Source organism: Zea mays, chromosome 1 (genome assembly GCF_902167145.1).
Source record: "Zea mays cultivar B73 chromosome 1, Zm-B73-REFERENCE-NAM-5.0, whole genome shotgun sequence".
NCBI lineage: Eukaryota > Viridiplantae > Streptophyta > Magnoliopsida > Poales > Poaceae > Zea > Zea mays.
This window is the reverse complement of record NC_050096.1, coordinates 297274698-297344448: the sequence shown is the minus strand read 5'-3', so window position 1 is coordinate 297344448 and position 69751 is coordinate 297274698. Positions and strand designations below refer to the sequence as shown.

Genomic DNA, 69751 nt, shown 5'->3' with positions numbered 1-69751 from the left:
TTGGAATCTGACCGTTGGAGTTCTGACTTGTGGGCCACCCTTGATGTCCGGTGGCGCACCGGACAGCTCCTGTTCATTGTCCGGTGCGCCAGTATGGGCAAACCTGACGTCTGCGCGCGCTGCGGCGCATTTAATGCCTCTGCAGGTAGCCGTTGGCGCGGGATAGCCGTTGCACTGGAGTCACACCGGACAGTCCGGTGCACACCGGACATGTCCGGTGAATTATAGCGGACGAGCCGTTGGCTTTTCCCGAAGCTGAAGAGTTCCTGAGGCCGCTTCTCCATGGCGCACCGGACACTGTCCGGTGTACACCGGACAGTCCGGTGAATTATAGCGCGAGAGCCCCAGAAATTCCCGAAGGTGACGAGTTCGAGCTGGAGTCCCCTGGTGCACCGGACACTGTCCGGTGGTGCACCGGACACTGTCCGGTGGCACACCGGACAGTCCGGTGCGCCCAGACCAGAGGGCCTACGGTTGGCTCTTTGCCCTTTTGTTGAACCCAACACTTGGTCATTTTATTGGCTATGTTGTGAACCTTTGACACCTGTATAACTTATACACTAGAACAAACTAGTTAGTCCAAAGATTTGTGTTGGGCAATTCAACCACCAAAATTATATAGGAACTAGGTGTAAGCCTAATTCCCTTTCAATCTCCCCCTTTTTGGTGATTGATGCCAACACAAACCAAAGCAAATATAGAAGTGCATAATTGAACTAGTTTGCATAAAATAAGTGCAAAGGTTGCTTGGAATTTAGCCAATGTAACTACTTACAAGATATGCAAGGAATGTTTCTTTCTTATATAACATTTTGGACCACGTTTGCACCACATGTTTTGTTTTTGCAAATTCTTTTTGTAAATCCATTTCAAAAGATCTTTTGCAAATAGTCAAAGGTACATAAATAAGAGTTTGCAAAAGCATTTTCAAGATTTGAAATTTTTCTCCCCCTGTTTCAAATGCTTTTCCTTTGACTAAACAAAACTCCCCCTAAAAGAGATCCACCTCTTAGTGTTCAAGAGGGTTTTGATATACCATTTTTGAAATACTACTTTCTCCCCCTTTTGAACACAATAGGATACCAAATGATAAAGACTTTTGGAAAACACTAAGTTTTTGAATTTGGTGGTGGTGGTGCGGTCCTTTTGCTTTGGGCTCATTTCTCCCCCTTTTTGGCATGAATCGCCAAAAACAGAATCATTAGAGCCCTTTAAGTGCAATCTTCCCCTTTGGTCAGAAATAAGTGAGTTAAGATTATACCAAAGACGAAGTCCTTTTGCGTTTGAGCTTTTACTCTCTCCCCCAAGGATGAAGTCCTTTTCCTTGATGCTCATTTCTTCCCCAAAGAAGAGAGAGTTGCTCGGAGTGGTGGCGAAGTATGAGTTACGGAGTGGAAGCCTTTGTCTTCGCCGAAGACTCCAATTCCCTTTCAATATACCTATGACTTGGTTTGAAATAAACTTGAAAACACATTAGTCATAGCATATAAAAGAGATATGATCAAAGGTATTCAAATGAGCTATGTGCAAGCTTAGCAAAAGAAATTTCTAGAATCAAGAATATTGAGCTCATGCCTAAGTCTGGTAAAAGATTGTTCATCAAGTGGCTTGGTAAAGATATCGGCTAATTGATCTTTAGTATTAATATAAGAAATCTCGATATCCCCCTTTTGTTGGTGATCCCTAAGAAAATGATACCGAATGGCTATGTGCTTAGTGCGGCTATGCTCGACGGGATTGTCGGCCATTTTAATTGCACTCTCATTATCACATAGCAAAGGGACTTTGTTTAATTTGTAACCGTAGTCCCGCAGGGTTTGCCTCATCCAAAGCAATTGCGCGCAACAATGTCCTGCGGCAATGTACTCGGCTTCGGCGGTGGAAAGAGCGACCGAATTTTGCTTCTTTGAAGCCCAAGACACCAAGGATCTTCCCAAGAACTGGCAAGTCCCCGATGTGCTCTTCCTATTGATTTTGCACCCTGCCCAATCGGCATCCGAATAACCAAGTAAATCAAATGTGGATCCCCGAGGGTACCAAAGCCCAAACTTAGGTGTATAAGCCAAATATCTCAAGATTCGTTTTACGGCCGTAAGGTGTGATTCCTTAGGGTCGGATTGGAATCTTGCACACATGCAAACGGAAAGCATAATGTCCGGTCGAGATGCACATAAATAAAGCAATGAACCAATCATCGACCGGTATACCTTTTGATCCACGGACTTACCTCCCGTGTCGAGGTCGAGATGCCCATTAGTTCCCATGGGTGTCTTGATGGGTTTGGCATCCTTCATCCCAAACTTAGCAAGAATGTCTTGAGTGTACTTCGTTTGGCTAATGAAGGTGCCCTCTCGGAGTTGCTTGACTTGGAATCCTAGAAAATACTTCAACTCCCCCATCATCGACATCTCGAATTTCTGTGTCATGATCCTACTAAACTCTTCACATGTAGACTCGTTAGTAGACCCAAATATAATATCATCAACATAAATTTGGCATACAAACAAGTCATTTTCAAGAGTTTTAGTAAAGAGTGTAGGATCGGCCTTGCCGACTTTGAAGCCATTGGTAATAAGGAAATCTCTAAGGCATTCATACCATGCTCTTGGGGCTTGCTTGAGCCCATAAAGCGCCTTAGAGAGCCTATAGACGTGATTAGGATACTCACTGTCTTCAAAGCCGGGAGGTTGCTCAACATAGACCTCTTCCTTGATTGGTCCATTGAGGAAGGCACTCTTCACGTCCATTTGATAAAGCTTGAAGCCATGGTAAGTAGCATAGGCCAATAATATGCGAATTGACTCAAGCCTAGCTACGGGTGCATAGGTTTCACCGAAATCCAAACCTTCGACTTGTGAATACCCTTTGGCCACGAGTCGAGCTTTGTTCCTTGTCACCACACCATGCTCATCTTGCTTGTTGCGGAAGACCCATTTGGTTCCTACAACATTTTGGTTAGGACGTGGAACTAAATGCCAGACCTCATTCCTTGTGAAATTGTTGAGCTCCTCTTGCATCGCCACCACCCAATCCGAATCTTGGAGAGCTTCCTCTATCCTGTGTGGCTCAATAGAGGAAACAAAAGAGTAATGTTCACAAAAATGAGCAACCCGAGATCGAGTAGTTACCCCCTTATGAATGTCGCCGAGGATGGTGTCGACGGGGTGATCTCGTTGGATTGCTTGGTGGACTCTTGGGTGTGGCGGTCTTTGTTCCTCTTCCTCCTTGTCTTCCTCATTTGCATCTCCCCCTTGATCATTGCCATCATCTTGAGGTGGCTCGTCTTCTTGATTTTGCTCTTCATCATTTTGAGCCTCATCCTCATTTTGAGTTGGTGGAGATGCTTGCATGGAGGAGGATGGTTGATCTTGTGTACTTGGAGGCTCTTCGGATTCCTTAGGACACACATCCCCGATGGACATGTTCCTTAGCGCGATGCATGGAGCCTGTTCTTCACCTATCTCATCAAGATCAACTTGCTCTACTTGAGAGCCGTTAGTTTCATCAAACACAACGTCACAAGAGACTTCAACTAGTCCAGTGGACTTGTTAAAGACCCTATATGCCCTTGTGTTTGAGTCATATCCTAGTAAAAAGCCTTCTATAGTTTTAGGAGCAAATTTAGATTTTCTACCTCTTTTAATAAGAATGAAGCATTTGCTACCAAAAACTCTAAAATATGAAATGTTGGGCTTTTTACCGGTTAGGAGTTCATATGATGTCTTCTTGAGGATTCGGTGAAGATATAACCGGTTGATGGCGTAGCAGGCGGTGTTGACCGCTTCGGCCCAAAACCGGTCCGGTGTCTTGTACTCATCAAGCATGGTTCTTGCCATGTCCAATAGAGTTCGATTTTTCCTCTCCACTACACCATTTTGTTGTGGCGTGTAGGGAGAAGAGAACTCATGCTTGATGCCCTCGTCCTCAAGAAAGCTTTCAATTTGAGAGTTCTTGAACTCCGTCCCATTGTCGCTTCTTATTTTCTTGATCCTTAAGCCGAACTCATTTTGAGCTCGTCTCAAGAATCCCTTTAAGGTCTCTTGGGTTTGAGATTTTTCCTGTAAAAAGAATACCCAAGTGAAGCGAGAATAATCATCCACAATAACTAGACAGTACTTACTCCCGCCGATGCTTATGTAAGCGATCGGGCCGAATAGATCCATGTGTAGGAGCTCCAGTGGCCTGTCAGTCGTCATTATGTTCTTGTGTGGATGATGAGTGCCAACTTGCTTCCCTGCTTGGCATGCGCTACAAATCCTGTCTTTCTCAAAATGAACATTGGTTAGTCCTAAAATGTGCTCTCCCTTTAGAAGCTTATGAAGATTCTTCATCCCAACATGGGCTAGTCGGCGGTGCCAGAGCCAACCCATGTTAGTCTTAGCAATTAAACATGTGTCGAGCTCAGCTCTATCAAAATCTACTAAGTATAGCTGACCCTCTAACACACCCTTAAATGCTATTGAATCATCACTTCTTCTAAAGACAGTGACACCTATATCAGTAAAAAGACAGTTGTAGCCCATTTGACATAATTGGGATACGGAAAGCAAATTGTAATCTAATGAATCTACAAGAAAAACATTGGAAATAGAATGGTCAGGAGATATAGCAATTTTACCCAAACCTTTGACCAAACCTTGATTTCCATCCCCGAATGTGATAGCTCGTTGGGGATCCTGGTTTTTCTCATATGAGGAGAACATCCTTTTCTCCCCGGTCATGTGGTTTGTGCACCCGCTGTCGAGTATCCAACTTGTGCCCCCGGATGCATAAACCTACAAAACAAGTTTAGTTCTTTGTTTTAGGTACCCAAACGGTTTTGGGTCCTTTGGCATTAGATACAAGAACTTTGGGTACCCAAACACAAGTCTTGGAGCCCTTGTGTTTGCCCCCAACAATTTTGGCAACTACCTTGCCAGATTTGCTAGTCAACACATAAGATGCATCAAAAGTTTTAAATGAAATGGCATGATCATTTGATGCATTAATAGTTTTCTTTCTAGGCAACTTGGCATGGGTTGGTTGCCTAGATCTAGATGTCTCACCCTTATACATAAAAGCATAATTAGGGCCAGAGTGAGACTTCCTAGAATGAATTTTCTTAATCTTATTCTCAGGATACCCGGCAGGGTACAAAATGTAACCCTCGTTATCCTGAGGCATGGGAGCCTTACCCTTAACAAAGTTAGACAAGTTCTTAGGAGGGGCATTAATTTTGACATTGTCTCCCCTTTGAAAGCCAATGCCGTCCTTAATGCCCGGGCGTCTCCCATTATAGAGCATGCTTCTAGCCAATTTAAATTTTTCATTTTCTAAGTCATGCTCTCTAATTTTAGCATTAAGTTGTGCTATGTGATCATTTTGTTTTTTAATTAAGGCAAGGTGATCATGGATAGCATCAATGTTAATATCTCTACATCTAGTGCAAATGGACACATGCTCAATAGTAGATGTAGAGGGTTTGCAAGACTTTAATTCAATAACCTTAGCATGCAACAAATCATTCTTAGTTCTAAGGTCAGAAATAGTAGTATTGCAAACATCAAAATCCTTAGCCTTAGCAATTAATTTCTCATTCTCATTTCTAAGGCTAGTGATAGAAGCATTCAATTCATCAATCCTAGCAAGCAAATCAACATCATCATTTCTAGGATCAATGCAAACATGAGAATCAACCTTAGCCAACAAATTAGCATTTTCATTTCTAAGGTTGTCTAAAATCTCATGGCAAGTGCTTAGCTCACTAGATAATTTTTCACATTTTTCTCTTTCTAGAGCATAAGCATTTTTAACCTTAACATGTTTCTTGTTTTCCTTGATTAGGAAGTCCTCTTGGGAGTCCAAGAGATCATCCTTTTCATGGATAGCACTAATTAGCTCATTTAATTTTTCTTTTTGTTCCATGTTAAGGTTGGCAAAAAGAATACGCAAGTTATCCTCCTCATTTTTATCATCCTCATCACTAGATGTTTCATATTTAGTGGAGGACCTTGATTTTACCTTCTTTTTGCCGTCCTTGGCCATGAGGCACTTGTGGCCGACGTTGGGGAAGAGGAGGCCTTTGGTGACGGCGATGTTGGCGGCGTCCTCGTCGTCGGAGGAGTCGCTTGAGCTTTCGTCGGAGTCCCACTCCCGACAAACATGGGCATCGCCGCCCTTCTTCTTGTAGTACTTCTTCTTCTCCTTCCTCTTGCCCTTCTTGTCGTTGTCCCTGTCACTGTCACTTGATAATGGACATTTAGCAATAAAGTGACCGGGCTTACCACACTTGTAGCAAACCTTCTTGGAACGGGATTTGTAGTCCTTCCCCTTCCGTTGCTTGAGGATTTGCCGGAAGCTTTTGATGATTAGGGCCATCTCCTCGTTGTCGAGCTTGGAGGCGTCAATTGGTTGTCTACTTGGTGTAGACTCCTCCTCCGTTGCCTTGAAGGCCACGGGTTGCGCCTCGGATGTGGAAGGCTCATCAAGCTCGTTGATCTTCTTGGAGCCCTTAATCATGCATTCAAAACTAACAAAATTCCCGATGACTTCCTCGGGGGTCATTTGTGTATATCTAGGATTGCCACGAATTAATTGTACTTGAGTAGGGTTAAGGAAAATAAGGGCTCTCAGAATAACCTTAACCACTTCGTGGTCATCCCATTTTGTGCTCCCGAGGTTGCGCACTTGGTTCACCAAGGTCTTGAGCCGGTTGTACATGTCTTGTGGCTCCTCCCCTTGGCGAAGACGGAAGCGACCGAGCTCCCCCTCGATCGTTTCCCGCTTGGTGATCTTGGTGAGTTCATCACCCTCATGCGCTGTCTTGAGTAGGTCCCAAATCTCCTTGGCGTTCTTCAACCCTTGTACTTTGTTGTATTCCTCCTTGCTTAAAGAGGCAAGGAGAATGGTTGTGGCTTGAGAGTTGAAGTGCTCGATTTGGGCCACTTCGTCCGTGTCGTAGTCCTCATCCCCTACGGATGGTACCTGTACACCATACTCAACAACATCCCATAATCTTTTGTGGAGAGAGGTTAGATGAAATCGCATCAAATTACTCCACATAGCGTAATCTTCACCATTAAAAGTTGGTGGTTTGCCTAATGGGACGGAAAGTAAAGGTGTATGTTTAGGAATGCGAGGGTAGCGTAGGGGGATCTTACTATACTTCTTACGCTCTTGGCGTTTAGAAGTGACGGACGCCGCGTCGGAGCCGGAGGTGGAGGTCGATGAAGTGTCGGTCTCGTAGAAGACCACCTTCCTCATCCTTTTGTGCTTGTCCCCACTCCGATGCGGCTTGTGAGAAGATTTTTCCTTCTTCTCCTTATGGTGAGAAGAGGAAGATCTTTTCTCCTTCCGCTTGGAGGATTTTTTCTTCTCTCTTCTCTTGGTGCGGGACTCTTCCGATGAAGATGAAGTGCTCCCTTGGCTTGTAGTGGGCTTGTCGTCGCCGGTCTCCATCTCCTTCTTGGCGTGATCTCCCGACATCACTTCGAGCGGTTAGGCTCTAATGAAGCACCGGGCTTTGATACCAATTGATAGTCGCCTAGAGGGGGGGTGAATAGGGCGAAACTGAAATTTACAAAAAATAATCACAACTACAAGCCGGGGTTAGCGTTAGTGATAATAAATGAGTCCGCAAGAGAGGGCGCAAAACAAATCGCAAGCAAATAAGGAGAGTGACACGTGGATTTGTTTTACCGAGGTTCGGTTCTTGCAAACCTACTCCCCGTTGAGGAGGCCACAAAGGCCGGGTCTCTTTCAACCCTTCCCTCTCTCAAACGGTCCCTCGGACCGAGTGAGCTTTCCTTCTTCTCAATCAACCGGGAACAAAACTTCCCCGCAAGGGCCACCACACAATCGGTGCCTCTTGCCTCGGTTACAATTGAGTGTTGATCATAAGAGCAAAAGAGAAAGAAAGAATGCGATCCAAGCGCAAGAGCTCAAATGAACACGGCAAATCACTCTCTCTAGTCACTAGGGTTTTGTGTGGAATTGGAGAGGATTTGATCTCTTTGAATGTGTCTAGAATTGAATGCCTAGCTCTTGTAAGTGGTTGAGAAGTGGAAAACTTGGATGGCAATGAATGTGGGGTGGTTGGGGTATTTATAGCCCCAACCACCAAATGTGGCCGTTGGGGAGCCAGTCTGCTCGATGGCGCACCGGACAGTCCGGTGCACACCGGACATGTCCGGTGCCCCTGCCACGTCATCAGTGCCGTTGGAATCTGACCGTTGGAGTTCTGACTTGTGGGCCACCCTTGATGTCCGGTGGCGCACCGGACAGCTCCTGTTCATTGTCCGGTGCGCCAGTATGGGCAAACCTGACGTCTGCGCGCGCTGCGGCGCATTTAATGCCTCTGCAGGTAGCCGTTGGCGCGGGATAGCCGTTGCACTGGAGTCACACCGGACAGTCCGGTGCACACCGGACATGTCCGGTGAATTATAGCGGACGAGCCGTTGGCTTTTCCCGAAGCTGAAGAGTTCCTGAGGCCGCTTCTCCATGGCGCACCGGACACTGTCCGGTGTACACCGGACAGTCCGGTGAATTATAGCGCGAGAGCCCCAGAAATTCCCGAAGGTGACGAGTTCGAGCTGGAGTCCCCTGGTGCACCGGACACTGTCCGGTGGTGCACCGGACACTGTCCGGTGGCACACCGGACAGTCCGGTGCGCCCAGACCAGAGGGCCTACGGTTGGCTCTTTGCCCTTTTGTTGAACCCAACACTTGGTCATTTTATTGGCTATGTTGTGAACCTTTGACACCTGTATAACTTATACACTAGAACAAACTAGTTAGTCCAAAGATTTGTGTTGGGCAATTCAACCACCAAAATTATATAGGAACTAGGTGTAAGCCTAATTCCCTTTCACTTATTATTTGTACTTTTGAAATGATACATGATTTGCTTTAATTCTATTTTATTATTTAACTTCTACCTGACAATAAATCTATATTCTTTAGTTCTACAATGAGTATGTCATTGCGAGATCATATTAGAAAGAGGAGGGAAGAAGAAGATGACAATATGATGTTGTTTATTTTCCCTGCCTTATATCTAATGGGTTCAACTAGAAGTGGGGGACAAAAGAAGAAACGCCATACATCAGATGAGACAGGCGAGGTTAAGGTTCGAAGACTCCTTGAGGGACATGTACAGAACTGTCAAGTTACATTTAGGATGGAACAACACATCTTTAGAGAGCTGGCAACTTATCTTAGAAGGAGAAGAATCGTCGTTGATACAAGGATCACGGTCGAGGAGAAGTTGGGGTTCTTCTTATACATGCTAAGTCGCAACGCCTCATATCAGGATCTCCAAGTGTACTTTGGTCATAGTAATGACACCTTCCATCATCACATCAACCACTTCTTTAAGAAGGTCATTCATGTTCTCTCTCGTCGTTTCATTCAGCCTCCTGATCCTAATCAAGTGCATCAAAAAATACAAGATAATCCTAGATTCTATCCATTCTTTAAGAATTGTCTTGGTGCCATTGATGGAACTCATATTCCTATTTCTATATCTCCTGATAAACATTCTCCTTTTCGAAATCAGAAGGGAACACTTAGCATAAATGTGATGGTGGCATGTGATTTCGATCTCAATATCACTTTTGTTTCTAGTGGATGGGAGGGATCGGCCATAGATTCTAGAGTGCTAAGATCAGCTTTGAGCAAGGGCTTCTAGGTACCTCCAGGAAAAATCTATCTAGTTGATGGAGGGTATGCAAATACTCCATCTTTTCTTGCTCCATACTGAGGAGCTCGGTACCACTTGAAGGAATTTGGGGCTGGACATCGAAGACCACAGAACCCGAAGGAGCTCTTCAACCATCGCCACGCACTTCTGAGGAACCATGTGGAAAGGGCTTTGGGGGTGCTTAAAAAGCGCTTCCCCATTCTCAAAGTTGCCATGTTCCACACACTGGAAAACCAAGTAAAGATACCTATAGCTGCTGCCATCTTCCACAATCTAATCCGATCACTTCATGGTGATGAGGATTGGTTAGATCATCAGCCGGATAATATTGATCCATCAAACTTTGTTGCTCTACCAAGTGGTGATCAAATGAGTGACCCAGGCACTACACAAGGCAATGCTTTAAGAGATACCATCGCCCAAGAAATGTGGGCTCAATACCAACAACATCTAAATTAGTATTTTTGTGGTTGTATAAGTTGTAATAATTTAATTAGTAGTATTGTAACATGTAAAACAACACTTTAAGTTAGTAGTATTGTAAAATGTAATAAGTTTTTTCTTTAAAAAGCTATGGTTGGAAAAGGCTCCCCAAGGTTCAACATAGGTGGTTCCCCCAAAGTTGCATAGGTTCATTCCTACAACAAGTGCTACTAAAAAGAAGACTTCTCCTAAATGTAGTGGGGCAAAAAAGAGTGGAAGTTCTCCAAGAGGTATTGTGTTCAATGTTTCTTCATGCTTTCTTGTAAGTTTTGTATTACTGATGTGTGACCATTGTTTATGTAGTAGTGAAACAAAGAGCGGATTGGAATCCAGGCCTTAAGAGGTCTCTTGTTGACATTCTCCATGAATTTAAAGATAGTGGATATAGAGGTGACAATGATTGGAACTCCGAAGGGTGAAATAGAATGGTCAAGGAGTTTCATGTGAGGAACAAGTATGTCTCCTTTACAAAGTCTCAAATTCAGGATAAAGAAGGTCAGCTGAAGAGAGACTACAAGATGCTCAAAGCAGTAAAGCAATAGAGTGGGTCCGCCTGGAATGAGAAAAGGAATATGGTTGAAGGACCACCGGCTTTGTGGGAGAATCACATGGTGGTAAGTTGATTTCTTGAAATTCAATTACCAAATTAGTTATGTAGGATAACCTTATAATGATAATCTCGTATTTGATCAATGTTTTTTAATTGTGCAGACATTTCCTAAAATCAAGAAGTTTAACAACAACAAGGCAACCTTCCCGCTCTTTGATGCTTTGGGAGAGCTTTATGATGGTAAGTTTCCAAACATCATAAAGCTTACTGGATTTTCTACAAAACATCATAATCCTTATGGGTACAATGTCTGGAGATGAAAATTTGTTAGTAGTCGAGTGCTTTTGGTTAGAGAATTTTGGTTGGCAAAACAGTCTTTTTAGTTTTCATCACATAAGCACATTTACACTAGAGCCATCAATATTCATACGGTGCAGAGATGGACCCATGTTTCACTCACTGCATATGGCGATAGGTTTAGCTTGAGGATAAATTCAGCTAGTTGTCCAAGCTGTTTTAGGCAACTGACCCATGTTTCAGGCTGCATATATATAACAAAACTGATGTTCTAGGAATTGCTTATTTAGAGCTTAAGACATGTCAATGCTTCCCTAAGTCATTGTAATTAAGGAAAATTCTGGATTCTGTATGAGCTGCACAATTCTTATTACAATTCTAACCTCTAGGTCGGCTGTAAAATGGAAAGCTCACAGAAATCAAAAACAATTAAAATCTAACAACAGCTAAGCACTAATGTAACTGCATTCCTGTAATGGATTAGTAGAACTTCTGAATTTCAATATGATCCTTCTGAATGTCCCATTCAAAATGTCCCATTCTTTCCACTCGTGCTCTGGGTAGAGACATATTTTTGCTAAGTTTATATTTCTTTGTTATTGTGTAGGACACTTGGCTGAAGGGACTTGGAATTGCACTTCTCTTGAGGAACCGCAAGAGGAAGAACCGAATGAGCAACTTCAGGATGCAGAAGATGGACCATAAGGCTTTGATCTGAATGTTGTTCATGATGTAGATGATGAAGTTGATGATGCACTCACTGAAAGGAATGAAGATATGCTTCAAGGAAGGGCTAATACTCTGTCACGAGATGAAGAAAGTGGACAACGAAGACCTGCTGCGTCAAGAAACAAGCAAGAAAAGGAACCAAAGAAGCCTAGAAAGACTGATAACATAGAAAATATGATGAACAAATACCTAGAAATGAGGAGCAAGCAAGTAGAAAATGAAGCTGCAAGAGAAAAGGAAGCAAGAGAAAAGGAGACAAGAGAAAAGGAGGCAGCTCAAAGTGAAGATTTCTCCATCAAAAGGTGCATATCAGTTCTGAACACAATGGAAGAAGTGACCAAACTGGAGAATACAAAAGCATATTCAGTCTTCACCAAGAGCAAAGAGAATAGAGAGACTTTCATATGTGCATGTGAAGCGGATCAAGAATCAGCTTTGATTTGGCTAAGAAATGAGATGGCTTAGTAGGTATGATATTTGTGTCTTTACCTTCCACTCAACCATATTCACTTGGGCCTTTATCTTCCAATCTAATTGTTCCATTTGTTTGGACAGGTTTGGGTGATCAATCGATGATGCTTAGCACATCTGGAGGTTTCTTATTTTGAACTGACATGCTTAGTTCTAAAGTGATGTTTCTTCTTAGCACATATGTTCTATCTCTTAGCTGTTGAAGATGTTAGTCTATCAAGATTGTTCTTTGCGTTTGTTGGCAAGACTATAATTTGTTTGTTGCTTTGTTGTTTAAAACTATTTGGTTGGTGATGCTTAGCTGTTGCATCTGTTGAACATGTTGCTTTGCTGGTGCATTTAAAACCATTTGGCTTGTATACTTGATCAAGTATGTTGCTTTGTTTTACTGTTGTTGCAAAGTATGTTGCTTTGTTGGAACAGCAGCCTTTCAACCGTTATCTGTTGCTGCTGGAAAGCATGTCTGTTGCTGCCGAACAGGGCAAAATTGCTGGAGCTAGAAGCGTTTGAGTTGGATTACTTCTTAGGCTGGAAAGAGTGAAAGACCCGGCTACACTAAATCCTGGCCTAGAACAGTTACGGCCCTGGAATTGATCTCATGCTGCCGAACGGGCCCTAAGCATATTCGATTTTTTAAATGAATAACGCGGGTCATCTACAACTAAGGGCTTGTTCGTTTTGGTGATAATCCACATGGATTGGGTGGGATTGAGCCGGTTTAAATCTATAACAAGTCAAAATTCACTCTAATCCCACCCAATACACTCCAATACACATGTAATATCAATAACCGAACAAGGCCTAAAGAGAGACATGTTACGTTTTCTACACGACAATAGGTTTTTTGTACACTACAACTACAAGGTAACACAAAGCGATATAGCCATTCCACATTCCCCACCTGGGGCGCCAAACGGGAGACGGCGGGCAAGGGGAAAAAATCCCCCTCCTAATCACGAGCCGTCCGTGCTCGATCCGACGGCCACAAACAGAGCGGACCCATCGATATCAGACTAGGGGAGGCAGAGGAGCAACCGGCTGCCTGCCTGTCAGTCCTGTCTGGTGTGTGCACCGCGCGTCCGCGCGTCCGCCTGGCTGCCTTCGTCTCGCCCAGAACGCGTAGGCGCAGCAACAAACTAGGAAGCAACACCCAGCTGCCTCGGCGCAACCCGTCCTCTTCTACTCCAGAGGCACCTCGGCATCCGCCGACCGGTTTCCGAGAGGTTTGCTGGAGTGCACCAGCGGTGGGGCAGCAAATCTGTAACTGTACGCACCACTTCTTTCCCGTCCCCATTCTTCTGGGATTTGGGAGCTCTCTTCTCCGGTTTGGATTTCGGAGTCCGTCTCGTCTTGGGGTTGGACTGAGTGCGCTCGTCCTGTGAATCTGGATCCTGGGCACCAGTCGCGTTGGTGTAGCTGGAGCCTGGAGCCGGAAAGGTGTGGCCCTGATTTATCTCTTTGTCGATCTCGTTTTGGCGGATGGGTCGTGCTTGAAGCTGAGCGGTAGATTTCTCCCTCTACCGCCTCGTCGACTCTCTCTTTGGGTTCTCACGGGTGCTTGAGACCAGATATTTAGGTCGATGAACACAAGGGCGACGTTTGGCCTACTCTCATGCGCGCAATCTTGGTGCCTCTTGCCAGTTTTTGGGACTCCGGGGTTAGATTTTTTTGTTCTTGTGTCCCTGATTTCTTTGTAGCGGCCTAGCGGGTGAGTTCTTGAAGAGAAAGATTAGATTTTTTTTGGCTCCGAGACGTAGTAATTTTCTGTTTGCTAATTCTACTGCATGCTCCGTTCCGCCTTCTAGATCGACCGAGGAGTAGGATTCTGCCCTCTGTAAGCGTCCTTGTGCAAAGTTTACGCTTTCACTTAATATGAAGTTCTATTTTTATTTTGATCTCATCCTTGTTCGGGGTAAAGACCGTAAGATAAGAGGGCACTACATGTTTGGATGGGGAGGAAGAGCCTCTCTCTCCTCCTCTCCTTCTTTTTCTGGCCTTCTGGGCGATATAGTTTTCTAATGATTTTTGGGGCAAGGTTTTGATCTGATTTGAGTGCCCAAGTTCACTAAATCCACTGGAACTTCGATCCAAAGTTGCTCTGTTGACTTCATTCACTACCTGGTGCCTAACTACCCGTGTTCACTTCCAGGACACACGATGAATCAGGAGGCGAAGGACTCGAGGCCCTCAAGGTCTCCCAGCGAGCCAAACCTCTTCCTGCAATGGGGCAGCCGGAAGAGGCTGCGATGCGTCAAGACGCGTGACGATGGCTCGCCATCGCCGTCGCCGTCTGAAGGTCTTAGACGCGCCATACCCCGTGCTACTAGGCCCCTCCTTGGAGCTGACATTGCGGCATTCCGGCGCCCTAGCACCTTTAACCGCAGGTGTAGTTTCACCGCTTTGTTTTCACTGCCCACTACAACTACAATATACATGAGCAAGTGCCCTGAGCCCCAGAGGCCCCTGATACATTATGCAAAATGCCTTTCTGTCAGCAGGAAATCAGATTCACTAGTGAACGAGTACAGGCACTCGATGGCGCTATCGCTGGAGAAGGACAAGTATTACACAACGAGGGGTTCACCGTTCGATGGAAACGGGTTCGACTTTGGTAGCATAGCTGAGGAGAAGGGAACCACCGCGTTGCCTAGATTCTTCGTAGCATTGTCGAACAAGGAGAAGGAGGAGGACTTCATGGCAATGAAGGGCTGCAAGCTGCCACAGAGGCCAAAGAAGCGGCCCAAGCTGATGCAGAAGTGCTTGCTTGTAATGCTCACTCCACTGATTCAGTCTGTAAGTTTTCACTTCCATTGCTATGACCATGCTCATCCTTTTGACCCTGCCTTCTGCTTTATTTCTGGACGAACTATAGATGGTGAGCCCAGGAGCTTGGTTATCAGATTTGTCGCATGAGAGATATGAAGTTAGAGAGAAGAAGAGTTCTAAAAAGGTAGCCTGCATTTAGATATATTTGTTTTAATTCAAGAAGTGCATTTTTACCTGTACCTGTATATTCAGCTTCAAATCGGCATTCTCTTACTGCCTGTTGGCTGTTGCTGATATGAGTGAAACAACCTTGCAGAGAGCTAGAGGCTTGAAGGCTTTGACCATGGAGAGTGATTCAGAGTAGAGGTCGAGGCAAATGAATTTTTGGGCTTGACTTCAGCTGGTGGCAAAAAACTGTAGTTTAGGTGGCACTGCCTGCTGCTTATCAGACAAACCTCAGCATCTAATTTGGTGCTATGAGTGCTCTGATCAAGATCTATTGATGTCAACAGCAAAGAGCATGTTAGATTCCTGATCTAGTGGGAAACCTGCAGCTCCATCTGTGGGCACCTTTGTGAGAAACAATGGAAGCTGGATAGTGGATACAGTATATGGTTTCTCAAAATTATATAGGGAGGAATGTTCAGCCGTTCAGAAACAATGAAAGCTGGATGTTGGCTGAGAATCAATGAATTATGATGTTTAATTGTCATAAACTTGTAGCTGTAAGATCTATGGTGAATACAGAACACTCAATCAAGACTGATCAATGGCGCTCCCTCCCAAATCCTAATAGCGCTCTATAGCCGCCAACCGCCACCGGCTCCGCTCTCGGCCGGCCTCCCCAGTCCGCACCACCTACCCCCACGCTCCAGTCCCGGGCGCTGCTCCGCCTCCGCTCCTCTCCCTCCTCCCTCCCCCCGCGCGGAACCGGATCCAAGCGAGTCCGGCCTGGAGGAGAATATTTGTGTTTATGCACACCCCAACGTTGACTCCTCTAAAATGCCCGGCAGAGAGAAAAACTGGTGATGTCAGATGGGCATTTTATTAAGGAGCCAACTTAGGGTGTGCGTAAACCCTAAATATTCTCTTGGTGGTGGTGGAAACCCTAGCTGTCGAATCCGCCGCCGGCGAGACGGCTGCCGCCCAGGCGCCTCAGCGGAAGAAAGAGACGCTCCATGAGCTGCTCTCGAGGCACAAGTTAGTTCTCCCTTCCCCTCTTGCTTGCTGTGGATTGGGTGATTAAGTTCGTGCCTTTCTACTAGATTTCCGTTTAACTTGCCCATCGAAATCGGTTTTTCTCCCCTTCGGTAGATTACTTTGGGTTCTAACAAATTGCAGGGTGTCTGGTTAATCGCGTCCGACACTCTAGTATGGTCGTGGACAGTGAATTGCAACAAAAAGTATTGCCTTTTCTCTCTTTTGAAGATAAAGACAAAATCAACGAGCTATGGGGTAGTTTGTATTTGCATATTTTTCTCGTCTTTGTAATTTAGTGTGGTTATTATTATAGCCGGGCAGTATTTCTGCGCCTTTTCTTCATTGTACTCCAAACAGTTGCAAATTAATTTATCTAGGAAGTTTGACATTTTTGTCTCGACCTAGATGTCTAGAACCTCTCAGGGCAGTCCCAATACATAGTATCTATAGGTAGTTTCTTAAGGAGAGAGTGCAATTTAGACCCAACCATCCGAATTCCATAAGAACAAATTTAATAAGCACTTGCATGCGCCACAAATAGAGAGGAATCAGCTGTGGTAAAGTAACTATGTGGCATATATGCTAGCCTCAATTCACTAACAATTTATTTGGGTACCAGTCAGTCTTTCTGGTTCATATTCAACTCAGTCCAACTCCACATGGTTATACTGTGAGGAAGTCCCAATAAATCTTAATTTCTTAATTTTTTTTCTCGAAAGCGCAGAGGAACTGTGCCTCATTATATTAAGAAGAGGAAAAGGTCCGTAGAAGACCGAAATACAAATACAAAAATGCTCCTTACGGAGACCAGAAACAAGCATAAAGAAACAAATCTATGAGGAAGAGTCTTCGGGCGACCGGCAAGGGAGTAGCCAAATAGGAGAGGCCCTTGGCTCCTGCTAGTTCCCAAAGGCTTCTCTCATCATCAGTTTGGTTCAGGATTCGAGAAAGGCTGGGGTCTCTCCATCAAACACACATCTATTGCGGAGGTTCCAAATCTTCCTGGCTCCCAAAATGATGAGAGAATCCAGCCCTTTCTTGACCATTCCCTGCACTGCCTCTGTAGCCCTCTTCCACCACTCCAAGAAGGATGTGAGACCAGGCTGTGGAGCCAGGGCGTGTAACCCAAATTTCCTTAAAATCATATACCAGAAAATTCTTGTGAAAATGCAGGAAATAAGGAGGTGGTTCAGGGTTTCATCCTCTTGGTCACAAAGAGGACACCTGTGTGGGTGATTCAGACCCCTTTTGGCCAATCGATCAGCAGTCCAACCATGGTTTTTAAAGCGGTAAGACGGTCCAAGGCGTTGGAGCACCACCTGGACGCCTAGGCGAGGTAGGCGGGCAAGGCGCCTAGGCGTTAGACCACCGCCCGGACGCCTAGGCGACGCCTTAAGAACAGAGAGTCCAACATTTGTTGTGTGCCATCAGCCAAATGAAAAAAAAACGGCGCTTTGAGGGGGCCCAAGATCTCCAGATTCTTTTGTAGTGATCAAAGGCAGCAGATCCTAAGAACATACTTTTATATGCTGCTTTTGCTGTGTATTTGTCATCTAAAGCAAGGCTGAAAACATGTCTATCCTATATGTTGGGTTGGGCTATAACTCAATCTCTGAGAGGGATTACCAAAGCTTTAGATATTCTACCAAGACTCTTATTGTAAGAGCCCCTTAATGTCTGAAATCCATCTCCTATTTAAAAATGCTTCTTTCACCGTCCTTCTCTTAGCAATTCTTCTTGGAATTGAGTTGTAGAGGCTGGGGGCAATGTCAGAGATTCTAGTGCCATGCAACCATCTATCATCCCAGAACAAAGTGTTTGATCCATCCCCAACCTCAGAAATCAGGGCCATAGAGAAAAAGCTCTAGCTTTGTTTGGGACCTGTATGGGAAGGTCTGCCCAAGGCCGCCCCAAATATGTTTTCTGTAGCCACAACCATCTCATGCGGAGAGCCCAACAAAACTCTGGGAGACTAGAGATTCCCAAGCCTCCTAGTTGAAGGGGTCGACACACTTTTTCCTAGGCCACCAAACAATGTCCTCCCTTTGGTTCCTTTCTACCTCTCCATAGAAAACATTTTCTTATCTTATCAATGGCATCTAAGGCCCATTGGGGAATGTGAATTGCCATTGCTAAATAAACCGTCGTGCCTGTGAGAACATGTTGCACCTGAATTCTCCTTCCTGCTCCACTACATATTTAACGGAAGGACACTGTAATACCTTTATTTTTTATATAATTAGTGAGTTGACCGATTGTACTAAAGAGAGAAGGATTTTTTTACCTTTTGAATCGTATGGTCGATCAAAGACCATAGCTGTGTAGAACTTGTTGAAAGGAATCCGTTTGACTACTAATATGCATTATTTGGACATTGGTGCGATTGTATCAAACTGAATGGTTTTGGGTCGTTGGATTTCATTTAGCCTTCTCTTTTCTGTTCCATGCTCCTATTCAGTGCCGACTCTTGTCATGCCGCCACTGCCCCTTCTTTTCTTTCCCAATCTCAAGCCTAGAAATGGTGGCACCCTCCACAACGCTATAGCGATTTTTTCCTCTGGCTTAGATGCACGTGAAGCTTCCATTTCTTGATGTAGAAATGTTTTTTCCCTTCTCCTCAATAAATCTACTGCCACATTCGCAAACTGCTTGCTTGGTAAGATAATTAATACACATAAAAACTATGATAGTGTCTGCATTGGGAGTGCCCTCAAGATACTAAAAAAATTAAGGATCACAATTAAAGTTCCTCGCTATTAAAGCTATTCATTTATGTAGTGATGTATAGATTGCAGCAAAATATATCCATGCATGCACTTAACTGTCAAGTGATTACACAGACACACACATGACACAAGTTGTACATGCTTAATGCTAATCGTTTGCCTCCTGGTTTCGTATGGATAGGCTCCTCTTAGATACAACTATTAGGTGTGTGTTCTCTGGCTCGATCAAGGAAGACTAGCCCGATTCTATCCCTCCTAACAACCCGTGGTCTGATCGGGGGCACAACCCTATCCTCTGGATGTGGCCCTCAGTCACGAACGCTGTATTAATGAGGCAAGACACCAACATAGAAGCCAACGCTTCCCCTCTGCAAAACCCTGGCCGCCACATATCCAAGGCCCCGATCGCCTCCTAGCGCCCTAGTGATCGGAACCGCTCTACCATGTCGTCGGTGGAGCCCATTACACCGACGCACCTCCATAGATCCCTAACCTGTAGGGAGGAGGAGAACGTCTGGACGCTGGCGCTACAACTCCCGACTCGACGGCGGTGAACAGTGCCGCCCTGCACCTTGGCCCCTATGCTAATAGATCTAGATGAACACCTATACTGCTAATCAATTGGACGTCACATAGGAACTCAGTGAGATACTAGAAAATTATATCAGCAACGTGTGCTATTCTATCTCTAGAGTCATGTACGGAAGTGCATTGTCACTGCATCAGAAAGATATCACGGTGATACTATTGTTGGAGATTCTTTGTGCCAATTATTTGCCTCTTGGTTTGGAATTTGATGGATAGATTAGATACAATGTGTATCTCTAGTTGACTTGCTATATGAGTATATGCCATGTACTAAAGTGCATTGCCATTTCATGACTTCAAACTGGGAGTAGGGAAGCACATCTATGCCAAACTCTGCGTCCTACTGGTTTCATAATGAGATAGAAGGTTGATGTCATGAACCCACCACTCTTGAACCAATCAGAAACGGTGTTACTATTGGTTATTCATTCCCTATTCAATTAAATCTATGAAGATCACATCAATGTCATCCAGATTTATGTTTTTAAGAAAGTGCTGCATTGGTCAAGTTTAGGTTCAGTGGTTTAGATTGTGTGATGATGGTCTGACGGACCTCTGTTTGGTAATGTGCGTATCCGAAGATCAAGTATGACATAGTAGTTTAGGTTTGAAAACTTTGTATAATGACCAATTCAAATGCTAGCCGAGTCGTTGTGGGGAACAAAGCTCACACCTGAAGGTTATTGTCAATTTCTGGAGGCACTTTTATGCCAGCTGACTGATTAAGCATAATGTATTGCGTTGTGCACCAAGTGTATGTTCATGCCAAACCTTAAAAGATTAAGGTTGTGGCCTGCAAAGCTGTACGTGGGTGTTTCATATTTCTCCATTTGTCTTATTGTGCAAAATCAGGTGACTAGCTGACTTTCGTTAATGTTGGAACTTGCTGTTTTTTTATTCTTATTACTTCCTACGTTTCAAATTATAGCTCACTTTAGCTTTGTCCTAAATCAAACTACTACTCTAACTTAGGACAAAATTGAAGTGAAGTATAATTTGGAACGAATCTACTGTAGCACGCGGGCGAGAGAAGAAGGCCATAGCTAGAGGGGGATCATAGCTGCACTGCTGCTGGTAGGCTTTTAGCCTCGAAGTATCAGGGTCTCAGTGGATGCCAAACTGGGACCAATCAGAACCACACTGCTGGACTGGTCGTCCTACGGCTGGTGAAATTTCTTGAAAGACATTTTGCTACTATTTTGGTGATAGGTATGTTTTGTTTTTGCTGACGCTGAAAGATTTGTATTAGTACTGAATAGGTTATGGGCATGTTTGGTTCAGCTTTTTTCTGATTCGCTTTTCCGAGAATCTAGCTGTGAGTAGAATCTGGCTGTGTAGAGAATCTGAGTATCATTAGGATTACATGCGGAGGAAGATAAAGTTGTCCATGGGGCTCAGGATCTATAAAGTGACGGATTACTATTATTGCGACGACTCAACCGATTATATGTTTATGTTGATTTTGAATGGTTTTTAACTAAACGAATTTTATAGAAGCTGGCTGAAAAGCTGAGTGTTTGGTAGTCCGCAGCAGCTTTTGGTGGCCAGAAGCTGCGAAAAGCCGAAACAAACGGGGGCTATTTCTGCTGAGCAAAAGCTATCAGTGTCACCTGAATTTGCTGGTTCCTGTGTCGAAAACAAACCTTTGTTGTGCCAAACAGCCAAAGGAACATGATACAGGGGCCCGGCCACAACCAGATAAATGAACAGGACGAGGACGTCCTCTGGAAGTTAAGATAGTTGGCCCTTTGGCCCATTTGTCATAGAGGCAAACAAGCATAGGGGGTGTCAATGTCAGGGACCAGACCCAATTCAATCAATCAGGGAAACAAGCATGGTCATCCGCACCCTAGGAACCGGTCGTGATTGTACTGGCCAGGCTGGGCCGTATACTCTGGTCCAAGCAACCAAGCAGACCCAAACGTGTTTTTCTTTCGTGGTTTGCTGAGTCATCGAGTGGTCCAGCCCAGCCATCCAAGGCCCAAGTGGACGGCGGAGCCACGCCGTGTGCTTCTCCTCCCCTCCCCTGCTCCACTCCAGCCTGCCTCTCTCAGTCTCTCTCTCTGACTGCGCCGTCTTGGATTCCTGGGTCGTCGTCTCGGGTATATATGGCGGTCAGGCCATGGCCATCCTATCATTACTGGATGCTTGATGCCAGCCAACAAGCCAGGATGGGGGCAGCCTGCCAGAGCCCAGAGCCATGCACACTGCTCCCTTCCCTGCCAGGCATGTGCTCTGCTCCTCCACTGTGCGATAATGCGACTGCGACTGCGACTGCGTCGTCGTCGACTGCCAGGCATGTCTGCCATGCTGCCTGCAGTCGACGCGTCCACAGCGACTGCTGGAGTACCTTCCTGGAGCCCTTGACCCGGACACACGTCGCTTGCGGACGACGGTGCCACCACACCACGCACGTACTACATACAGTACACGGTCAGCACGTTCTGAATATAATACGCACTCTGTTCCAAATTTATAAGTTTTTTTTATATAGAATTATGCATGTTAAAATATATCAGGTTTCATTGGATTTATATAATAAAACTAATAGTGCTTATTTTTATACGGAACGGAACGGTTCCTGGTCAAGTGAAATTTCACCATGTTTTGGATAAACGACCATGAACATCTATGATGTCTGCGGATAAACGGGGTTTTCCTTCAGTCCATGTGCTGTACGCCTGTACTACAGTCTACAGTCTACAGAGCAAGGTTTTGGCTGGCCTAGGGAATTGCGTGGCACATGGATGGGGCCCCTGTCATGTTCTTTCAAAACGGCACAAATAACAAAAAAAAAAGAAATCCCAGCGTCTCCACAATCCGTATACCAACACGTACAGAATTGACATGTGAGCTGCTGCCGCTGCGGCGCTGCTCTTCTGCGCGCCCAACAAAACTGTATCCATGTCTAATTTCCGCATGTACATGCCATTGCTGCACTGCTCTCTACAGAAGTCAGAACCACCAACAATGGCATGGCCGCATGGGCATTTCCTTTCCTTTTTATTCTCTTCTCTTTTCTTGTCCTTGCACTCATCAGCCAGCAAACCCTAAACCCACCCATCAGTGAGTGGCACACAAACAAAGCTGCTGGCCTAAAGAATCTGAATTCCGCCCATCCCAGCTTTCGGTGAGCCGCACTGACATCCATCAAAGGTGGAAGACATGTGGGGGAAGGGGAAGGGAAAGGAAGAGAGAGAGAGTGAGAGAGAGAGAGAGAGGCACGGCCCATCACCACAAGTAGGGCTGGGCATTCGGTTTTTCAGGTCTATTCGGTTCGGTCTATTCGGTTTTCAAAAATTTCGGGTTTTAGATATCAAGAACCGAAATCTTAATTTTTTTTATAGGAACCGAACCCGAATAGACCAAAAAAAATCGGTTCGGTCTATTCGGTTCTTCACCAACCCGAACAGTGCACAGACATGATAATTGATAAATAGGTTTAGTGGTTCACAGTTCACACAAAATTGCATAGAAGTGCATACAAATACATGACAAATTGACTTAGAAAATGCCAACTACATGCAAGTTCATACACCACAGGAAATAACTTAACAGGTTCATCATCAATCCATCACAATTCACAAACAGAAGTGCAGCCTCGTTGAGAACCACGTTGAAGAAGCACCGGTCCTGCTCAACCAACCCCTTCTCTTTGAGAACCATCAGCACGAGGTGCCGGGGCACTATCCGCCTCTCGAGGCTGTACATGAGAAGCACCGAACGGCGGACGATGTACTGCGGCGGCAGCCCGACCTCGTTGAGCAGGAACTCCGCGTTCCGGCGCAGCCTCTCCTCGGACGCAACCAGGATCCGCGGCACCTTACGTGCTGGGTCGGTCTGCAGCGAGTCGTGGGCACCGTGGAGCAGGACGCCGAAATCGGAGCAGAAGTGCAGAACACCGAGTCGCCAGAGCGGTGGACCGGTGCCGCGATGCGGTGGAAGTACCGAGTACGGAGTCGTCGGTGGATCGACGCCGGTGGACCGGTATGGAGTGGAAGGTTGGCGCCTAGCGCGGCTGACGCGCAGAGGCGGCAGAGCGGTGGATCGACGGCGCGGTGGCTGACCAGTGCGACTCCGTGCGGCAGAGCAGCGGTGGATCGACGGCGCGGCGGCGGACCAGCGTGCGCCATGCGGCTAGGGTTGCGGCAATGCGGCCTGCGGGTGCGTGCTGCGTGCGGTGCGGGTGCGGACTGGACTGCGCCTATGTCACCGCGGAGTGCCTGTGCCTGAGTTGGGCCGTTAGCCCGTTACTAGGTTTCGCGGTTTGGGCTGAGGGACAGAGGGAGGATCACTATAGTTCGGTTCTTTGAGTCTAATCGGGTTTGGCTGGCTGGAAACCGAACCCTAAACCGATACCCGAACAGAAGAGATCTATGAACCGAAACCCGAACCCGAAAACCGAAAACCGACCTATTCGGTCTATTCGGGTTCGGGTTCGGTTCGGGTTCGGTTTTCGGGTTAAAAATGCCCAGTCCTAACCACAAGGACGAACAAGTGAATCTACCATATAGGAAAAGGAGGCAGGCCACCACAACAAGGGTAGGGTAGGGCACCACCACCACCACATGCCATGCTTCTCTTCAGAAGCCATCCCGGCACGGCGGCACTAATGACTAATCGGAAGAAGAAGAAGAAACTACCACAAACAAAGGTGAAGCCAGCAGCACGCACATCACTACCTAGCTAGAGAGCCCACCAGTTACTGGCAGCTGGAGCTCCTCCCGGGCCCGCCGTAGTAGAAGTAGGTGCCCCAGTCGGCGTTGCTGCCGCTCTGCACGTCGTAGCAGCTGGACTGCTCCGTGAAGGTGCCCAGGCCGCCCCTGGGCGCCCCGAGGTTGTTGCTGCTGTCCACCACCTGCACCCCCTTGAAGTAGCTCGCCCTGCCGAACCCTTCCTCGGGGAAGTGCCCGCTGCCCATCTGCGTCGACGTGTGCACGCCGTCCGCCTGCGAGTTCACCACCTCCCCGCCCCACTCCACCATCGACGCGCTGTCCGCCAGGTACGAGAAGAGGAACGACGGCCAGTAACCCAGCACGTAGTCCTTGCCGAACTGCATCCACCAGTTGCCCTCCTTGGGGTCCTGCGGGCGATCACATTGTCTGATAATCCCGTACTTGGCATTGGCATGTGGTGTCAGTGACTAGTAGTTTAGTTTAATCACTCGCGCCTCACCTTCCAGATCAGTATGCTGATATCATACTGGGAGCCGGAGTAGCTCGAGGTCGGGAAGATGCTGGCGCCCATGGCGATCTGGTTGTTGATCTGGATGAACCCTGAGCACAGCATGTTGTAGCACCCTGTCGCCTGGTACGCATCACTCTACACATGCCACACACAGCGAGAAACAGCTCGTCATTCAGGAAAACTGCAAACGGAAGCGCGTACGTGGTTTCTCTCTCGCAGACGCTGCAATGGCGGTAAGATAGATAGAATATATAATAATTAAGGCGCTTAGCCGCTTACTGTCCAGTACGTGAAGAGCCTCGTGTTGTTATCCCCGTAGAGGTCAGGGCTAACCTGATGCAATGGAGAAGCAACAAGAGTTATTCAGATTCAGGCTTCGTGATGGCATGACACACACACACACACACACACAAACACACTGCATCGCGGCCCGGCAACCAACCGCGCAAACGGTGCTGCATTTACTCGGTGCTGATTATGAATGTGAAGCTCATGTGTTGCGGTGTGTGTCCTCTCTCTCTCTCTCTCTCTAACTCTGTACCTGCCATCCAGCCTCGATGCTGTTCAGATCCTCCCCGAATGAGCCGCCCAAGATCCAGAGCTGGGACAAGCTGAACTCGTTGGGCTGTTCGATCTTGGGCGCCCACACATTGATAGTCGCCTTGGCGCCGTAGTACTTGTCGCCCTGGACGTACGCTATGGCATGCTGCAATTGTCACCAGCGACAGTTATCAGCTTCTTTCTTCCACCCCAAGTCCTCAACGACAGGGGGAGATAGTTACGACTACGAACAGAGGTACCTGATGCCCACCCTCGTTGAGCATGGTGGGACTGACGGACATCGGGTTCGCGGCGGCGCGGCGCTTCCTGCCGTACCGACGCATCGAGCTTGCCCTCAGCAGGTCGTCCTTCCTCGTTCTCCTGATGGGGACCGTACCTTCGGGACACCTCCCGTTCTGATGCCAGAGCTGAGCCATAGGCCTCTCGCCACCGCTGCTGGAGGCCTTGGATTCCTCGTACAGCCCTTCCGGGTGGTAGTTCGGCCTCATCTGCGAACCGTACAATGGCGTTAGCTGCGGCGTTCCAAGCAAAGACCAGCTCAGTTAATGCAAGCTTTCAGCAAAGGAGTAAGTTTTACCTGGATCGTGTGGTTCTTGAGGTATGGGTGATCAAACGCTGGCTGGTGTGAGATGTGCACGCAGTCTATCATGTCCCCGTCTGGACTCTGCGGATTTGCAATTCGCAGACAGCTGGATTAGAATTAGACGTGCGTGGATAAGGACTGGAACAGATAGTTTCCCCGCGGAAGGACTAGTAGTTTGACAATCTCTGAGAAATTAGTTTCCCCAAGTCAAGCGAGAAAGAACTTCATACAAGAACAAGCACAAAGCGTACCCCACACACATACACTCACAAAAGTGAGAGGAATAGCAAGAAAGCGAATTCCTTTCAAGAACAACCAGAAAAGATGACTCAAAAGCCGTCGTCTTTTATTGAATCAGAGCACGAGCTCAAGGAGTGGCCAAAAGCTAGAGACACCCATCTCCTCGCTTGGGCCTGCTCGAATGCTCCCGAACGCCGTTAACAAGGCGTTAATTAATCTGCGGAAAATCTCCGAGGGGAGCGAGAGAGAGAAAACATTTTTTTACCCCCAGCAAGCCATTCAAATCTACCAAGAGCAACAGCAAATCAGCAAGCATGGCAGTATGGAACACACGCACGCCTCCTCGGGACGAAAAGCCGACGGAAACAACAGGGTTGACGCACCTCGATACTCTTCACGGCCGGCTTGTTGAGCCGCTTGAGGTGGCGGTGCAGCCTCGCCGCCGGCGACCTCACGGCGGCGGTAGCGGCGGCGGCGCACGACAAGCAGATGACCGTCACGAGCAGGCACACGACCCACCGCGCGGCGTCCATGGGCGGCGGCGCGCCTCCCTCAGCCTTGGCACCTCCACTCCACCACTGCCGCGCGTCTTTTCCCCTCCCCGGTTCCCTCTTCCGGCGAGCTTACAGCGAGGCAAAGCAGGCCTCGACTTGCCTCACCCGGAAAGAGGGCCCTCCGTCCGCCGGCGGCGGCTGCGCTGCCAGAACCAGGGGCCGATTCGAGATTTTTGAAACAATGCGGGTGCCTGACTGCCTGCGTGGTGGGATTTGGGGAAACGGGAGTAATGGCTCGTCGCCTTGGGCGGCTCGTCGTCTCGGTTGGGAGCGGCGCGTGCGTCCACTAGCCGCTTGCTGCACTGCACTGCACAGCGATGTCTCGCGGCCACTTTTGCCGTTTCCGCAGCTCGTGCTTCTGGACGGAAATGCCCCCCACCACGATCCGGAAATTATTAGGGGCACCCGGCGTGCAACTAACGTCAAAGCGGGTACCGATATGCTCACTGAGATGTGGGCCTCCAGGGTTTTCTTTCTTTGGGTCGTTGATGCCTGAACGTGATCAATGCTGCTACGGATATTATTATTATTATTATTATTATTATTATTATTATTATTATTATTATTATTATTATTATTATTATTATTATTACTATTACTACTACTGCTGCTGCTGCTGTTATTATGCCCTTATAAAGAAACCAAAGCTCTATAACAATGTAGATCATATGAATAAGTTTAAACAGATTGTATGCTGATTATAATGTCCCTTCCATTGGATATCGTCTAGTTTCGTAATTTTATGTTTGTTTTTTGTGCAAGCATGGTTTTTTTGTATATATGGGGTGGTGTGTGGGGTGTGTTCTAGTTACATATAATTTTGATCCCTCTCCTCCTTAACTTTATTACAGTGAGATCGACGTGTCAGCCTACTAATTGGTGTGCAAACCATTCTAGTCTAACCATTAGAGCATGGCTAACAATATAAGCACGACATATCATTTCTTAAGGCTGTAATCCATTCACTCGTGAAAACTATTACGTCGCGTTTGGATCATTGGTTAAATTCCATTCTAATAATAGTAATTTAGTCATATATCAATTAAGCTAATTCAGTTTTATGCAAAATATATTTGTATACTATTATTAGCAAGAAGTCAGAGATATTTATGTGCTATATTTTTAATATAGAGGAGTGAGTCGAAGAGTGTCCTATAAATTACAGAGTTTTTTTAAATTAAGTTATTGTAGGAGGACCTACAGTATTTTATTATTTCTTAGCCACATATGAACAGTTTACAGAAAAGTAAACGATGGTTACGATACTGAGCACTGAATCCAATCGCTATCTCTGGTTTGACTCGGTGACACACTAAACTCATTTCTCTTTTAAACATTTCCCGACACTCACAAAGTTGAAACAAATTCTACTAATACATAAAAATCATTTCTCATCATGTACCCCATAAATTTAAGATAGACTTATATCTGAACTTTGGAAACTGGTGTGGAAACACATTTCTCTCACTTGCAAGTAATTTTCGGCGGGGGATTTCTGAGGAGCAGCTCTAGGGAGAGAAAAAAACAGTCTAGCATTCGCAACTTTATTTATGCTTCTGTATCGTCACAACAGGAGGGAGGGCTGTTTTGAGTGGGAGTTTTGGATTGGTGATCCTGCTCATAATCTGGGCAGCCTCTTGAGTCTTACAAAATTAAAGCAGGAACTGATTTAAAATGTTTAGGGCTATAAAATCATTTACAGCTCCAACAGTTAAATCTTATGTCATGTTATTATAAAATAGATCATGTTATTTAGGAAATGAAATATTATATTATATTAGTATACTAAATGAGGATAGGACTCTAGCATATTGGGTACTATATTTAGGACATGAGACACCGGGTCCTATAATTATTTGATGTTTTTAGAAAATAAGACCTCGATTGGAGCAGGTTTTTGATGTTAGAGCATCTCCAATCTCCAATAGAAGTCCTAAATGAGGGTTCTATTTTGAAATATAGAATTTTGCCACCAAGAATATGCTCCAGCGGGGGCTCTATTTTACAAAAATTCATCAAACCACTATAGGGTTCGGCTCTTAGGTCCTACATTTAGGGCCTGTTTGGCATGGCTCCAGAGCAAAACTCCAAGGGAGAGCTGGCCAGAGCATGCCAAACACCCTAACTCCAGAGTTGTAAACTCTATGGAGTTTTTGGAGCTGCAGTACAATTTTTTGGAGTACCTCTTTTGCTGCTCTGAAAACTCCAAAAAAGCAACCTAGTCATGGAGTTTTGAGTTATTTACCCGCCATTGCCACTGGTTATGAGAAACAATCTAAACTCTGGAGCAGAGCTGCTCCCCCCAGAGTTTTAGAGTAGAGCTGCTCTGGGGTGGAGCAGAGTCATGTCAAACACACCCATAGTACCTCATACATTGGAGCCCTGTCACCATTTGTACACTATTCCTAATTTTTTATTTCGTAAATAATATAATTTATTTTCTAATAACATGATATAGGACTTAATTGTTGGAGCTGCAAACGTTTCTATGGTCCTAAACACTTTAAATCAGGTCTTATTTAAATTTTGAGGAATCAAGTATAGGACTTCTTGTTGGAGATGATTCTAGGGTCTTATATTTCAAAACAGGAGCTCATTTAAGACTCCAGTTGGGTATGCTCTGAGGGAGTACTTCCAACTTTACATTGTGATAGTAACGGACCAGCTGACCAGCTCAGCTTGTTCTCTACGGCCTGCTTGTTGTGTATTTAATCCGGCTACGGTTTCTACAGTTGGGAGTACAGTTCGCAGGCCGAACACCATCGCGATTTTCCAAACCTGGTCTGAGAAGTCACGGGCGTCTCTTTGTAAGATGGTACAGGAGGTAATGCCGCTCTCTCTCTCTCTCTCTCTCTCTCTTGGTATCAATAATGAAAAAAACAAGCGTACACCTTACGCCAGAGAGCAGGCATTTAGAAAGATCATTTTGCTCGAGAGGCATGAGTAAATAGCATAGGGTAGTAGCAGTAATATAACTGTTTAAGGTAGCGATCATGCTAGGACGTTGTTTGGCTGGTCGTGGTTTGGTAGGGTCGAGTCGGCCGTCGGGTCCCAGCATGGCCCACCCGCCAGCTTTGCCCGCTCATGCCACCGCCAGCACGGTGGCAGGCGACGTCCGTCGGCATCCGCCTAGCCCGACCCGTCACCCTGCGCGGCACGTGCGCCTGCCCCCGGCCACGCCCAAGGAGAGACGCGGGCCACGGCGCCCGCGGGCCATGCCTGGCAGCCGCTCATCAACGCGTGCCGCGTGCGTGACGGTGATGGTGACGGTGACGGAGAGTCGGAGACCACCACCCCACCGTCCTCCAACAGTCCAACCAGACCGGCCGGGCGGTGTTGGATCCGGGCGCACGCACGCGCAAAGCGGGCGGGGCTTTTGTCAAAGTCGACGCCGTTACCCAAGTGGGCATCGGGTCGGCGAAAGGCAACGGCTAAACACCGTCACCAGCAGGCTGCAGGCGAGTACTCCCAGGCAGACCGACATTTTTTACCAGCGGGCGCGCGGTGTTAGATCATCTCCAAGAGGCTAGCTAAATAGCTTGTCAAGTTAAATTTTAGCTATTTAATATCAAAATAGCTCTCCAACAGATTAGACATTTAACTTGCTAAGCTATTCAGCTCTCTAAATTAACTTACTCACTAGCTAAATTTTGCTATCAACTCTCGCTAGCCAAGCTAACTTATATATTGGAGAGTCTGTTGGAATGAAATGTTATATATAGAGTTTAATCTTTATGAAGAGACAGATAAAGAGTCAAATAAAGAGTAAAAAATAAAGAGTCTTTTGGAGATGCTCTTAGGGTCCAGTACGAACCACCCCGGATTTTTTTTTAAAAAAAAACGTGTCCTTTCACCGTGCACGACAGGCTCCAGACATGGGTCGGATGTGTTTTGGCTTTGGTTGGTACGGCGCCGGTACTAAAAACAGATACGGTGTAGATTAAGCAAGCGGTCACGGTATGGTAAAAAGGAACAGGACTGCGTGAAAATAAAAAAAAATTAAGTAGAGAGAGAGAGAGAGAACAGGAAGGGGCGCATGGTCAAATTGGCTGACCGTGAGGATTGACCGGATCTTACAGCCTTGGTTACGGGACCTAGAGGAGCGGGAGGACAGACCTGGATGTTTTGTCAGGTCAGCAGGGCCGGATCGGTGGCCAGTGTGGTCACTGGGAGCAGCGGTAAACAAGGGTTTCACTTTCAGTGACTCGCTATGTACATTAATTTCAGATTAAATTTGGCTGTTTGGACTACTACTCAAACCAATGAATTAGCACCACCAGCGGAGCAGAGGTGCTACTCCCTTGGACTAGCATATATATATATACATTCGTCTTTAGCACGCAGGGGGGAGGGCGCACACAGCGTACATTTCATTTGCTTCACCCACAAGCTGCGACGAACAGAGGGAATCCAACCTGACGACCAGAAAAGCCGTCCCTTTTGCTCATGCGCAAGCGCAGATCACTCAAAATACACCTTTTCTCTTCTTTCTTTCTCCCCTTCCTTTATTCTTATACGTATTATTTTTTCGGTAAATACTTCATATATCGCAACCGAAACAAAATAATGTAATGCCCGATGAGCAAACGATATTAACAAAAGGATGTCCCCAAATGACCGAAACAGTGTAGTGGACTGGCGCGCACGTTGAAGACAAATGTGCCAAGTATAGACCCTAGAAACTGGTTTATGAAAAAAAATGGCTCACGCTGTTTGGAACCACCTCAGTTTTTATAAACCGGTTTTAGCTAGGAGAGTCTAGCTTTTTGGTTTTTTAAGAAATTGAAATTCTAGAATTCTATAAACTAGGATATAAACTGGTATGTTTGAAACCGCTTCAGTTTTCATAAAACCATATTCTTAAAAATTGAAAATTTGGGTGCTTCCAAACAAATCTTTAGGTATAAAGGTTCTCAATAGTTGGCTAAGAAAATATAGGCCCTCATACGTGTTAGACAAAGTTGGACAGCCTTTTACTCTTGTACTTGGCTCCTTGCCAACAGCTAAGGTCAGCAATAGACGCAGCTAAAAAAAATTAGTTTTTTTTTTCTGATATCTGAGAAAGTGTTTAGAAAAAAATATCAATAAAGAAGAGAAAAAGAGAAAGGAAAAATGTACTAGCCCACATCTCAGCCCAGTAAGCCCATCAAAATTAGGTTAACATTCCTACACCTAGATATTTCAACCAGTTTCAGTCATCAACATGATCCCTCCACACCGTTTCCTGTCACTCTCCTCTCCATGAAGGCACCGATCCTCCCTCCCTCCCCCTTTCCATTGATGGACTCTGCTCTAGGTGAGCCTTCTAGGCCGCATGTTGCCGGCGCAGATGCCTTCCCCTTCCAGGCGTTTTTACTGATGTCAGTAGCGATCACAATAAACTAATCCTCATTAATTAATAAATGTATTATTTTTACTAGGTATAAGGTATGGACTAGTTTAGTTAATTACTTGTTCCTCGTGAAACAGATAGATCAATTCTATCGTCAAGTCTTTAAAAATATAGAAAAATATGATTTATACGATTTATACGGAAAGCGCAAGAAAAAGCGACTTAGGTCCTGTTTGTTTCGGATTATAATCTCTCTAGATTATATAATTCAGCGCAAATAATCCAGCAAATAAACAAACACCTAGATTATGGGTTCAGATTATATAATCTAAAGTCCAGATTATGATAATCTCATAATCTCCTCAAAAGTAGCTTATTTGAGATTATTGTTGACAAAAGACCCACTACCCATGGTTATGTAAATAGAATTACAATATATATCATTCTTCTTTCCCCACCTAAAAAAAGTAAGGGTATTGTTGTCTTTATAAATAATCTACATTTGTATAATCTAGACCACCAAACAACTACATATAAATTACAATATATCTAGATTATAATCTAGATTATATAATTTAGATTATAGTCCAAATTATATAATCTATAAGCTGAAACAAACAAGCTCTTAGTCTGCGTTTCGCTCCCGGGCCTAAAATACATAGGTAGTAGCAGATGGGATACCGATCCATTCATGCTATGCTATGCTACTAGTGGAAAATCTGGAGAAATATGGCGTGCGTCACTGTACGACGACGACGATTATATGGACAAAACAGCAGAGGGCGGGCAGAGTGCACGGTGCTGAAGACAGACGGGCAAGTCACACCACGCCAGCTAATGGTCGGTCTGCTGTCATTGGTGATAGAGAGAGAGAGAGAGGAGCTGGCAATTGGTTTGATTGATACCTCTCCACGCAGACATTCCAGCTGAAAGAAAGAAAGAAAGAAACATGCATGATCGGGGGGTCACTCACTCCGGTCTCCTGCACTAGCAGTTCCGGAATTGTCATCCTGCCCGCAGTGCAGATGATGGCTAGTAGAACGGAATGATGGCCCGTGCACCAGGCACCCGTCGTCCGTCCCCTTGCCACCAAAAGCATGTCCCGTGCAGCAGGCTGATCTGAATATCTGATAGATGAGTGAGTGACCCATGCATGCACGTATACATACATTCATACGCCTCTCTCTACCTCTGGGACCGTAGAGGTGTCGGTGCGGTGATGAGCTTGAGAGTCGGAGCTCTCTCATCGTACAACTTGAAAGCCCAGCCTGCTGCAAATCCATGGTCATGGGCATGTGCCCGCCCACGGAGAGCCACACACAACACTCACAGATCACACTTGGAGATGAGTGGAGCAGAGCATGAGAGCAACAGCGTACTGCCCTGCTTGCCCTCCACAGTATCTCACGCCAATCTTTAGCTACCTCCCACTTCTGTTGGCCGCACCACCTTGCTTGGACCTTCAACTGTTTGAGTGCTATAATATCAACTGTTTATTTTAGGACAGGCTCACAACTTTATTTTCTTGAGAGATACATCACTGCATTTAGAGCAACTATAATAACAGACTGTAAACAAACTAAATGCTAAGATGGAAGAGAATAAAAAAAAAGTTGTAGACTTACATGTAAAATAAATAAGTAAAAACTTTATAAGAGACAAATAGACCATATATTAACAGTGAATAGCTAACTGCTATACGAGTAAGTTGAGAGAGACTACAAAGATCCTTAGCCAGTAGCCTACTGTATTATTAGTCTTGCTCTAGTACTGATAAAAGGAAACATATCTTGCCTGAGGTTGAAAGCGCTGCGAACAGCCACATCAAACGTGAACCCTGCAACACTTTTACATGCACGGCTCCAGACAGTATGGGCCAATTAAGCAAAACACTGAAACAATGCACGTTGGGTGATCTGAATAATTAGCGTAGAGCTAACCGAGCGACATTAACAGAAGAACTGTCATCGATCGACAACAGATTCCAAAGTCACTGAAACAAGCACTGGGCTGGAGCAGCCTCTTTTTTCTGCTGCGGTTGCCAAATATCCGGCCAAGTTTGTACACGCATGGCAAATATATAGTATAGCTGACTCAGCTTTCATCTTCATTTACATGTTTCACCTCTCCATGAGAACCTGCAAGTTCCTGTTGGGTTAACAATTACCAAGAGCAACAATAACTTTTAAACACATGCATTTTTTTTCTAAAAAAATACAAGATTTGAATAATGCTAATATTTATTTACCGAGAAACCAATATCATTTGGAGATTATTCCAGAGCCATCTACTCCCAACACCATAAACTTGGACTAATTAAGTGTAGTTCCAAGAGAATTTCTGAATATTTGATCTAAAAAATTACAGCTCTCTTTGATTGTAGCAAGTAGTCAAAAGGAAATGAAAGTAAACTATAATGTGGTTACAACAAGTTCTTCAGCCACAATTTAACTCATATGAAACTAGGTCCCCATATTGGACCAACAATGGGTCAGACAAAATTAGCAATTCAATTCTCAGGAGCTAATATTGGACAGCAACTGGATGGATAATTCAATACACCTGTTCACCTTCAAGCATATGCCCCTTTCTAAATCTGAAAAGCGCATCTAGACAGAAAACTGTCATGATGATTACACGTTCCCAGCAAACCATCGAAAAAGAATGAGAGGTGCTTGAATAGCTGCAAGCAGCCTCAAATTGGCACATTTGATCTGCTGAACTTCTTTCTCGGGCGACTATCTACCAGCAGATATACTGTATTTTGTTTCAAAGAAGCTATCTACGTGCCCGAACCGTGGTTAGGCATTTTTTCCTTTTAGTGCTCTCAAAAGTTTTTCCCTCCCCTTTCTCTCTTTCCCCTTTTGGTGACATCTTGTTGGGTTTCAACTCTAACCTACCCCAACTTGCTTGGGGCTAAAAGGCTATGTTGATGTTGATATGTTGATTTACATGAGATAAAAAAATACAATCATAAGCAAGATTTTTTTAATACGTGAATCTAATGACAACAACTGTGTAAAAAAATGTGTTAATGAAGTAATCAGTAATCCAAGGTTTGTAAATGAGATAAGCTTGTAATTTCAAACAGAGGAATACATGATTTCATCATGCAGTGTTCAAGTGACAGAATATTATTTCTATCGTCCTAACGCATCATGATATCCTGGGAGCTAAAACAGAGCCTAAACAGTTGAAGATCCAAAAGAAATGAAGGAATAAAACAGTATAGAATAATTTAAAAGCTAGCTAATATATGTACACCTCTGCATCGGATAGTTAACAAATAAGTAATGCTGACAACTACACAAAGGGCAGGCTTGGTGTAGTGGTGAGAGCTGTCTCACCGAGTCACCAGGTCGGGAAATCGATGCAGCCTCTCCACATTTGAGGGGGAGGCCTGCCTCGGTTTATCCCTTCTCTACAGTCTAGACCACACTCATGTGGGATCCTCCGGCACCAGCTCTGCTCTATTTTTGACAACTACGCGACCGGTTGGAGACAGTATTGTCGGGTATAGCTAATTAGTACCAGTGAATTAGTCCCATCAAAGGAACATCAAATAAACACTAAGATGAACAAATGAATTAAGATTAACCTGATCACAATGCCATTTCCGCTTGCAGTGCAGCAAGTTCATCATCTTCAGCTGTAACTTTCTGTGGGGCAGGGCGAGCTGGTTGCTTGTTGGCTGGGACATGCACTGGATGCACCGGAGGAGCTGCAACAGGCTCAAGAAGCTGAGATTCCAACTCTGCTCCCTCCAGTTCTTCAAGTTCAGCTTCCAGTTCATCCTGTAAGTTTTTTCAGTGCAATAAGTGGTGTGTCGGAGAAAACCAGCACTGCTAGATTGCAAATCTTAAATGCCTACAGCGAATTGAATTACCTCGTCGAAATCAGCAAAAGCTCCAAGAGGAGCTGACAAAGCATCCTGAATTTGTTTCATGTTTTCAGTCTGTTCGTTAATTTCATCCATGGTCTTGTCGACATCATCAATGTTTCTGCAGGGACACGGTAAATAATCATTTTAAGACCTTGAACGACTATGTGTGCAAATCCTAAAATGGACTCAAAATTAATACTAACGTTGCTTTTTGCATTGCTTTCATAGCTGCAGCTCCAGTTCTCAATGCATCAACAGTCTCTGTTGTAGCTTTAGCTGCTTCTAACATGATCATCTGCATAAAAAATGGGTTATACAGTTAACACACATAACATACAGTAAAACAAAAGGACCAATGCTCGAGTGCAAATATACCTGATCATGGATTCTCAACTGAAAATTTCCAAGCTGCTCAATTTGTTGCTCATAAAGTTTTTTCCTCTTCAAGGATTGGATAGCCGCTGTTAAAAGGAAGTTTATCTGTATCAGCACGAGTTTCTACAAAACCAGTCTTGTCATTAAAAGATGACTAACATTAGTTTACATGGAAGCCAAAAAGAGGAAAAATAAAGTGAACATAAACCTGTATTAGCTAATAATGCATGCTCATGAGGTTTTCAGGTAAAAGATGATGAAAATTGCTCCACATATAATGGAGCATGGAGTTTGCATTCTACGTGGATCTATTGCATTGCAGGTGCATACCAAAATTCATTTTCATAAGATACTATGCCAACATGGTGACACAATACTAGCAATTATAAGCACAATAACTGTGTCAAAGGAAATACCCACATATTTGTTGATCAAATCCACCATGCACCAAAGAAATTCATATATACACAAATATGATGGATAAGCCTAAACTAATTTTGATAAAATATTATGTCATCATGGTGACACAATGCTAATAATGATAAGCACAACAACTGTTTGAAAATAAATACCCACATATTTGTTGATCCAATACACCATGCGCCAAAGATATCTATATGCACAAGTATGATGGATAAGGTTGGAGTGCAGCATGTGCACTGAGAAAATTCAGATTGCTTTACAAAAAGCATGTCATTGACTCCAACTAGAAACTGTACCGCCAGAGCACAAGCATACATTTCAAACTGCACCATTGTGGTTTACCATACCTCTTTTATTCTTTGCTTTCGAGAACTCCTTGGCTCTCTCAAGCTCAGCGTTTGCTTTTTTCTCCAGCACCTTTTCTTTCTTCTCCAGCATATCAAGTGTCTGGATATAAACAAAGTGAACTTTTAGAACCTTCTGATTTACTATGGCATAGACATTACATGTGCCAAGTTGGAAGCTATAACAAAAGCATAGTTCGCTGGTTGGCTAAGAATATACAAAGAGTTACCTATATTGATCCCTTCATAACAGGTAAATTGATAGAACTTCAGGAGCAAATGAAGAAAAATCAAAGAATGAGCAGACTATAAAGGTATTGACCACGAATAGACGGAGCTTATGCCAAGGGAAGAACTTAAGCATCCCACAAGTTAAGATGAACTGATGGAGCTTATACCACAAGTTGAGAACACCACCACCTTAATTAATGGAAGAAACACAAGGTAATCATACGCCGGTAAATAAATAAAGAAGAGAGAAACGTCACCTCATTTAACTTGTCCAGAGTGGCCAAAGCATTGGAGTTGGCCTGCTCCTTGGGCTTCCCGAAGATCCTATTGAACATGGACATGGCCACAACACTCGCAACAGACTCAAAAACACCTGGGAGGCAAAACAACAGCTGGGACAGCATCATTCACGGGCCCAGGGGCGGCGGACAACGGTAGAGGACATGGGTGCACACATGTACACCCGATAATTTTTGCATCGTAATTACCTTCAGATCCGAATACAGATAGTATGTTAGGGTTTGGGCGCACGGTTTCGCACATCAGGTAAGGGAAGACTAAGGAGAGGGCGTCCCTACGGATCACGTTAAGGTTTGGGCGCACCGCGCACGGCTCCGCACAGCAGGAAAGGGAGACCAAGGGGAGGGCATACCTAGTGGTGCTCGTCGCCGGCGACGGTGGAGAGGCAGGGCGGCAGCGACGGCCGGCCCAGTCGCCGGTGGACGGTGAGGGGGCCTAGCCGCCTCGCCCGGTGCTGTAGTGTGCTTAGATGGGCCTCGTCAAGTCACCGTGCCTGACTTGAGATGGAGTGAGAGAAAATAGGATAGGAAGATTGAGGCTGTCTCCAACAATAGCCCGTAAATTGTTTTGTCCGCTACATATAGCGTTTTCTTCCGTCCGGTCTCCGCCCAACAACGTCCGCTAAAAGGTCCGCTAAAATTTACAGGGTGCTCGCCGTTCGCCAAACGTAGCGCGCGAGCGGTCGTCCTCTATATGTTGTCTGAGCTTTGTTTAGTATTTTTTTCTCTAGACGATTGGCCCATGTTGATTCCTCCAGCCTTTGATTATTTTATTTCTTTGGACGACCGTACCCATATCTACACTGTTTGGTAATTTATGTGTTCAAAAGTAATTATTTTAAATATTTGAATTAAGGATTTTGGCACACGAACGTGGCAACGAACAAATATATACAAAAATTTCCAATAATTTGTTAATGCTACTATTGGAAGATGAGTAATTTGGCTATTAATTTTTTGTACAAGGTTTTTTCTTTCATAAATTAAGGTGTTAAATTTTTTATAATAAAAAGGTGAAAAGAAAACAAATAAAAACTAAAGAAATAGAGAAAAGAACGTCTACTGTAGCTTTAGAGGACCAAATTTAGAGAACGTTGTTGGAGATTGAGAAGATATAGAGGACAAAAATTTTTAGAGTGTCCTGTAAAGGACAGAGAATATTCCTTTAGGGGATGGAATTTAGGGTACGTTGCTGGAGACAGCCTGATGAGACAGACTTGAGTTCCGGACATGTTTGGTTGAATTATGATAGAGGTTATGGTGAACTTTGAGCTATAAAAAACTTAAAATTATTTAGAGTTTTTTTAGAACAAGAAGAATGAATTGGTTTGAGAGGACTAGAATATCTCGTTATTTGAAATTAAATAATGAGAGATTCTAACCCTATCAAAATATTTATTTTCCTTGCTTTCTTAAAATAAGATGATTAATATATATTAGAATAGGATGATTAATATATACATTCTAAGGCTACCCGCAGTCACGGACTTCACAGGCCACTCTATCCGTTTACAGTCCACGATCGAGTGTGTAATCAGCTGCAGCGGGTAACGCTTTCACCTACGCTAAAATACAGGCGGACAGCAAAAACCCCATTTACAGAGTACCCGTGCCTTTACTCTATCTCGCTCTCCTCTCCTCGGCGCAAACTACCGCACGCGCACGCGCCTTCCGTCCGAGCGCCGACGTTTCTGCTCCCTCGCCTGCGGCTGGTCGGCGGCACGCGAGGCAGGGACGTGCTCCGAGCGCACGAGGCAGGGACGTGCTCCGTCGCCCGGGCAACGAGCAGGCGCAGACGAGGCAGGCACAGGCTCGGGCGACGCATCTAGGCGAGACCGAAGCGGGGGAGCCGGGAAGCACGCCGGACGAGGCGGAGGCGGGCACGGCGAGCCTGGATCCGGAGGCGGAGGCGGGCGCGGCGAGTGGATCCGGAGGCGGAGGCGGGCGCGGCGAGCCTGGATCCGGAGGCGCGGCGAGCCTGGATCCGGAGGCGGAGGCGGTACCGGACCCCGACGCGGCAACCTGGAGCAAGCAAAGTCGTCCCCCAGATCCGGAGGCTTGGAGGTTGGGGGAGGAGAGGAAGAAGTCGGATCTGCTCAGGGAAGCGCAAAGGGGAACCGCAAGCGACGACGTTCGAAGGAGGTAGAGGCATCATCGGAGGAGAGTTCCACCGCGCGGTCTGCTCGTCCATTTCGTCGATTTAGGTAATTTATGAATCCAGTAGATCTTGTTTTGAATGAGATTCATTGTTTGTGAACTTGTTTTGAATGAGATTCAAATATATATGTATGTGTGTGAACTCTGAAATACTTATTTATAGGCTAACAATGTGTCTAACAATTTCTTGATATATACACCTGTCGATATGCCTTATTCATGGGTCTTGCTTGTTCCCTATGTGAATTAATAATGTGATCCTGTAGGTAATTTATAGGTAATTTTTGAACTATATAACTTGGGCTGTGAACACCAACAGGAACGAATGTGATCCTAATTTCTAAATTTATAGATTTGACAAAGTACCAACACGAATGTCTTTCAAAATTATTGTTTTGACAAATACCTTAGGAGGTAACACATCATTATTATAGTAAGAATTAATAATAAAAAAGAAACCCTTCCAGACCATGTATGTCATTCTCAACAGTTAGTGGATTTGCTCGGCCAAAGCTTTGCATCAAAAAGTTGTAGCTTCATGGATCAGGTAGACCAAGCAGGGATGCTAAAACAATCTGGTCGTGTGCTTCCTGCATTGAGCGATGCCATTGACAGTGTGCTTTCCTCAGTTGATCATTTTTCAAATGACTCTGAGAAGCTCAGGCAGGCTTTAGGTTTTGATTATCTCAATGAAGCCAATGCTAGCAGCAAGAGTATTGCACCTTTCGGGGTTGCACTTACTGGCAGCCATGCCTTTTTAAATGGCAATTTCTCTGCTTCTAGGCCCACAAATGGTCCTTTGAAGATGAATATAAAGTTAATAAATTATATGCCTGTATCATTTGTCAGGACCAGCTTTCATTTTTTTTAACAATTATATCAAACAGGTGTTGAATAACCTATTTATTTTCTGTTGCGCAGGATGGATGGCACACACAACAGCAGGGGTGATAGCTCACAGCCGCAAGGTCAAGCTGGTTGGAATCCATACCAGCCCCCTCCTCCACCTGCCTGGAACCCATACATGTTTCCAATGCAACCTCGGCCTGGTGGCTGGTATCCACAGCCAATGTTTCCAATGCTCTTGACAAAGGCAGGCCACGTGGGGTATATACCATCAGCTAGATAATAACCCATGTCGTATGTACGACCGTTCACCTGGAAATTCACAGGAGCTGATTGCCCCCTTAGATACGAAGAGAAAACAGGAGATCTTTGAAGCACATTTATATCATTGTTACTGCCTGGCATCCCAAAGTAAGCATGCCATATCCATAGGTCATGCGATGCAACCGCTTCAAGAATCATAGATGGATGCTTCCCACGTCCGGTGAACATGCCCTTCCATGCACTTGGACAGTTCCGCCACTCCCAGTGCATACAGTCGATGCTACCTAGCATCCCCGGGAATCCGCGTTGCTCACCCTCCGCTAAGAGCCTGCTACATCGGCGGCGTTTGGGGCCCTTAGGTAATACGGACCATAGACGTCTATGATAGCTCGACAGAAATGTCGTGATGCTTCTCTAGCAGTGGACTCACCTATACGAACATACTCGTCAATGGCATTAGTAGGCAAGCCATATGCTAGGATGCGAAGAGCCGCGACACACTTTTGAAGAGCGAAAAGTCCCAACTTCCCACAACAATCATGTTTCCTAGTGAAGTAGTTGGGGTTCCGAGCTTGAACAGCGTCTACAATGCGTAACACCACATGCCTCCGCATGCGAAACCTGCACGTAAATGGAACATTACCTAATGAACTTGCACGAATAAATAATATTTAAACACATATAGGTCATTGGACATCGGATGCGTACCTTTCTCGGAATTGCCTGTCATTAAACACAGGCTGATCAGCGAAATAATCAAGCCAAATTCTTTGATGACCATCAGCATCACCCAGGTTTCTTGGACGTATTTGCTTAGGTGGCGCATCCGACCGTCGTCGACGCTGAGAACTCTTGCATTGCACAAGGTGGTTGTATGTCGCAAGCTCAGCTTCATCGTCGTCTACTAAGTGATGCATGTCGTCGTCTTCCTCGTCCATCATCCAAAATCTTGTAAACGAACTTTGGTAGCCGGCCATGGGAAACTCTATGGATGTAGTGTGTTCTTTGCAATCAGATATGAAGGGCTAGTGCTATGTTGCCGTCCTCTCATTGGCTCAATTTATAGTATCCCCAACTTCCTTTGAACAACCACTTCCCTACAAATTTTGTCACTGATGTTGCACCCGTGAGCACAAAGATGCTTGCTTTTATAAGAAGACAAGTTGTGGCAGCCTTGGTCTATGCTTGCTTTTGTAAAAAGACAAGTTGTGGCAGCCTTGGTTGGTACTTGCTTTTGTAAAAAGAAAAATTGCCTTGCAGCAGCACATTGCAGCCGCTTGGTTGCCACTTGCTTTTGTAAAAAGAAAAATTGCCTTGCAGCAGCACCTTGCAGTCGCACCAATTGGCAGGCAACAGCACCATTCGACGGCAGCCTGTACAAGCAGCACCATTCGGCAGCAGCAAATGGAAGAGAATGGTGGTAGTTGGGTGGGGAATGGAAGAGAATGGAAAAGAAATGATATAATATGTGGTAGTTGATATAGAGTTGAGATATAGAGTAAATATGGCTGCAGAGATTTATGGTATAGAGTAAAGAAGTTTGCTGACAAGGACGGAATATTCCTTTTAGAGTAGAAATTTAGAGTTATATGAGTGCGGATAGCCTAACGAGGAGTAATATAAAAAAGAACTCTATTTTAGAATTATAAAACAGACTATCATGTTTTATTATTTACTCTTCCTTTTTTTCTTTCGATTTTTTCTATTTTATTTAAAGTGGAACGATTTAGATAATATATATGATAGTAATATACTTTAAATAAAACAGGAATTCACAAAATGGAGAAAATCGTTACAGTCATTATAGGAAAGTATGGGAAGACTTACATCATATATCCTATTTAAAGGAGGATGAAATTCAAATCAGATAAGGGATCCTTCCTTCTATTGATTTGATCAATTTTTTTCCTTTTCCTGTCTCCTTAGAGGGCAAAAGCCGGTCAGCTATAATATATGGTACCTCAAATGATATACGTTTGTCGAGTTTCATTTAAAGATGAACTAGTTGGTTACCCGTGCGTTACGATGGCTTACAATAATATCCACATAAACTATCCACCAAATAAAAAATTAAGATTTTTTATTAATTATCTCTACTCTCCGTATAATATTTTTTTGATTTGACTAACTGATGTCATTGTTTACTCCATGAAATATATCTTGGTACAACACGACTAATGAAGTGAGCGATTAGAAGAGAGTTTAGAACGACTGACTGAACGAATAAAGATTATAAAATAACATAATTCCACCATACAGAGACCAAACAAGAGAAAGTTTGTGAGCTCAAGTTTATAAAATAAGTCACATGAACACAAACTAAAAAAAAGATATATCAAAATATGGAGTGATTGTTAATGTCATGCATCAATAAAAACTGGATGCGCTCTATATAAATTATGCTACTTCGTAGCAATTAATAACGTTTAAAACCAACAAATAACTTTTCATTTCACTGTTAGTGTGACAAATCATTGTTGATCCATCCAATTCAACAACCTCAAACATCATGGAGTCCATTGTACCAATGTGGTCTCAGAAACAACCTAATGCTTACAAGAGCCAAGAACGTCGTGCTTGGGCTGTAGCCTCGGTCCGTAGTGTTGGCCCAGTCCGACATGATTATATTTTTTATTTAAAAACGTATATACATATATAAAATTTATATTCAATATTAAAAACATTTGAAGATGATGTTCTACTGGTTAGATAGCTTCACCAGTGTCTCTTGCCCTTCTTCCATCAGGGCATGGATTCAAACCCCACCTCATGCACCGTTTTTTAACATTCTACGCTGTGCAACAGATTAATTTAATATAGTTGTGAGGTGTTATTTGTAAAAAGATGACGCATGACGACCGTTGAAATTGGTGCTTTAAGTATAGTATAGAAAAAAAATCCCTCGGTTCTTGTTCGATTAATACTGACTCTCTCTCTTGCTTGAGTTAATATTCTTCATGTTCCTGAAATATCTAAACACCTTCTTTAGGTCCATGATAATAATGTATATTTTGAATGTGGTATTTTCTCATCAAGGATCGAACAACAAAGAAGCTGCTCTGAGAAGGAAAATGTGACTCCGGTGACTCTACCCAATAAAGTTGTCTGATGCCAAGTTCATCACACAAGCCTTCGTGAGTCACTCGGCACGCCCAAATCAATGACATCCTCGGTTCGGACTTGGGACACCCATCCTTTCAATTCGTTTGGTCCCTTTTAATCTTAGGTGCTGTGGTTCACGTATTTGTAATGTGAACGGTAATCGATAATGTTAAATTATATTTGTTTAAGTCTAATTAAAATATAATATCATATTAGAATATTAAAAACTGATATTATTATATTTTAAACTTTCTACCGCTGGTAATCTAGCGTGAATCATTACTGTTGTCATTTATATTATATTCCGTGAACCAAAAGAAATCTTAAGTGCCGTTTGATTCACGAAATGTAACGTAAATGGTAATGGTAACGATTCACACTCGAATACTGGCGGTAACAAATTTGAATAAGGCAGTATCCATTTATAGTGTGGTATCGATTACAGTTGGACTTAAATAAACATGATTTAACGTTATCAGTTACCCGTTACGTTACTAATACGTGAACCAAACGGCACCTTAATGTATGTTTTCGAGGAGATGCTTCTTGTCGGAAAGATTGAATATAAACTATAGAGAGGTGGTCAGATTAATCCCTTCACTTTTCCTCTGACCATTCATTTTATTTTGTCTGCCTTGTCGTCTTTTGCAACAAAAAATAACGGATTGATGAAGCTGTCATGGAAGTGATGTGGGGATGAAAAATCTCTTCCAAGTATACTTTCGTGTTCGTGAAAACAAAATGAAGACAATAATAAACAAATAAATTTGCACATGAATGCATAAATGTACGTACTGCCGAGTGCCGAACTGGCCTCTTTTTCTTTCCAACAACATCCGCACATCTATCCCGTTTCTTGGTCTGCATGATAAGCCGGAGTCTCCGCTTCCGGAAGAGCTAGAGCTGGGTGACGTTTCTACAGCCCAAGTCATCTATATGCGCCAAAAATGAAAGTCTGTCGTGTGTGGGCATTGTGTTGTGGCGACACTGCCCAAGTGCCAAGACGGACACGAACAGATTAACCTAAAACCTAACCGCACAAGGTGATAGCAGATCTGCTGCAGATCGGTTCGCAGATTATGGCAACATCAGCTAATCTTGCCGTAACAATAAACCAGCAACCAGAATACTGTTGCATTTGGGGGGGAAATGTAACAAAAGCATTCTGTTATTACTTCCATGTATCACAAGGTCATCAACAAAATGGGCGTCCATCCAGAACCGCTCAGATTGCATAATCTAAGGGTGGTCATTGTTGCGGAACCACGAAGTTGAATGGCACCGTACCTGCTAAATTCTCAGGACATGCCTCCTCCCAACTAATGGAAAACGGGTTAAAAAACCGTGAAGGTGCCAGTGCATTCTTATTATAAATTTATTACAAAATTGGTTACTTTTGTACGGGATGCCGATCAAGCAGCAGACCACGGGTTGCATCCAAATGTTCTCTTTTCCTGAGCGGTTTTCGCTCCCAAAGAATACGTCAAAACACGGTAATTGCCTCCTTTCATTTACAATAGCAGCCTCCTGATGTCGCTGAAATTCAGCGCCAGCTCCGTGAAAAACTTGCCTGCTCCCGCCCATACAGTGCAAGAAAAGAGGAGTGACTAAATTGTGATGAAATAGTACACACTAAAAGGGAATGATATAAAGACAAAACAAAGCAAGAAAAGAGATGCACACCTCCTACTTGCCCATCAAATACACGATGGTCAGCAGATAGTGTCAGGCTCATCTTTGTAACTGCAGCAGCCTTCTCGGTTCCTGGACAATCACACGAGTTTAAAAAAAGAAGTGTCTACGTTGTTCTGAACAGGAGCGCAGTGTGTCTAGAAAATATACCATCGCTGTCCACAACAGGTTCAACAACCTTGTTTCCTCTACCCACTGCGAGAATGCCAGACTGATAGAAAGAAATGAAGAATAGGAACGTCAGTATATAAATTAGAAGGGTCCCATTACTAGGGAAGCAAACATGTGCACATAGGGGACCTGTGGAGGGTTAATGATTGCACAGAAATGGTCCACAGGGTACATCCCAAGATTCGAGATACTGCATAAGAACAAATCATTAAAATGTTAAAATATAGAATTTCAATGATAGAAAGAACTCCCTGAAGAACAATGGTAAACAGGCACAAGTTGCTTGCCTGAAAGTTCCCCCTTGAAATTCGTTAGGTGCAAGCTTCCCAGCTCTTGCCTTTTCAGCCAGCTGCTTAACCTGAGTGATTATGAACAAAGGAACCCATAAATGACTCAAAACCATTGAAAATAGAGATTGTTCTACACATAGGAAGGCTGGTTTATGGTAGAATTGTAGACCACAAAACTGTGCAATTCTAGTGGTTTCTTATGCAAGCAGCAATCTTGATGGTTGTTGATGGCAAGGAGTCAAGAATTAGAAGTTCAAAAACAAAAACTGTCTGGGCATCTTAGCACGCAAACATCTGCTCTGAACTTTGACAACATTATTGTACCTCTGCGGATATTGCAGATATAGTCTTTTGATCCGCATTCCTTATTATTGGGGTCATCAGGCCCTGGAATAACAAAAGACCATCATCAGGCACTGAAGGTACAGTGATAATTACTTCGGTGGAGTGTGGGCTCTAGAATCATACCTTCTCTGTAGCAACAGCAATAGATATATCAACTGAATCGCACTTTTGAGTTTCTTCCTTATCATTGTTCCAGTAAGCTGGCAATAGATGCAAAATACATAAAATCTTCAAAAGTGGAGACTGAAGAGAGCTACATACTGGTCTAAACAAACAAAGCATACAGAAACCAGCGTTCTTACTGAACAGTTTCAATCAATCCAGCTATACTACAGAACAAAAGAAAAGTCATGTAGCTGGCTTCCTAAGTAAACAGGGCAGAAAAAAAACTATTACTAGCATGATTCTAGTTAGGATTTGCCAAAACATGTCAAACATCAATACACATGGCTGCTTTCCACTAGCACTATGCTTGCTAAGTGTGCCAATATACATTTAAACTGTCTCCCTCGATAGGAGTGGCCAGGGCTTGGGTGCTGGACCTGGGGTTCCAATTGGACAGTCTAAGGCTAGTACTGTTGTACAAGACATAAGCTTACAACGAGCCATGGTCTAACCACCCAAACTGACTGCTCAATGAACAAAAAACACAGACAGGTTGGTATCTTATATTTTAATATAATGGCACAAATTCTAGCAACCTGTAAACACAAACTCAGCACAGCCCCATTGTGTAGCTGATCAAATTTCAGCTTATGGGGATTCTATACCATATGTTAGTCTAATGTAAAACTAGCTTTGATTCAACGGATTGAGCAGGAACTAGCTCATAGTATTCCAGTGCAACATATAAATGTTCAAATTACCAGCTTGGCGTACAAAATCAGCATGAGCCGTGCAACCAAAATGAGAAAGAATCATGCTATGGAGGCAGCCTTGGGATACTACTACTGCTAGCTTTCTAAAGAGAACGCTGCCATGTACTTAAGGGTAGCACACAATTAACTTCCCAAATCCCAATATCAGACAAATCCTTCAAAAATTCCTCCGAAACAAAATGTAATTGTGGAATTCTTATGTGTACACAAAACAGGATTTGTGACTCGTGCATCTGACAAATAAGTAATTGAACAATTCTAGTTCCATGCCTAAAAAAACTTTGGAATTTGATGTTTGTTTTGTTATTTTGAAATTACCATTTGCTTCAGGGACGTTCCGCAACGCAATTGCCACAGCCTTTATGATGATGTCATTTACTGAAACTTTAATGCCATGTAGCTCTGCAATGAACGAAGTCATTATCAAACAAGACCTTTCCTGTTATCTGACTATTGAAAATAATAAAAGTTGTCTGATTACTGAAAATCATCAGGTAAAAGAAGATATATAACACACCTTTTAGTTCATTCCTGAAAGCGAGCAAGGGATCCAGCACAACATCTGATAACAATGTAAAACATATCATCATGTTAACAATATTATGAAAATAACATGTGCATGGAATGAAATATGAATACAAACCTTTGGATAGATACAAATGTGGAGTCGTCTGTTTTGATTCGAGCAACCTTTTGGCAATGACCTGCATGATAAGAAACAGTTTGCACTGCTGAAACAACATGGACCTCACAGATAATACTTTATTCAAGAAAAAGATTCTTAGATGAAGATGATAAATTATAACATTGTAAAGCACAGACCTAACCAAGTTTCACTTTTCATGAAATACAGTTCTTTACTAGTAGCAAGAAGATCCACTAGACATAAAAATGGACGACACTGGCTGTAAACTGGTACAAACTCCTATGACAAATTCTCAGGTTGAAAAAAAAAACTCGGCCGGGGAGGGAAAGACCGCCCTCCCGGTATTCCATATAAGAAGAGACCGAAACAATGGTCCCGGACTCCCGGACGAGAAAATCCCCGAACCCTGGCCCCCATCACTAACGGGCCGGCGTCAACTGTCCACTCTGCAACGGCCCAACCGGAGGGTGGCGCACAGGACATCGTAACCCGAGAGCGGATGGGGTACAGCGAGGGGATTTTTTTAACCAAGCCTGAAAATTCGCTCCCGATAGGAATCGAACCCAGGACTTGGAGGTGCTACTCGGAAGTCCTTAACCGCTAGGCTAGAGGCCCTTTCGCACAAATTCACAGGTTGAAATACTATGTAATCAAAACATGAAGTTCATTACTAATTTGTTTCATTGTGTGAAACTCTCGACATTCTACAATCTGTATAGCTAGGACAAGAACGAGGAAGCTCGTGTAGTCAATATTATTAAGTTGCATACACCAACTAGTTGAACCTAAAAGCTTAACCTGATAGGAAGAGTTAGGCAATTCACTTATACTCCAAACTCCCCCTCACGTCAAGGCTCTCTTAGGTCTAAGACGTGGAATAAGAGTCAACAACAATTATTTTATTTAATTATGCTAACCAGGATTCAAACTCGAGACCACTTGCTTTGTTTTTTGCCCCCTAAAAGTCAAAAGCCAAACCAAAGGGCTAGATCCAGGAAGTAGTTTTTTCTAAAAGCCGACTTTCTAGCAGTGCAAAACTAAAAGCACCTCTAGACATGCTTTTAGTGCCTTTCGGATGGAAATGTAAAAATATATATATGGAAGAACTTTTAGCGGCGTTTAGTGGGTTCTACCAAACGGTTTTAGGATTTTTAACAACTCAGCTCACAGCAGCTTTTTTCACAGCCCACAGCCCACAACAGTTTTTTTCACAGCCACAGCTCAACCAAACAGACCCTAAATCCTATGGGTCCCTTCATCTTCCTCCGCAGGTAATCTCCACGATACTCAGATTCTCCTTACAACCATATTCTCCATGTTAGACTGTGTGTGTGGGCCGACACCACTGTTGGACTGCCGACCCACTAGGGTTAGGGTTAAGTCTCTATATATATGTACCCCCTTCTCTATGCAATACATCAAGTATTCGCAGTCCAATATGGTATCAGAGGATTAGGTTTTCCTTACCTCCCACTCTATAGCCGCTGCCCACCTCTGGGCAGGCCGCCGCCCACCTCTGGGCAGGCCGCCGCCCACCACCTCCCGCGTCGTTGCCCCCGGGAGCCGCGGCCACCTCCTCGGCGACCGGCGCCATCTTCTCCGAGCTGCGCGCCTCTCCTCCCCCATCGTGTGTCGGCCACCCACCTCGGCGTGCGAAGGACGTGCCGCCGTCGGCCCTGGTCGCGCCAGCCACGACATGCCCCATACCACACCACCTCCCGTGCTCGCGACGCGCGTGCGACCGCGGCCTTCCTCCCCTGCCCCGACCTCCTCCGCCCCCGGCTAGCCCGCCGCCGCCACGCGAGCAGGCGCGACCCCCCCCCCCTATCCGGCTGCTCCATTCGTAGCCACAGGGAGCTTCTCCCTCATGTAGGTGCCTTCCCCATGCACAGGTTCTCCTCCCCAGCGCTGGCGTGAACAGTATAGGAGGTCAGGGGCGTGGTTGTCCGCCCGAATCCGCGCCGCCGCTGGCGGATCCGCCTGAATCCACGCCGCCGCCGCCGCCAGGGCGGTCCGCCATGACCCGGACCTCACCCGCACGGACAGTGTTGTGGCCGCCGCCACTGACTGGATCCGCACGCAACCGTCGTCGTGGAGCCAAGGCCACGCGCCACCGACCGGGATCCACACCGCCGCCCACCAACGGTGCTCCCCCGCCCTCCTCACCAGATCCGGCACCTGCGGCCCTTCTCGCCCTGTCGACCTCTGCACGCGCGGGCGTGCAGCACCACCACTCCGACGAGCGGGTGCGCCGATGCAGCCAGCCACGTGCGGGCTAGCCGTCGCAGTCGCAACAACATCGGCTCATGTCCAGCGGCGGCGCATCCCTGTCGGCCACCCCCTCCCTGCCCGTTCCGGTGCCTAGCAGCGCCTCACGCCTCTCCTTCGTCGCGCTTCTCCCGTCGTCGAGGTCACACCACCCTGCCAGGCCCAGCGCAGGCCCCTGTCCAGCTGGACCCACCCCGCCGCCCACACCTTCTTCGTCGCCGCCACAGCTGGATCCGTCGCTCCCGCGACCTTCTCGGCTAGATCTGTCGTCCCTTTGGTCGGATCGTTGTCTTCATGGCTGGATCCGTCACTGTCGTGGCTTTCCCGACCGGATCTGTCGATACCCCCGGTACTTTGCCGCAGGCGCGGCCACCCTGACCGGTGCAGACGTGTGCGCTGCCGCCGGCCTCCCTGGCAGGGATCCTCAACGTCTGGACGATTGAAGGAGCAAGAAGGTCGGCCTGCTGGTGCTCTTTTGTTGTGTCGACCTGCCAACCGTTGATGCTCGAACGTCGACCCCTCCCAACGAACAGGCTACTGTTGCGTGTCTCCCGACCACAGCCACCTCGACTTCAGCTACCTCGGCATCCAGGGGCTATCGTCCTCTTGAAGTCCACACCGGTCCGTACTCCAGCCGCAACATTCGCACCCTCACGACGCTACGACTGCGAGGGGATGTTAGACTGGGGGGGCAGCACCACTGTTGGGCTACCGGCCCATTAGGGTTAGGGTTAAGTCTCTATATATATGTACCCCTTTTCTATGCAATACATCAAGTATTTGCAGTCCAATACTGCCCACAGTCAGATTCTAAGAAAAGCTCGTAAAAAAAACTGAAACAAACAGGTCCAAGAGGCTGATGTTTTAAAAGACTCACTCAAAGCAAATATATCCTGCAGCAAATGATAAAAAAATCAATGATGTGAAGTGCAAAAGTTTAGGTATTAGCACTAAACTTAGGGCGTGTTTGGATATGGGTGTGCGTTGTGTATACCCAAGAACGTGAGAAAATCCCACCGAATGACGTTTAGTTGTGTGTTTCTGTGCTACAGAAGCGCCAAAACCCGAGAGGTGAGAAAAATCAACGCTTCCCCAAGACGTATTTCTGCGAGAGGTGCTTCCCCATGACAAAACAGGGCCTTGCGCATCTGACTATTCGGAATATCTACTGAAATTAATAAAGTCAAACACGGTACCTTGCGTATCTGACTATTCGGAATATCTTCATATGTATCATCCTTTTGTGAAATAGAGGATGCTTGAGATTGGGAATCTCGAGTTGGCTGAGACGAAGGTTGAGCTGGAGACTTCTTTTCTTTGGTTGAACTTGAATTGATACCTGACTTCAATGCTGCCAGAACATCCCCTTTCAGAAGGGTGCCACGGGGGCCTGATGCTCTCAGTGATGATGTATCCAGTCCATGTTCCTTGATCAGTAATTTAGCTGCCGGGCTGATCCGGCTCACTGTTGAGCTTTGTTCAGACACATTAACTACTTTGTTTTGCGGTGCACTTTCTGTTGATTGCTCTTCCTTTTGTTCACCACCGAAAGATGTATCAGCTGGTATACTCTTAATATCCTCAACGTCTTCAACCTTACAAAATGGACAACTAACACTCAGTACAAAATAGATGTAAAGCATTACATTAAAATGGGTGTTTATGAGTTATACCGTAACAGCAATGGGTTGTCCAACTTGAACATCTTTAGAACCTTCAGGTGCTAAAATCTTGGCCAAATACCTGAAGCATTAAAGGGGTAAGGGTAAACACAAAAGGTGTGTGCATGATACAAAACATTCATGATAAGAAAGGATAAAGTGACACACAAGAATAAAAAATGATAAACACAAGATGAACGTTATGGGCAGCCAGCAGGGTGTCCATAACACTAAAGAAAAAAATGAAACCATAATTGTTTGATGTAGCAGTGTCAGTTTCTAGTTATTTAAAAGCTTACACTTTTTATGTAATTACCCATAATGGTAGAGGAATTAAATAGACTTAAAGTTGTAAAAGATCAATGGAGTATCCTTCCATGCATTTTATGGTCATACTATAGAGCTCACGTCAGTCTGCCGTCAACACAGTTCATGTGCAATGGAAAAGGCAATCAGGTGAAACAAAGAAGAATGCATATTATGCTCAGTGTGGCTTGGGGCAACAGATTGATAAAGATTGTCTGAATGTAAATAAATAAGGTTTAAATAAGTTCATTCCACTAGTGAATTCTTTCATATAAAGGAATGTACCAGTAGGTTACAATAAACAAAACATGGTGCTAACTTTGGAACTAAATATAATGAATGGGTTTCATTAGATTTTGGCAAGAATCTGTTCCTGGAGCACTATCACATGTTCTGTCCCTGGATGGGGGGTTCTAATGAAAAGAACTAATGACTATACATGAGATTACAACATCTTGATAGAAAATGTAAAGTTGGGAATGTAACATCACAATAACCAAAGGTACTAATAGCATCTTAGAAAACTTCGTCAAGGGCAATACCCCTCTTCAAGGCTTTCAAACTCAAGAGTGGCTTTATCAGTTTCTATCTCACATATCACATCACCAACCTCTATCTGCAACAACATAAAGTTCAACGATAGTGTTCTCAGAACTAAAACACATTAAACAAAAAAAATGGGAAACCCTAAGCTGGAAATAGGATATTTTTCTTATTGAATTTAAAAAAATAACAGCTAGCAAAAGCACAACCTTGTCCCCTTCCTGTTTTCTCCATTTCGCGATGTTACCTTGATTCTAATGAAAACTGTGTCAGAATACTAAATATGCAGACATACAAGACAAGAAGCAAACAACATGTATTAATGAATTACTAAGATAAATGTTAAATCTTTTACCATAGTAGGAGATAGTGCTGGCATTCCGACCACCAGATGTGGAGGAAGCCCTGCAAAAAAAAGATAATGACAAATTAACGAATGTGATAATTTAACTGTAATAAAATATGAAAACTACAAGTAATGAAGCACAAATGGATGTGATTCATCAGCACAATATGTTCACAGAACAGGATCTTGCTTAGGAAATTTCTTTTGAATGGGTTAATTTTGTAGAAACTCCGCCTATGTTTCCTCAACATAGCAGGCTTTGTTGTTGTTGTTGTTGGGTTAATTTTGTAGAAACCAATTGTTACCGCAGAAAATGACATGATACTGTGCATGAGGTTGACTCCTTGTTCAGTATATTATATTGCAGAACAAAAGGAACATAGTTAAATCACAGGTAGATGAATTCAAAAACTTGCACAACATCAGAGGTACAGGATGAAGTTCATAAGTTATGGAATAATCTTCTGTTTGTTTATATCTATGTCAAATTAACAATGTGAGACGTGTGGTTATACCTGTAGATGAGAACCAGCGGGCTGGCATGGGGATCTGCAATAAGGACACAACATAAGTATGCAGGTAGCAATTTTAATAAATGAAAAGGATTAGTATTCTGGTCCCACCTTGTAATGTGCGCCCAGAGATGCTAGAATTGATGGCCTGGGAAAGAAATCATACTTCAGAAAAAAAAAAACATATTTCATAAAACCTTATTCCAACAATCTTCGATTGCAAGTAAATAAACTACACAAGTGTTGGTCCACATTCACAATTTAGCAGTTAACCCTAGTAGGGTTAAGGGCCTGTTTGGTTTGATGCCTAACTTGCAACACTTTGCCTAACTTTTCTGCCTAAGGTTAGGGGCTTATTTGGTTTGTGGCTAACTATGTCACACTTTGCCTAAGGTTAGTCGTCCGAATTGAATAACTAAACTTAGGCAGACAAGTTAGGCAAAGTGTGGCAAGTTAGGCGGGGAACCAAACATGCCCTAGTTCTTCAATTCGAACGACTAACCTTAGTCAAAGTGTGGCACATTTAGCCACGAACCAAACAGCCCCTAAAATTGGTGGCAGCATAAGTCCATGGAGTGACAAGCAACTAACAAAACAGCAGAAAACCCAACAATCCCTGAGGTGAATTAGACAATGATATACCTCGTGGAAGCACATCGTCCAGCCTCTGCTAAGGATCCCCTTGCCCGCGATAAGCTGTGGGAGATCAACATTACAAGCCGTCAAATAGCGGTATCGCAAAGCACCAAAATCTGCACAAATTTGTCTGCAGCGTCGATCACCCAAAATCTTACCCGACCAGAAGTGCACGTATGTTTGCCATTTTCCCAGGCCAAACCTCCGCGCCAAATGATCCCTGGTACCAGGATACGCAGAATGTGTCACAGAACAAAAGGGGCAGCAAGCAGGGGTATGATTCAGTTGGGCCCGAAAACATTTTTTGTGGAATATAGTCTCTAACAGCGCCACGATTGGATGGGTGGATTGAAACATTAGTGGCAACACTAGGGTGTCACACGAATCCACACCGAAACAACAAATCTGGATGGAGGGAGGGGGTCCGAGCTTGGCCGAGAACGGAACCAGACTCGTGCTCCCAACAAAGGAATTCCATCCCCATTCGAGCGAGCCAGGGTTAACAGGAAGAGATCGCTACTCACCGGGACGGACGGATCTCCAAGACCGCTCGAGCTGAGAGAGGATCCGGCGGAGTGGAGGACTACGGCAGGCCGGGCGAGAGAAGGGTTCGGCTTCGGCAGCACCGGGCGAGAGAAGGGTTCGGCGGCGCCAGGTTGGATTGCAGCGCGGACGAAGACGGGGAACCTCGCAGGGGAGGACCGAGCCGAGCTCGATCGAGAGACTACAGTGGAGGGCCGTCAGCCGAGCCGCTGGAGATACCGGTGCTGTATTGCTGCGTTTTTCCTGTTACATGTCGCGCCGCTCGAGACTACCCGGTACAGTAATGTTTAATATAGAGATTTTTAAAATATTTAAAAAAGTATTTGTAAAAAAATTATAGAACCATCTCTCGTGAAGAGATATCTCTAACTCGTAATCTAAGTAGTAACAGACGTCTCACTTTCACTGTACGAATTCGTTATCGGTTTTGATGACTTTCTACTATACATGCCACTTATGTGTGATGTGACGTGGCCTACTCCCTATACACGTATTGAAGGTTGACCCACCATCAACAAACCTCAAATCGGGAAGCTAAGACAATTTTTATTCAATTTTTTATGTATATATTCCATTTGAATGGCAATATAATGAAATCTGATCCTAATTGAATGTACTCACTTGCATATAAGTTTGTATACTCGGAAATATGAGATAACTGAAAGTGGTGGATAACTATGATACATAAGATTGTGGGAGATCTTCTAAACTTGCTATTTATTCAAATGTTTTGCAAAAGATTGCTAAATGCAGAGTGAGATGTGTTTCCAAACGAAAAATATATACTTATAAAGACAGTGATGACCTTTTAAATGATAAAAATAAGAAAAAAATAGAAATATATGAAATAAGGCTAAAATATTGTCGTAGAAACACATTTATACTTGTGCATCCACCTTGGTTCATCTATCTATGCATTGAAAAATATAAAAAAATAAAGTCTTCAGGTTGCTAAGGGTCACATGCATATGTGTATCAAAACTATATTTTGTAGACCCATATTGAAAAGCAATTACTCCACTTCATGCTATATAAAAACAGAGACTAGTTGTAAAAAATGAAGTGTTCATAAATAATAATTTTGTAGTTCAAAATAATGAGTTGTTAAGTATCATGTGCATGTACTCAACAAAATTAAAATTAGTACCCCTCTTGAGGCCTTGTTCATTTATTTGCATTACATGTGGGTTGGAGTGGATTGAAAGGGATTAAGATGTATTTTGACTTGTTATGAATTTAAATCGACTCAATCCCATCCAATTCACATGGATTGATGTCAGAATGAGAACACTAATTATAGGAAAAATAGAGAACTCATGAACAACAATAATGTAGAACACACATAAGCAACCATCAGACGAGCAGACGACGATAATGCGAAGGTAGTACACCTCCTCGCGCACCGGACACGGCACTTTCTCTGCACAAATATCAACTTTGCACAGATTCTAGATGACCTCGAGAATCGCCACTAAGAGCGCCCACAGACAATAGACACATGCATCCTGACTTCGTCTCCAACAAGGTGGATGACACATAAGTGCCATCAAATTAGGGTTGGCCGAAAGCCAAGCAAGGCTTTCGCCCAAACCAACGTGGTCATCGTTGCACGGCCACCCGAAACCAATGGACACAAGGGTCGACGCAACAGTCTGGGTGGATGGAGAGCAAGGAGTCGCCGAAATATAGGCCAAGGATGCACTCAATCGCAGAGATCTTGTCGAAGGTCAAGGGAAAAGAGCCTCTATGGCGAAGGCAATGAACGAAGACTACAAAGGCAGTGGAACATCAGAGGCGTAGATCCGTGGCCATCGGGAGGAACATAAAAGGTGTAAGCAGGTGGTAGCAAGTCCTAGGCATAACCATAGAACCGAAACCAATGCGCGCAGAAGGTCCCCGTGAGTAGGCCCATCTCCGTCGACGAGTGAGGAGTCGAAGAGGACCGGGAAGGAGGCGTCGCCGAGGAGCACCACCACGTAGCAGTCACACGCCACAAAGGCCCAGCGACATGTTGAGCCGCACCATGGGGGAGTCGTATGTAGAAATAATTAGGGCTCTAACAAATTGTAAAGAAACATTTAGATCTCGATCCATTAACACTCCTATGTAGAATACAACTATCACTGTCTACTCAAGTCAACTGTTGGTAAATATAGGCTATATATCACTAATGGCTCAAGCAATAAACTAACAACAGCCTACCAAATCGGCTCAAAACGTCAATCGATGGCGATAGTCCCAGTGTTACCATCAGTTTGTGGCATAGACCTCACTATCAACTTTTAATGATCCTCCATTTACTTTTTATAATTTTAAATTAAAAACAACCGGTGAATGATTATATAGCTTATATTCATACTAGGTGAGTGCCCGTGCGTTGCAACGGAACCGTATAATAACACGATAACTTATGTATATATATATTATATTGTTATAGTACGATGCCCGTGCGTTACGACGACATATAAATTATTTGATAAAATGTTTGTGCACAATGATTACATGAAAGCAAACAACACATATATTATCATCGACTTCAATATCTCATAAATTTCACAAATTGTGTCAACAACCAATCTCTACTATAAAGCATCAATTTACACATGCTTTGGTGGGACTCTAAATTCATGTTCACAATCAGAATATCATAACCTAAAGTCCAATTCTTATGGTGACCCGTAGTACAAAGCTACAAAAGAGAATCAAATGCAGGTACAATCTCAAGAAGAATGTGGTCCTTGACGATGACATAAGCAAAACTGTTTTTAACATAGCTTACCTTTATGTAGAGAAAAATACATAATATAAAGCTTCCATAAACAAGAGCAGAGTATATCTCCCCAAGTGATCATAATTGGAGGGTTAAATATACCGAACCTGACACAAAACTTTATTCGTGTTAGCACGTTTAATTGTGGACAAATAACATTTAATTGTGGACAAATAACACATCGACAGACACAATTTAAGAGGGTCAACACCCCAATTTGGAAAGGAAATTGGAGGGATAAAGTAAACTCGATTAGTTCCTATGCTTATATATAACAAAAGGATAAATAGAAATGCAAGCAAAGTTGAGAATATCAAAAGGATAGAAAAACTACAAGCGCATATACAAGGATTATCAGTTTGATGGCCATAAGATCGAAGGTTCCAGAACCTTATTTTGTTCTATTTATAGGACTGATGAATAGCCAAGATGTGTGGCAGAGCGTTGATAGCAGGTAAATCACAGGATGCCATCATTTATTCATTTCATGCATGCCCTTCAACATCTCTTGAAGAGGAAGAGAAATGGAACCAAGTTAAAATTACACGAACAACAGGTTGACTAACGAAAAAGGATAGTCTTACCACCACAAACCAAGGTTAAGTTATCAAGGTCCAATATAGTATACTCGGTTGATCTTCTATGTTTGTCTAGCTGCTAGTACTTATTCAATTATTATTTCTCTTCATTAAGTTCTCTCAGTCTTTCCTCTAAGTAGTGGAGACAATTTGACCAATCTGCTTCCCTTTGTTGGCTTCTTGTAAGGAATTGTCGTCTCAACATGTTACTTTGATATTTGTTAAGATTTATTAAGAATTGTGGATATTCAAAGTTTTAAACTACTTGTTTTGGTCATTATTTTCAAGCTCTCCTTCTATCTATCCTCAAATACGTGTTCCACCAGTCTCTTTGGGATGATCTAATTGTTCAGAATCTTTCATCAAGGTAAAGGATGCAATCTACTAAACCGGTACTGGGAGTGAACCGTTGGCAAGAATGAAACATTAGACTCACCCACGGATTTCAGCAAGTCTGTTAGTAAGCTCGTACACATAAGAGTAATAAAAGTACAGACGTGATGCCAAGACATCAACAGTTCTTCAGGCGAGCAATGCTCACACTTGCACATGCTTTAGCCTTAATACAAAAGCAGTCAAAATATTATTTTACACGTCAAACATAAGGAAAATCCGCGTTTTCGATGTACCTCATCGTATTTCTTCTAATCAATAAGAAAAATCAGTACAAGCAAGTAGCAATATATTTCAATCTCAAGGAGACCATGTTTGATTGAAATCGGAGCCACAACATCAACATCCATATTAGTATCGTCTTCCTGAAAGAAACTACAAGTGAACATTAGGAGTTATAAATGTGATATTTTTTCCAAAAATGGGTACATGATAGAAATTGAGGAAATGAGTTTGTGTCCTTATCAAGTCAAATTTGGGTATTGTTTATTCTCTATATATGAAGTCACTTAGATCATCCCAAGATGGTTTGTTTTAAGATAAACTTAAATCTTACAGGACTTACAGAAGCAATATACTTTGCCACTGGAACGACCTTGTCATCAGTATAACTAACAAAACAATTGCAGACAGGACACCCTGCAATTAAGCATTTGAAAGAAGCACTCAGATTAGTGGGGACAAGGATGGCATGGAACTAAATCACATTGTTACAGTGCTCCAAAAAAACATACCAGATTTGGGCATATTACCACAATTTGCTTCTCCAGCAGAACTCCAATGAATAACCCTAACACCTTTAGGAAAAAATAACTTTATGCAAAAATGAATAGTCAAGACAACAATTACCATTTATATTATACCCCATATACCAAATGTATGATCTTAAAATGGGTTAGTAATGGTCGTATTGAACAAACAGAATTGCATGGATGTGACCTATATTTAATGTGGTCTTAATCACCTATATTTTACATAGCAAAATATATAGTGTTTTGTGATTCAAAAAGACCAGCTTCCTTTCAAAAAGTTTTGTTTCTCACCCTGCTCAGGCTTTGTACATTCTTTTTTTGTTTGCTCTCCTTTTTTGTTTTGTTTGTGCAATTGTTTCTTTAGTTCTAATAAACTTTTATTATAGTGCCCTGCTATATTTATAGTTCAAAAATGTTTGGTTGGTTCAAGAACTAATGAAACCTCTCACTTCACTTCTTCCTGTTGATTGAGAAAAATAACTCACGGCAGAGCATACATGTCTTATCTGTGGAATTTCACAAACAGCAAAAAAATAAAGACAGAAGAAAATCTTGGTTGTAAATATTATATCTTAAGAAAAGGTCTTGAGTGTTGAGCTTCTTCTGCAGTCGCCAAATGTAAATTGATCTACATTCCAAGTTTCAAGATTACGGAAACGGAGGAATGATACTGCAGGTGTTGGGGGCCTTCGGCTTCCGAAGGTCCTCAAAAATATGATTTAACAATGTTTCTGGAGTATAATGTGTGAACAGGTATCTTCGGACTTGTATCAGAAAGGGAGAAGCTCAAAAGATACGAAGGTTGACACAGTGCCGAAGCTGTGAAGCAGGAAAGCTTCGGCATGTTCGCAGAAAAAGGAACCGACTTAAAGATGAAAAGGCCATTTGGACCTCGATAGAATGCTATAGAATTATCACCAAATGTAAAGGGCATGTATGTAATTTTGTATGGGTTGTACCCCGTGCCTATAAATAGGTGAACAGTATCCCCGTACTGTTCACGCTGACTTGGCATTTGCTTTTGCGTCACGCTTGTACTTTTTACCTTCTCTCAGGACCGAAGGTACATTTGTAATTTGAAATCATTTCTATTTTTCCATGTTAATAAAATAGAAATGATTCTATGATGATGCTTATATTATATTTCATGCTTTATATGAATCCTTCGTCATTACTTGTTATGTTTACGAAGGTATGTCTCTTATGACCTTCGTCCGAAACTCATTATTTCCCGAAGGGACATAATGCTTCGAAGGACGAAGGACTTTAACACTTAACACTTTTTATGTTGCCTTGTTCTTAACTCTTAGCATTTGAGAACAAGTCCCCAACATTGGCGCCCACCTCCGGTGAACTCACTTCCACTTCGAGTTTTTTTTGAACACCTTCGGAAGCTATAGACCCTCGCTATGGCGCCGAAGAAAGCTTCAGCGACTGGGGCTGCAGCACTGCAACCGCTGGACCCCAACCAGGAGACCGTCTCTCTTCGGGAGGCCCGAAACCAGAAGAGGAAGGCTGTCAGCCCGACGATTCAGGAGGATGAACTAGACCAAGAGATCAGGGACATGGAGATGCTACATCAACAGGTGCAGAGGAAGAAGGAGAAGATGGCCAGGCTAGCTGAGCTGCAGAGGCAGATAGACGAAGCTTCTGAAGAAGTCCGTCATCTTACCCACGATGAGCAGAACCGAAGGCCTCAACAAAAAGACCTTCATCAGGAGGGCTTCTTCAATGAAGATGACTGGTATGACAATTTCCATCATGGAAATTTTGTTTTCGACGATGCTTCTCCTCTGTCCGCTGAGCTGCAGGCTACACCTTGGCCTCCGTCCTATAAGCCCCCCCAGCTTCCCATGTTCGATGGCCATTTGGACCCGAAGCAGTTCTTGATGAGTTACGAAGCAACAGTGTCTTCGTATGGTGGCAATGCTGCAGTAATGGCAAAGTCTTTCGTTATGGCCGTCAGGAGTGTTGCTCAGACCTGGTATTCCTCCCTTCGGCCAGGAACGATCACTTCATGGCAGAAGCTGAAGGATATGTTATTGACCAGCTTTCAAGGATTTCAGACGAAGCCGGTCACTGCTCAAGCCTTGTTCCAGTGCACTCAGGATCATGAAGAATACCTTCAGGCGTATGTCAGAAGGTTCTTGCGTTTGAGGGCGCAGGCACCAACGGTGCCCAATGAAATTGTCATCGAAGCCATGATCAAGGGGCTTCGTCCTGGACCTGCTGCTCAATACTTTGCTAGGAAGCCTCCTCAGACCCTGGAGAAGCTGCTCCAAAAGATGGACGAGTACATTCGTGCTGACAATGACTTTCGCCAAAGAAGGGAGGAGGCCTTCAGATTTTCTGAAATGACCAGGGGCTTCGGAGGAAGATCCTATCCGAGGCATGTCAGGTCCATCCATAACTCCACTCAGAATGATGATAAGGGGAGTCAGCAGAACAGACCGCAGTGCTCCTCACAGGCTTCGGGGCAACAACAAACCTTCTTCCGGCCACCAGCTCCAAGAGGCAGAGGCGCCAGGGGCTTCGGCGGAAGATTCGGAGATCAACCAAGGAAACTGTTTTGCTTGTTCTGTGGAGAAAGCAAGGGCCATACCACCAGGACGTGCCATATTACAATCCAGAAGCAAAAGGAAATAGCCGAAGCTGCATCTCAACAAGCTCAGCCGAAGCAGGTCATGCACACTGCTTCGTATCATCCACCTTACATCCCACAATACATAGACAACCACCCTGCAGCTTCTGTAGCTTCGGCAAGTCAACCTCAAGCTTCCTGGCAGCAGCCTCCGCCTCCACCTCCACTGCAACAGGGTCAACAGCCAGAAGGGAGTCAATATGCCCCACACCAAAGGGACTTCAGAGAACAATCCGAAGCTCGCACAGTCAACAGCACTGTGCCAGAGTCGAAGCACATTTATTGACACATATCCTACCTTTGATAGCAATCTTTTCTATTCAGTTTTATTTTCTGTGAAACAAAGAACATTATTAGTTTTCATGTAATAATTTCGTTGTTTCCCACGAGGAAAACCCATTTTCTTCACAGGCTTAAGTCCCTGAAGCTAACAAGGAGGACCTTCGAATTATTAAAAATCCTTCGAAGCAATAGAAAGTCGTTCTAAGGAACGCAGAGTAAGTTGATGAAGTCACAAAAAGCCGTTCCAAAGGGAGCGCAGTGTAAGTTTTCTGCTCAAAAGTCGTTCCTACGGGAATGCAGAGCTTACAGCGAAAAGTCAACGCTGATACCGCCTAAGTAAAAGGCGAAGAAGCTCCTAAGGGAGGCTTACAGCGAAAAGTCAACGCTGATACCGCCTAAGTAAAAGGCGAAGAAGCTCCTAAGGGAGGCTTACAGCGAAAAGTCAACGCTGATACCGCCTAAGTAAAAGGCGAAGAAACTCCAAAGACGTTCCTAAGGGAATGCAGAGTTTACAGAGATATTTTGTGTGTATCTTCGGAACAAACGTCATTTGCATAACATAACATCATCACACCATTTTGCATAGCATAAGCATCATACATCATGTTGCATATGGCAAAAGAAGGGGACACCGTATCAACCTTTGAAAGGACGCTTTGAGAAAGTGAAAATTGTGTAAAGTCATGAGGAAATACAATGATAATCTTCGGAATACAGCTTCGGAGAATGTTTTTACGAAGCATGGATGAGCCTCATCAGAGTAATATCGAAATTATACAGCTTCGGAGAATGTCTTCTTCACGAAGCATGAAAAGAAGGGAAGGTGTTTTTTCGCCGAAGGCTCAAAAATGGTATGTATGTAGAATTTCATGCATCGTAAAGAATTGAATAATGAAAAGGGACTTATATATTACATTCAAATGTACAAAATATTACATAGATCACACTTCAAATGTTTTTTCTAATAACATCTAGTCTTCTCTTAATACTACTTCGGCAGCCTCATTTAGAAGTTGTTCAACAACTTTATCCATGATAGCTTCGGCCATCTTTTTAATTTCGTCGTCATCTTTAGGCTGAGGGCCCGAAGATGCTTTAGTAGGATCTGAGTGAGGACGGGATACTATTACATCACTATTACAGATCGCGAACGAACTATAAAATTAAAAGTTATAACGCAATGAAAACTATTCGTTAGTACCTATTTGCCCTTCGGGCTCTGCGTTTTTCTCAGCAGCCTCGGCTACTTTTCTAGCCTCATGAATCCCTTTCTCGCTTTTCTGAATGATTTCTTGGGCCATTTCTCTACCACCGTTGTCCCAGATGTCGGTGAAAAATTCTCCCCCAACCGCGCTAGCTTCGGCTGAAGGATCTTTTATATCTTCAGTGGACAAGGTGGCTTCGGACTGCGATAAAATCTTTACATGTTCACACCCTTTCCCCTCCAAAATGGTGGCAATCCCTCTGGCACCAGAAAAAGCGCAGATGTCTCCGCGACTATTTAAAATTTCTTCAAAGGCCTCCGCCTCATGATTGATCCATTCCAGGGGACCTTCGGGGTTACCTCTTATAAAGTTTTCTTCTTGCGAAAATGCGCCAACGCTAGCGAAGCTAGTTTTTATTTTCTTGACACATTCTATAGATTTGTCGAAGCATTTCTTCTTGGCTGATCGAAGCTCTTTAACAGTTTCTTCTAAATGATTTGCCCATTGGTCGCTGAGTTCTCGCTTTGTTTCTTCAAGTATACGTTCTTCTTTGGCTCTGGCCAGTTGTTTCCGAAGGTCTTCAATTTCGCGTTTCTGAGCTTCAGCTTGACTTTTAAAAGCAGCTTCGTCCTCCTTTATTTTATCTATTAATGAGTATAATATTTTGTCTTTTTCGAGACCTTCGTTCCTCAGTTCAATTACTTCGGAACGAAGGTTGCTCAGGGCTATAGTACAACCTTCGTCTTCAGCATTTTTCTGTGCCCTGAGGGCATTGCTGAGAATCAGGCCCTGCAAACAGGAGCATGTATGTGTCAATGGTTTAAAACAAACGAAAAATTTTGAATTCAACAAAAATATAAGAATTCCATTTGTCGCACCTTTAAACTGTTGTAAGCTAGGCTGTCAGCCAGATCGTTCTTTGACAGCACCGAAAGTCCGTCTTCTAAAGTTGGAAATCCGAAGCTTCTGCTCATCTCCCGACAGACAGAAATTTCCTTGCTGTCGGGGAGGCAATACAAGAAATCTTCTTCTCCACTGCCATTAAATATCAACGCCCCCTTTGGATATCTCAACTTTTGGGCATAGTGTTGGGCCTCTTGTTCTTCTTTTCCTGTTAATTTTTTCCCCGAAGCATGACGAAAAATATAATCGCGAATTTTGGATGCTTCGGGGGTAACAACACCAGTTCCTTCAGCAAAAGTTGGCTTTGTTATTTTTTCTGCCTCACTTTCCAAGGTTTTTGCCTTTGAGGGCTCTGAGGGCCCAGCTTCGGCTTCAGTATCTTGCTCTGGAGCTTTAGAACCCGAAGCTTCGACTGTTGTTTCAGGAGTGACGGCAGCCTTCTTCGGAGGGGTGCTTGAAGATTTGATTGTTTCCAGCACATCTAGCACATTAGCCATCCTCCTTCTTTTCGGAGTCACTGCTGGCACTTTTTGATTTCTTACTGTTTCAATGTTTGCCACAGGACTCAAAACTCCTGATGTTTTGGAGTCCTCGCTTGCTTCCTTTACCTCTTCCATTTTTTCTGTGAATGGCGCTTCGGCCTTCTCTTTCGTTTCTGGTAACAAAATTTTTGATTGCTCCAATTTTGTCTTCGTTGGTATTTCGGCTGTTTCTGTGACTTCTGGCAGCAAAGTTGGCTCGGCTGGTTTTTCAGCTTCGGTGGCCGAAGAAGTCTCTCCGGTAAACTTAGGCACCGAAGCTGGTTCAATATAACGCGGTCGATAAGAAAGAACCTTTATCTTCTTCCTTTTCGGTTCTGGCTCGCTAGGAGCAGCTGCAGTTTCTTCTTCTGCAGAGGTTGTATTTTTTCTCTTCTGCCTTCGAATGGGGTAGCAATAGTCAGGGTAGACAAACCCGATGGCATCAAATACCCGATTCAGCCTTTTCTTTTTTCGGCCTCCGAAGGCTGCTGACATTGCAGCATCTTCGGCCTTCGAGTATGTCCCAAGCAGCTCATCACTTAAATTGTCAATGCTTTTCAACCACTCATCATCTGGCTCAATAAATTTATCTCCAAATTTAAAAGTGTACTTAAACCTGACAAGTCCACCTTCGTCGGCCTCTTTAATGGTTTCTTGTGGCATTTCCCATTTCTCCGCAAGCGGCCACACCCTGAAGGCAATATGCTCTTGTACTAAGTCCCTTGTTCCTATAAAAGAGCAGACAACGCCGAAGGCTCTTTGGCACTCTTCGGCGGCTTCGTTCATTTCAACCTTCGGCCTCCGAAGGCCGAAGCTTTGCCAAATAGGACGCATAATTATACCTTTGATGTCTTCTCGTGCTGATAAGTCATTCTTCACATAAAACCATTCTGTCATCCAATCCCCGGGCCATCTTTTCCGAAAGGTTGGTACGGGACAGCTTGCCTCGGACCGGGAGACGAAGCTGTAGCAGCCAAAGTTGTTATGGTACTGTTCTTTGCCCCAAGGCTTTGTTTTATACAATAATTCATGAACATTACAAAAGCTTCTTGCGTCAGGCTTCAGACCTTGGCTTCTCGCGGCCCACACGAAGATATTTAGCCTTATAATTGCCTCGGGAGTAAGTTGATGAAGATAGACTTCGAAGATTTTCAACACCTCCACGACGAAGCTGCTCAAGGGGAATCGCAATCCAGCTTTCAAAAAGCTTCGATACACCACAACTTCATTTTCTTCAGGGTGTGGACAAGTTTTTTCCCCTTCGTCCGCCCTCACAATGGACAGGTCCCGGAAATACCTTCCTTTCATATTAACAAGATGATTCTCTTTGATAGTTGATTTACCATAAACTGAATGGCTTGGTCGCCAGGGGCGATCTTCGGAGTCTTCGCCACCGCTGTCCACATCATAACTTTCACTGTCACCAGTATCTTCAGACAGCCCTTCCAGAATTTCCCTGGTGATCTTTTCTGTGTTGGTCTTCGACATTGCTATAAGAAACCCTAAGTTCTTCTCTTCATCAAGACTCAGCTTCATCTCAGCAGCAGCCTTCTTAGCAGCTTCAGACATCTTCGGAAACACTAAAAAACTGTTTTTAAAAGCCGAAGCTTCAAAGCTAAAAACTTAGCAGATCACAGTGCACAAGAGCTAAAAGATGAGTGAGCAGGACTGGTTGGCCAGAAAGCGTGCAAAATAAGTTTGCGGTATGGCCGTATTTATACGCTTGATGCGTTGAAAGTTGAAAGACCCCACTTGTCATTGAATGTTGCTATTCTAGCAAAGGGAAGGTGTTTTTTCGGACCTTCGGCTTAAAGCCTTCGTCCATGTCGCAATCTAAATTTATTAACAAATTAATATTGCGAGGGGCTACTGTTGGGGGCCTTCGGCTTCCGAAGGTCCTCAAAAATATGATTTAACAATGTTTCTGGAGTATAATGTGTGAACAGGTATCTTCGGACTTGTATCAGAAAGGGAGAAGCTCAAAAGATACGAAGGTTGACACAGTGCCGAAGCTGTGAAGCAGGAAAGCTTCGGCATGTTCGCAGAAAAAGGAACCGACTTAAAGATGAAAAGGCCATTTGGACCTCGATAGAATGCTATAGAATTATCACCAAATGTAAAGGGCATGTATGTAATTTTGTATGGGTTGTACCCCGTGCCTATAAATAGGTGAACAGTATCCCCGTACTGTTCACGCTGACTTGGCATTTGCTTTTGCGTCACGCTTGTACTTTTTACCTTCTCTCAGGACCGAAGGTACATTTGTAATTTGAAATCATTTCTATTTTTCCATGTTAATAAAATAGAAATGATTCTATGATGATGCTTATATTATATTTCATGCTTTATATGAATCCTTCGTCATTACTTGTTATGTTTACGAAGGTATGTCTCTTATGACCTTCGTCCGAAACTCATTATTTCCCGAAGGGACATAATGCTTCGAAGGACGAAGGACTTTAACACTTAACACTTTTTATGTTGCCTTGTTCTTAACTCTTAGCATTTGAGAACAAGTCCCCAACAGCAGGCTAGAGTCATGATAGGTCAAGTATATCTACCTTAAATGTCCAAATCGCCTCTGCAAAACCCAACAAGGGTAATCTAGGCCAGGAGTATTTCACAGGTTGGACATGTTCAAGGGTGTGGAATATAAGTTCACCACCACGAGGTGGTTGAGGAAGAGCATGATAACCACAAACAATCTGTATAGGTTCATTATTGTGTGCCTAAAAACGATAATGTATATGAACAATAAGAATTCAAGCCATCTTAAGGTATTTGAGAGGCACGAATATCTAAAATGGCCGGCACCAGTTTGTCCTCCAAAGTACTACTATAAAATTTGTTGTACACTTGTACTGACGGTTATCATGGGTAAAACAAAAAAACACAGAGCAACTCTTAGCTAAATGCTCATACTTTAATGGTCTTATACAACTTTTTTTAACAGTGTATTATCTTGATTTGTCTTGCAGAGATATGGTTGCAGAGATATGGTGCTTTGTATTTGTTGGCAGCTTCTTCAATTACTATTGTAATGTCCATGAACTGAATGATGCAGCAGCCTGAATAGCTCTGGAGTCTGGATGCTATTGGTTCTAAATGATAGCTTGAGCTGAATAATCTGATAGCATGAATAGTTGTGGCAAGTAGTGCTTGACTGAATGATATCGTTAGGTGCAGCAGAACCAAACATGTTGTTGGTCTGCTTTTTCGTTTACTTTTTTCTTCCTACCGCAACTAAGTCATTGGTTGTATTGTTGCGAGTATGAATTGTTATTTAAGATAATGGAACATCGGAAGCAATACATACGGAATAAGGCTCAGAAAAGGAATAAGGATCATTTGTACAATTTCAGAGAAACACACTTGAATAAGGTTCATGCTGCAAACAATAATATTTTGGTTCAGATTCAGTTGGTGCTACCAATTAAAATATTGTTGTGTACATTCAATTCCTGTCGCAGATGCATACGGCAAATGGTGAGAAATAGTTGTCCGCGCCAGCAAACATGCGCCAAAACACTCACGCTGGCGCAAAAACAACTAATTAGATTAATTAAAGGGCACACTGTTGGAGGTTGCCGTTTGGTTTCGGCTCTATTTTCTCTAGATTAGACATGTTTTAAAATTAAGGGCATAATTATAAGGCACTCTCTTGGAGATGCTCTTATGGGCAATTGTTCAAGGAAGAAAGTGGGTGGGTTACCGTAGAACTCCATGATGTTGGCCTCCATCTCCCAATCAGGAAGCACCGACGAGCCATTTGCGCACACCTATTGGAGAAACAACAACTCAGCAGCCAGCCATGATCTTGACAGAATCTGTGAGCCCAAGTAGCTAGACACGCTTCATCTGCACAAAAAAATAAGAGATGTCAACTTCCATTGAGACAAATATGTTTGTTTTTATTGGTCATTATTAATTAGCCCCCGTTTTTCAACACTACACTCAAAATCAAGGCATCTACCATCACTTGCAAATTCAGCCACAAGCCCACAACTTGCTTTAACATGTTCCAGATGTGTTGGGAGCATGGAACAATTCCAGGAGGTTTTAAAATACTGCTAGGTGAATTTTACAATGCAAACAACAGTCAACCATGATCTTGACAGACTCTTGACACAGATAAACAACACAAACTAAAATGGGAACCTAATAAGTTGAGAGTGAATTCATATCCAATGCTGCCCGCCTGCTGTTCCATTCCAGAACAACATCGTGCGGAGCTGACTATTAGATGCGCAGAGTAACCATTGATCTAAGATGGAGTAACTAATGAGTAGAAGTGATACCGAATTCACCCCATCCCTGGGAGCATCTGAAGGGGATCGATCATTTGGATGACAGTTTGGTGTTACTGCTGTTGTAGCATAATCTGGTCTAGCGAATACATTAAACTACTACTTTTGTACTGTAATGATACATTAAACTACTACTTCTGTGCATGCCTTTGTGGTTCAACATTGACGACACGACCAATAGTTCAGTAAGACAAAACCGATCTGTTGCTCTTCCAATTTGTGCCAACCCAAACTAAGCTCATCCTAACTAAGCGCATAGACTAAACATCAACGTACAGTTTGCAGCTTTCTTTTTTGTTGTTGATTTCGTGGCAAATAGCTTGTGTTTATTTTTTTATTCTTTTAAGTGGATAGAATCAGTAGAAAAGGAAACAAGAACAGCTGAGGCTGAATGAAAATGAGTCGTCTCTCTCAAAATGTTTTGCTTAGGTTATCTACTTGCTGATTGGTACTGATTTTTGGAAATCAAGTGCTCCTTAGAACAACAAACACTGGAGTCTATAGAACCCGACGACATGTTGCGCCTGATTGGAGTCAACAATACTGGCATCCCAAACAATCAGGATGATGATCCTCCTAGAACTTGTTTCTCCAAGGGAAAATGCTGGTGAATGAACTGCTATACCGGCTTAGGCGGATTGTTTTGCTGGTAGCTAATATTGAACGCATAGACCAAATCATACAACCAAATCA

The 69751-nt window shown here is 43.9% G+C and overlaps 5 protein-coding genes and 2 long non-coding RNA genes across 24 annotated transcripts in view; 2 read left to right on the top strand and 5 right to left on the bottom strand.

The window, feature by feature from the left end:
- Positions 1-12410, top strand: part of LOC103644212 (uncharacterized) — a 13255-nt gene extending 845 nt beyond the window's left edge. Inside the window, exons 2-3 of the long non-coding RNA XR_561533.2 lie at positions 12130-12205; positions 12293-12410. This is a non-coding gene — a long non-coding RNA (uncharacterized lncRNA). The remainder of the gene's footprint in view (positions 1-12129; positions 12206-12292) is intronic.
- An 820-nt stretch (positions 12411-13230) lies between these two features.
- On the top strand, positions 13231-16175 carry LOC100193385 (uncharacterized). 10 transcript variants are annotated; one of them, XM_023300709.2, is made up of 5 exons: positions 13231-13474; positions 14358-14592; positions 14707-14974; positions 15081-15158; positions 15291-15744. In XM_023300709.2, exons 2-5 carry the CDS (start codon positions 14366-14368, stop codon positions 15336-15338), a joined length of 621 nt encoding a protein of 206 aa, XP_023156477.1. In that variant the 5' UTR covers positions 13231-13474; positions 14358-14365; the 3' UTR covers positions 15339-15744. The 10 variants fall into 10 exon arrangements, with proteins under 10 accessions (XP_023156477.1, NP_001336762.1, XP_023156473.1 ...); NM_001349833.1 differs by having other exon boundaries at positions 13234-13474; positions 14704-14974; positions 15291-15732; XM_023300705.2 differs by having other exon boundaries at positions 13235-13474; positions 14707-15001.
- Positions 16176-22957: 6782 nt separating this feature from the next.
- Positions 22958-26830, bottom strand: LOC100272482 (uncharacterized). Its single transcript, NM_001146953.1, has 7 exons — positions 26443-26830; positions 25814-25900; positions 25476-25724; positions 25217-25381; positions 24955-25008; positions 24664-24810; positions 22958-24571 (listed from the first exon to the last, which is right to left on the bottom strand). Exons 1-7 carry the CDS (start codon positions 26590-26592, stop codon positions 24191-24193), a joined length of 1233 nt encoding a protein of 410 aa, NP_001140425.1. The 5' UTR covers positions 26593-26830; the 3' UTR covers positions 22958-24190.
- A 6717-nt stretch (positions 26831-33547) lies between these two features.
- LOC100281033 (charged multivesicular body protein 4b) lies at positions 33548-38049 on the bottom strand. Of its 9 annotated transcripts, none has more exons than XR_563906.3 (9): positions 37690-38045; positions 37459-37574; positions 36974-37073; positions 36204-36289; positions 36032-36123; positions 35832-35946; positions 35544-35739; positions 34194-34285; positions 33548-34093 (listed from the first exon to the last, which is right to left on the bottom strand). XR_563906.3 is itself a non-coding variant. In XM_008675769.3 (8 exons), exons 2-7 carry the CDS (start codon positions 37540-37542, stop codon positions 35548-35550), a joined length of 669 nt encoding a protein of 222 aa, XP_008673991.1. In that variant the 5' UTR covers positions 37543-37574; positions 37854-38049; the 3' UTR covers positions 33548-34093; positions 35544-35547. The 9 variants fall into 9 exon arrangements, 7 of the variants coding, with proteins under 7 accessions (XP_008673991.1, XP_035822472.1, XP_008673975.1 ...); XR_002268360.2 differs by having other exon boundaries at positions 33548-34083; XM_008675769.3 differs by lacking the exon at positions 34194-34285 and having other exon boundaries at positions 37854-38049.
- A 2804-nt stretch (positions 38050-40853) lies between these two features.
- Positions 40854-42008, bottom strand: LOC103644211 (uncharacterized). The gene is made up of 2 exons (XM_008667409.4): positions 41476-42008; positions 40854-41388 (listed from the first exon to the last, which is right to left on the bottom strand). Exons 1-2 carry the CDS (start codon positions 41742-41744, stop codon positions 41088-41090), a joined length of 570 nt encoding a protein of 189 aa, XP_008665631.1. The 5' UTR covers positions 41745-42008; the 3' UTR covers positions 40854-41087.
- A 3006-nt stretch (positions 42009-45014) lies between these two features.
- On the bottom strand, positions 45015-54975 carry LOC103644210 (dihydrolipoyllysine-residue acetyltransferase component 1 of pyruvate dehydrogenase complex, mitochondrial). Its single transcript, XM_008667408.3, has 20 exons — positions 54688-54975; positions 54322-54383; positions 54170-54223; positions 53639-53675; positions 53531-53564; positions 53025-53074; positions 52879-52923; positions 52669-52742; positions 51833-51902; positions 51356-51754; positions 47889-47949; positions 47763-47807; positions 47564-47647; positions 46491-46567; positions 46347-46409; positions 46020-46090; positions 45862-45922; positions 45712-45772; positions 45553-45633; positions 45015-45439 (listed from the first exon to the last, which is right to left on the bottom strand). The coding sequence occupies exons 2-20, from the start codon at positions 54348-54350 to the stop codon at positions 45381-45383; spliced, it is 1455 nt and encodes a 484-aa protein (XP_008665630.1). The 5' UTR covers positions 54351-54383; positions 54688-54975; the 3' UTR covers positions 45015-45380.
- Positions 54976-58498: 3523 nt separating this feature from the next.
- Positions 58499-68606, bottom strand: LOC111590618 (uncharacterized). Its single transcript, XR_002749754.1, has 3 exons — positions 68464-68606; positions 59182-59244; positions 58499-59086 (listed from the first exon to the last, which is right to left on the bottom strand). It is a non-coding gene; the product is annotated as an uncharacterized lncRNA (long non-coding RNA).
- Between the last annotated feature and the right edge of the window lie 1145 nt (positions 68607-69751).

Excerpts from the sequence above, each read along its gene's own strand:
- LOC100193385 (XM_023300687.2), top strand. The coding sequence starts at position 14,366 with ATGAATCAGGAGGCGAAGGACTCGAGGCCCTCAAGGTCTCCCAGCGAG.
- LOC100272482 (NM_001146953.1), bottom strand. The coding sequence starts at position 26,592 with ATGGACGCCGCGCGGTGGGTCGTGTGCCTGCTCGTGACGGTCATCTGC. Across the intron at positions 24,811-24,954 it reads GGCTCTTCACGTACTGGACA|AGTGATGCGTACCAGGCGAC; the intron begins GTAAGCGGCTAA and ends TGGCATGTGTAG. Across the intron at positions 24,572-24,663 it reads TCAGCATACTGATCTGGAAG|GACCCCAAGGAGGGCAACTG; the intron begins GTGAGGCGCGAG and ends GATCGCCCGCAG.
- LOC100281033 (XM_008675753.3), bottom strand. The coding sequence starts at position 37,744 with ATGTGCGAAACCGTGCGCCCAAACCCTAACATACTATCTGTATTCGGA. Across the intron at positions 37,575-37,689 it reads ATCTGTATTCGGATCTGAAG|GTGTTTTTGAGTCTGTTGCG; the intron begins GTAATTACGATG and ends TTTGCCTCCCAG. Across the intron at positions 35,740-35,831 it reads CTTTTGCTGATTTCGACGAG|GATGAACTGGAAGCTGAACT; the intron begins GTAATTCAATTC and ends AAAAACTTACAG.
- LOC103644211 (XM_008667409.4), bottom strand. The coding sequence starts at position 41,744 with ATGGCCGGCTACCAAAGTTCGTTTACAAGATTTTGGATGATGGACGAG. Across the intron at positions 41,389-41,475 it reads GACAGGCAATTCCGAGAAAG|GTTTCGCATGCGGAGGCATG; the intron begins GTACGCATCCGA and ends ATTTACGTGCAG.
- LOC103644210 (XM_008667408.3), bottom strand. The coding sequence starts at position 54,350 with ATGGCAAACATACGTGCACTTCTGGTCGG. Across the intron at positions 52,743-52,878 it reads GAAAACAGGAAGGGGACAAG|ATAGAGGTTGGTGATGTGAT; the intron begins GTTGTGCTTTTG and ends ATGTTGTTGCAG. Across the intron at positions 47,808-47,888 it reads ACATTTGTATCTATCCAAAG|ATGTTGTGCTGGATCCCTTG; the intron begins GTTTGTATTCAT and ends CATTGTTATCAG.